Source organism: Tursiops truncatus, chromosome 1, assembly GCF_011762595.2.
Source record: "Tursiops truncatus isolate mTurTru1 chromosome 1, mTurTru1.mat.Y, whole genome shotgun sequence".
In the NCBI taxonomy this organism is placed as follows: Eukaryota; Metazoa; Chordata; class Mammalia; order Artiodactyla; family Delphinidae; genus Tursiops; species Tursiops truncatus.
In genome coordinates, this window is record NC_047034.1 from 86,371,896 (window position 1) to 86,423,332 (window position 51,437).

Sequence of the window (51,437 nt, forward strand, 5' to 3'; positions counted from 1 at the left end):
CAGGCAAACTGAGATGGGTAGAAACTCTGCTCATATTCCAGCTGATGAGATGGGAGGGAAAGAAATTAACTTCTGCTTGTTGTTTGATTGGTTTTGTCAAAATAGCATAATCTCCGGAACCAGTCCTCCCTGAGCTCCTAAACGAGCTGATTAGTGTGGAAGCTTCCTTGCTTGGTGAGCTGCACGCTTCCTCAGCTTCTTCAGAGCAGGGGCCATGCTGTCCTGGAGATGGTAGGAGCGAAACCTCCCACCCTGCTGTAAGCTGCCTTTTCTTTCCACTTTCTTGGTACCTTCTCTGAGGATACATTCAGGTGTAGTGTGGCAATAAAGATGAAAATGAACTAATATTGTTTTAAGTTAGCTAATTTTGCAATTGTGCCGATGGTCTTTGTTTCTAGCTTCACAGGTGTGGAAGTGGAGTGTGTGGACCATCCTACAGGTGGCCCTCGTGCTCTGTCTTCAAACAAGTATGGTTTGCTTGGGTTGTTTAGCCCTGGAGTTGGGAGATGAGTTAACCTGGTAAAGGAAGAGTTCCTGAAGGAGGTGATGCAGTAAATTGTGTTCTGAGTCCAACCACTTTTCTAGGTTCTTCTGCAAGACACTTTGGAGGCATATTTGTGGGAAAGAACAAAATGAGAGATCAAATCTCCCTTGATCTCTCTTGACCCTAGAGCCTCTCATTTCTTCTCCCCTTCTGCCTCAAGAGGAGTCCAGAACACCAGAACTTCTCACGGAAATGCTCAGAGAGGTCCCAGACACTACCCATCCTTGTCTCCCAGCCCCAACCTCTGGAGACCTCTGGGAAGCAAGAAGGTAAGGCTTCTGTTTTACACACAGGGGAGTATCACGTAGATTCACAAATCAAAGTAGACAACTTGGTAGTCTGAGGCAAAACTTCCATTTAATCATCCTTCTGTCCTACAGTCCCCAATGGATCCCACAAGAAGATGGCTTAAATCCAGTTACAGCAAGAGCAGCTGGTGTCAAAGACCAGGCCTGTCTGACAAGCCTCCTCGTAGGTACATCCATCTACACAGTTGTAGAAGGTGCACTTGCTGGTGGGGCTGGGATAGAGACCGTTGGACTTTCCGACACAGAATCCACTCTCGCCAGTGCTGCCACTCCCGGGAGCCACAGTGTTGGTGGGGGAGCCCATGGTAGAGGTGGGTACTCTGCAACCTGAGAGAGTAAGAAAAGGACCCCATAGGTTCTGGGGTGGACTACTTTCCCAGCATAAGTGTTGTGTCTGTAGTGTCACTGGGGGTTCCTCATCTTATCTGAACCAGTGGTTAAATGCTCTGGGCCTGAATCAGTGATACCCAAGTTCACAGCCCAGCTCTGCTATGAGCTATGTGACCAAAAACAAGTCATTAACTTCTCTGAGCCTCAATTTCCTCCCTTAAATGATGGAATACTAGTACTATCTCTTAGAATTATTACATAAAGTATTTTCCCATGTGTATGCTGTATAAAATGTAAGTGCTACAGAATAATTAACTTTGTTTTTATTTTATTTTTAAGAGGAAAGTAATGTTTATTTATCACCTAAATGCTTGTCCAAATACTATGTTCCATAACCCCCCAAAATCCTACAAAGTGGAAGAATTTTAAAGATTATTTTATTCATGTCAGCTAAGGTGAGAACTGAGATTCAAAACTAGTTCTACCTTGAGTTCAGAGCCTGTGTTATGCCTACTACACTGTTGTCTTTCTTTTTTAAACCACTTTATTAGGTATGATTGACATACAAAGTGTTTACATACAACTTGATGGGTTTGGAGATAAGTACACATTGCGATTATCACAATCAATGTCGTAAACATACCCATCACCTCCAGAAGTCTCCTCCTGTCCTCTTTATTTATTATTATTTTTTGTGGTAAGAACACAAGATCTACCCTTCCAGCAAACTTTTAAGTATACAATATAGTATTCTTAACTACAGGCACTATGTTGTACAGTAGATCTCTAGGATTCATCCATATTGTAAAACTGAAACTTGCACCCTTTGACTAATACCTCCCTGTTTCTCCCTCCCTAGTTTTTATGTTTAAGTAGACTACACCTGTCTCCAAGAGCACCTGTGAGGATAACTTGAAATAACCAGCAGAATTGACATGGTCCAGCATTCAGCACTGGCTGTCCACATGTGACATGGTCCAGCAGTCAGCACTGGCTGTCCACATGTCTTCCTGGCCTCTTCTGCTTTCTGCACTTGCCCAGGCCTTTGGGTCTGGGGCAAAGCTGTGTGCTGAGACTAATCGTAATTCTGCTCCTCACTTCAGGGAATGGGCCAGCTGGACCCCGTCAGGGTTCTCCTTCTCTCTTCCCTCTCCTCACCACCTAACTTTGCCATCCCTCCCTTACCTTGTCTTCTCTGCTCCACAAAGTTCCTAAAGGCTGGAGCTGGGCAGACAGGAACAGGAACAAGGCATTTGTGGTCCTCTCTCTACCCAGGCTCCGGAATGTTCTCCAGGAGCTCCTTGAACAGCTCTACAAGGAAAGTCCTCGGGAACAGGGATGGGCCTTTCTCTCTCACTCAGGGGCTGTCCCTTAGCAGCCACCTGAGTCTCTCTTTCTGGGTCCCAAATGCCAGTTCCCAGTGGACATGCTAGGACAGGTGGAAGATCTGAAGGAGGCTTTCTTTGAAGCCAGACTGGGAGGAGCTCTGGATAGTCTTTTCTTCTTCCTTAATGTCTAGTTTGTTACCTCGTGGCTGGTAGGTGGTGCTTCACTACTTACTGGGAGTGGAGACGCTGAGTGCAGACTTGAGGGCATGCATGAAAGGGTATTTGTCTTGTCCACAGAAAGTGCCCGTGAAGTCATCCAAGCCAATGTTCCAGACCATGGACCCCCAACTAGTTCTTCAGCAGCCACTCATCCTGTGGGAGAGAATCGGGGGCACTGTGGGATGTCCTTGCACACGCACAGGGAGTGACTCCAGCAGGATGACGGGGAAGGCCATGATCCAGTCATGGAGAGGAGGGAATGGGAGAGTGGCTTTCCCACAGAGACTCTGAGGGAGTCATGGACATATTTGTAGACAAGGAGAGATCTTAGGACTACCAAGTCAGGGAGAATGAGTCTCTCCCCTGCTCTCTGTTATCACCAACCACCTTCTGAGAAGGCTTGTCTGAGTTGGAGCTTGGGTGGTTGTGATGTCAAAAGAGATACAGGGCCCTTCACCTGGCAAGTGTCTGGGCAGAGAGACAGGGCTCCTGATGGGGAGGTATAGGGTGAAGTGCTTTGGGGCTGGTAAATAGTAACCACCCAGATATGAGCATGTAAAGGCCAGTGGGCAGAAGCCTAATGGCTCCAAGGATCTCTTGCCTCCCGATGTGGGTTCCTCCTGTATGAAGTTACTGTATGCAGGAGAGGAGAAAAGGAGAGGAAGAAACTGATCTACACCATGGCCCTCGGGGTGGAAGAGTGCCTAATTCAGGAAGCACGAATCAGAGCGCTGGATCAGGAGCAGAGCAGAGCAGGGAAAGGGGCCAAAAGGGAGTCTCCAGGAGTGGGCGTGGGGGCCGAGGACGGGAAGGCACAGGAGCTGAGGGAAGGGAGGAACCAGCTGCAACTGCCCGGGAGCAGAGGGGCTGTTCCAACCGCCGAGCTCTACAGCTGGGCTACCAGCTCCCTTGAGACCTCAGGGCCACCCTGGGTCTTGCCTTACCTCTCTTAGGTGTTTTCTTGTAATTCAAATGTACTTGGAGGGCAGGTTCCCTACCTCTCCCAACTGTGTAGAAGGAAGGGTGTGGAGGGCCTTACCTTGAGGGTGAAGCTCTTGGGATTGGCATATCCAATCCACTGATTCCCCTTGTAGGCATAGGGCACCTTCTGGGGAGCGTTCCACACCTCGGTGGCTCCTTTCAAGAAGGAGCAGACCTGGGGCAGGAGGACAAATCACGGCTCAGATGCACCTGCCTGTGTTTGGCTCACATCTCCCTCCTCCCTCCCTTTATTTTCTGGAATACACTCCTCTCCCCACCTCTCTTTGCTGGAAATAAGAGCTCATGGTTCCAGTTTCACCCCAGCTCCCCTGCTTTCCCTCTTGTGGGTGGCACAGTGGAAAGGGCACAGGCTGGAAAGACAAGACCTAAATTCCAGTCCTGGGTCTGCCAATACCCATCTGTGAGACAAGGGACAGGGCAGCTTCTTTGTGCCTTGTGGCCCAGTTTCCCCTTGAAACGAGTTTTCCTGTTTCTCTTATTTGAAAGAATTTTTGCCACAAAAGAGCCAAGAGCCAACAAGTGGGTGAGAACACATAATGTTTAGGGTCTGAGATTCTGGTGCTGGACAACTTTAGTTTGAATCTTAGCTCTGCCACTTACAAGTTCTGTGACCCTGAGCAAGTTTCTTAATCCCTCTGTGCCTCTGTGTCTTCTTGTGTAAGAGGATAAAATCAGCACCTCACTGTTGTGAGGGGTAAATAGGATGATATATAAAAATCACTGAGAACAGAGCCTGGCTATACATTTGGACCCGGTAAATGTTAACCACTACTAGCATGAAAGATGCACATTTACTCTAAAAGGTTAAAATTTGAGATGTTTTCTCAATGGTTCATTCTACCCTTCCCTCCCTACCACATACACTCAGAGCTAGCAACAATGGGGTACCCTGTATTAGAAATCAGAGTATAAATTCCTTCTCTTTGGAAGTATCTATGTTCTTTAGAACAGAAAGTGAATCTCTCTGCTCCTCCAGCCCTCTGGGACATTACCTCAAAGTAGGCAAGACTCCCAGCCTCCTGAGTGTAGGACCTGGCAGTCCCAGGGCCAAAGGTGAGAGCATCCAGACCATGGCTGGCAGGATTAGTGAGAGTGAAGGTACTGGCATAAGCCCCAAAGCCCACCATCAGCTCCTCAGCAGGGGCACCTTGATTCTTCCAGTAGTTCATTGCATAATCCTAGAGGCAAGGTAAGGAACATATTACTGTACTAAAAAGCAGCTGAGGATATGCCCAGAGGCCTGTGGAATAGCCAACATTTTCTACCCAATTTCCTGGCCACTTCAGACATAGCCTGCAGTCCAGACCCTTCCACAGCCCAACCTCACAGAAAGGAAAGTGGTACCCTTCCTTCTGGAACTGGGTGTTAGAGGCAGCGTCAGTCAAGAGGTATAGTACTTAGGTAGCAGGGCCCAGTGTCAACTGGGAATGAAATGTTCCACTATCCTCCTTCCCCTCATACTGGACTTGGCATTTGGGATGGGACTGGGGTTCAGCTGTGCATCCTCTTGTTTTCCCAACTTGTGGAATATAGCAGCTCAGAATTGTTTGAGCATGGGGTATGCTCCTGGGAGACTTTCCCATGCCAATTTTTATATCTCTGGTTGCATTCTACACTGAAATCACATCTAGCCAACTTACACACCTACTTATCATTAAGATTTATTATTACAGCTGCCTATGCCATACAAGTTAAGAAGATAAATCTTATGGGATGGGGAGAAAGTAGAAGGGAGGTGAGGAAGATTAGGGGCAAGATAGATCATGAAACGTGCTCCTAGCATCAATGACAATGATAGTTAAATTATTTTTTCAATGTTTGGGATTATCCCAAGCCACTATTCTGCTTCCTTTGGTGTGAAAGATGAATGGGTACAATTAATCATAGGAGAAAGGAAGCAGGCAACATGAACTGGGTTAAAAAAGATCACCATCTTTATCTTGTCCATCAAGCTTCCTCAGCCTCCCTTTTGGTCCTTGGCCAGGGATCCCATGACATGCTTTGAAAATATCCATCAGAATTAACTGTCCCAAATCCTTACTCACCACACTGAAGTATTTGTAGTCTCCCTTGTCATTGGGTCCTGCAAACAGGGGGCTGTCCTCTCCTGTGAAGCCATCCCAGGAGCCCCTGAGGTCATAGGTCATCACGTTGATGAGGTCCATGTACCTTGGGCTGTTGAGGGTAGGATACAAGAGAAGAAAAATGATCCAGAGGAAATCATAGTCTCCAACCCACTGCCCCTAAAGCTCCTAGTCCCTACTGGATGTGTTGTTTGTAATTACATCATGAGGGAATATGCTTTATTGTTCTTTATTTCATTCTCTCTCACCTTTATTTGAAAAATTGATATATAGAAGGCTTACAACCCATAATCAATATCTGGCTGCACTCAGACCTTCAGGTCTTGTAGAAGTTTGAAACTCAACTAACCTTTTCCAAATAGCCTTTTATCATTGAGAATTTTGGCTGGCTTCCCACGCCTCTCTCTCAGGCTTTGGGGTCATCTTATTCTTTTGGGACAGAGCCTTCTCTCTCCAAGGTACCTGAGCATTGGCTAATCTATGGGGCAGGTCTCAGAGTTACTTAGCTCCTGGGCTTGGGGTTTACTTACTTTGACATCTCGGGGATCTGGTAGGCAGTTTCAATGGTACCTTTGCCAGCTGACACAGCAGCAGAAATCAACAACCTAGGCTTGTTGCTCTGGGTGGCTTCGTGCTCAAAAGCCTCATACATTTCCTGTGAAACAGAGGACACTGGACTCAGGCTGCAAGGACCAATGAACATTTGACAAGGTCATGATTCTTACAAAGAAAGCTGAACAGTGTTCAGCTTAGAGTCCTTTGCTTCAAAAACTGTTGTTGGGGGGCTTCCCTGGTGGCGCAGTGGTTGAGAATCTGCCTGCCAATGCAGGGGACACAGGTTTGAGCCCTGGTCTGGGAGGATACCACATGCCACGGAGCAACTGGGCCTGTGAGCCACAACTACTGAGCCTGCGCGTCTGGAGCCTGTGCTCCGCAACAAGAGAGGCCGCGACAGTGAGAGGCCTGTGCACCGCAATGAAGAGTGGCCCCCACTTGCCACAACTAGAGAAAGCCCTCACACAGAAATGAAGACCCAACACAGCCAAAAATAAAAAAACAAAACAAACAAAAAGAACTGTTGTTGGTCTCTGGGAACAACAATGAGTTGTCTCCCCAAAACTTGTACTGAGGGAAATTTGGTGACCCTCTAAGAGTCACAAATAATGTCCAGAGCAGAAAAATAATAAAAGAAAGCTAATATATGGACCAAAAAAAAAATGGCTCTTAGCTCTACAGACTATATATGATTAAATCTAACAATTGGAAAAATCAATCATGGAAGAAGAGGAAATAAGAGTACTGATGCAATCATTGGTGCTCAATCAAGCTGCCCAGGGGAGAGGACACTCTGGCCCAACAACTTTATGTCTGGCCCTGGTGGCAGGAGTACCTCTTTGCTGGAAGCATCTGGTTCTACTTACCAGAGTGAGGGGCCATTGAACATCTCAGTCTGTAACTAGCTCACCTTGCCCTACATTGCTGCCCCCCAAGGAAGGACCTGTCTGAGGACTATTTGACTTCCCATAGCTGTGCTTAGAACATGAATGTTTCAGACTCCTTGGCAGATTTCTTACTGTAAATAAGTTAACTTTCATGCTCCCTTACAGTAGTCTCTATAACTTGGCCCTACAAGTTTTCCCTGAAAGAAAAATCTGATCTTACACTATAGAAATCAGGCTTTGAGCCAGAAGAACTGAGATTCACACCCTCAGGTGTACTTAGCCTCGCTCAGAACCCCTCATCATATAGTGGTCTTCACCCCAGTCCATTGTGGACCAGATTCTATGTTCTTTGGACACAGGGAATGTGAGTCATCTTCAACAGGACAGTGAAGAGCTGCTTGGTGTCAGCTGGGTTGCCACAGTTGCCAGGATACTCCCAATCAATGTCCAGCCCATGGAAGTTGTACTTCCTCAGAAACCATATGGCTGACTGGATGAAGGTCTGGTGGTTCTCAGCAGTGGCCACCATGTTGGAGAATCTGGAGTCAGCAAGTCATTATGATCTTAGTGGCAGTGATGGGCTTCAACGTGGACTCTCTCAAGGGCAGGATTCTATTATGCGGCATTTGGGGCTGGGGTAGGGGTGGGGTGGGGGGACACGGGAGGAAACAATAGTGGCCTAAGCTCCTGGGTCCTCTGTCTTGTCACTTAGCCTCCTATTTGTCCAGATGCATATTCAGTTATTCAGACATTCATTTGACATTTGGTAGTGCTGGGATATAGTGGTGAATACAATAGAGTTTCTGCCCTGGAGGAGCTCCTATAAAGGAAGGTATAGATAAGTAGATAGGCAGGTGGTAAGAGCTGTGATAAAGGAAGGACAGACTTCAAAGACAGCTCTGACCAGAAGGTTATAGGATATCTAAATTTATACCTGAAGCCAGAGGCCACCCACTTCAGAGAATTCAGAGCCCTTGGAGTTTGGAAGAGACTGAGTAATCTGGGAGCGATTCCTCTGTGAATGCAAAGTCTTACCCTTGGGTTCCAAAGTTCCAGCCCCAACAGATAGCAGGGTTTTCAGTCCCCTGTTGCTGGAGATAGAAAGATCCCAATGTAAATAAAATTCCACAGGCAAGGAGATGTCATCTGCTGGTCAGTCTCTCCACCCTCGTATCCCACACCTGAGCAGCGCCAGGCCTACCCCATTACCAGTCTCTGATCTCGCACTGGGAGCAGAGCTCTCTGTAGGAGCAAAGTACTGTCTTATTCTGGGTACCTCCAGGACACAGTATAAATGCTCATTGAACAGGTTCCTGTTCCTGGCCTTGCCAGTGGGCTGGTGGATCCTGATTCAACAGGAAGCTTCAGGGGAAGACAAGGCAGGGCATCCTAGGGAGGATGGAAGAACCTAAAAGTAGTCCCTTAGCACAGATGGTAGAGGGGCTGGAGCTGCCAGGATACACTAGGCCAGAAAGCTGAAAGTCTGAGACTCTTAAAGGAAAGAACAAGGAATAGAGGCAGTAGAAGTGTCTACCATTTACTGAGTGCCTACCAAATGCCGGGTACTTTATATACATTGCTTCTGTCACCCTTACAATCCCAATAGGCAGGAAGTATTAATCTCACTTTGCCCTTTAAGTGATATTCAGAGAGCTTAAGCAATCTGTTCCAGATCACCCAGCTACTAAGGTTGGCAGAGCCAGGATTTAAACCTAACTCCTCTATTCCATGGTGTCTCCCAGCAGGCACCCAGGTCCTGTGAGCTTGATCTTAAAAACTACCCACTGGATTCCCAACTGGACCAAAGTGTCAATTAACCTATCTGATAAACTGATCAGGCATTCCTGAGTTCTGCCACTTACTAGTTCTGTGGGCAAGGGAAAGCTTTTAACCTCTCTACAGTGCAGTTTCCTCAAGCTTAAAATATCTTTTAAACTTTAACATGCCTACTTCCTAGTGTTTGTTGTGGGGGTTACATAAATAATAAATGAAAAGCACCTAGCATAATGTCTGGCCCACCCAATTCATTGGTAGTCACTCAGTACATGTGCTAAGTGTTTAACTGGCACGAGAACCATCTCAGGTTAAATTGGCAGCTAGCCCATAGGTTGGTGTGGGTCTGTACTGCAACATGGCAACCTCCAGGGGACTGTATTCACAATGAATCCCTTGTGGATGGCTGCTCATGGGACACATAGCATTCAATGCGAAGGATCTGCTGAGAAAATAATCCAGACGAATGACAGCAACCTGCCTCTCCTAGGGAGAATGATGCCAATAGCTCTGCCAATGAGGCATGAGAGTGACTGCAAACAGGACTCAAAGACTAGGCATTCTGGTGTTGGTGTCTCTAAGGACTTCTGAAAGACCCATGTGAAAACCTCCAACACAGCCCAGAGCCCAAGCCCAGAACTCACTAGTGCTTGAGGCCATTGATGCTGGCATAGAGGGTCTCATCATTCCACTCAATGGTTGTCATCTGGTTGTTGGTCATGCCAGTGAAAGCAAAGATGATGTGTGTGCAGAGACAAGGGTCCACATTCTCGGGCATGTAGTGGGCAATCCCAGGACGGTACTGGCTCCAATTGGTGAAGTAACAGACAATTTTGGTTGCTGTGCCTGGAACGGCAGGGAAATAAGAGGTGGCCCCTGCCCTGACTAATATCCCTTGTCCCCAGGGCACCCTGGTACTCCCCATCTTCACATGGGGCACTTACCCAGCTGCAGCAAGAGGGCCAGCCCTAAAGAAGAAAAGAGATCTTGGTCAGAGGGTAGCAGGGTCTTTCTTTCCCTGGCTGACCTGAGACAGCACTCGGCAGTAAATGGAGAAGGGGAGCTGGGGCCTGGTACCCCCTCTGCTCTATAAATCTTTTCCCAACATGGACCCCTGCATGATGATTTCAGGGAAAGTAGCTAATGTAGGCACTCGGTGAGCTACCTGGAAACTCAGATGATAGTGAGCAGTTCAGGAACCAGGAACACATGTTATTCGTTCAACAAACTCATATTAAGTACTGAGTTCCGAAGACAAAAAGAAAAACTAGACAAACTCCCTGCCCTCAGAGAACTCTGAGCCTGGTGGGGAAGTCAAACCTGTAAGCACAACCAAACCTCAGCTCAATGCAATGAGACAAGTGTTAAAATTGAGATATGCACAGGATATTATAGAAAACAAGTCAGGGAAGACTTCCCAAGAGAGGTGACATTGGGACTGGGCTCTCTGTTCTCCCTCTAGGCTCCTTTGGGATTTGTGCTTTCTTATCCCTATCACAGCATGTTTCACCCTGAAAGCATTAATTGTTTATTGGTCTGCCCACTAGAATATGAACTCCCTGAGGGCAGGGACTGTGCTTACACCGCTGAATCCCCACTACCCAGCCCAGTGCCTGGCACATAGTCAACTCTCTGTCCATATGTATTGAATAAACAGACCCTAAAGATAAACCAAAGTGGTGGAGAAGGGCAGAGGAGGCACCAGAGGTGGAGAAGGGGAGGGCAGGCAGAGGGCCCCCTCCGGTAGCCATACCCTTCACACTAAGGACTAGAACTCACTTTTCCAGAACCAGTTTCACTCTACTTCTCAACCGAAATTATGCTCCTAAATTTTATTTCCATCCAAGCTACCCAGTTGTACCCAGGATGTGCTGTGCTATCTGACTCAGTGACCATTCTCATTGGGCTCCTACCCACAGTTGCGGCGTCATCTCTAGGGATGAGTTAGCACTGGCGGAACTGCATTAGCTCTTTAAGGTCTTGTCTGCCTCTCTCCCTGGAACCCTCACACCTACCCCCAAAGTACACAATCAGAAAAACCTCTGCCTCATCCAGTTTTCTGCTAACTGTTCCTGTTAGTTGATTAATCCTTGGTCAAGTGTATGCACTGAGTTCCCGCTCTGTGGCTGGCAGTGAGGAGGCATCACAGAGCATCAGAACTAGAATGGCTAGCCCAGGAGTTGAGGAAGATGGTGGAAGAGTAAGACACGGAGATCACCTTCCTCCCCACAGGTACATCAGAACTAGAATGGCTAGCCCAAGTCTTCCATCACCCTACATGGGGAAATGGCCTTGTCCTGATTCACCAGAGTTATCCGTTTTCTTTCCCATCTGAAGCCCTTGGGTGATTAGCAGGTCCTTCCTTCCTCTTCCTCTCCCTCTCTTCCTTCCTTCCTTCCCCACTATGTTATGAACCCAAGGAATCTGCAAGAGAGAAAGGGGACAAGGAAGCCTTGGAGCATAGAGAGTGAGGGTGGAGGTAGAATAAATAGAGGAGAAAAAGCAGATACTCTGAAAGCTCACCTGGGCCACCTGGGACAGACTCACCGGCAAGAATCAGCCATTTCCCCTTTTTGGTGGGAAGTGCTCATTGCGAGTTCCAGGGCTGAATGGGCACTCGACAGCTTTTTATAGGGAACGCTGGAGGCCTTGCCACCCCGCACCTGGCTCCCTTCAGCAAGCAAGGCTCCCTTCCTCTGACCCAGGAATAAAGGGGTAGCAGGGGACACATGGTTCCCACTTATCCTCTGAACCTTATCTGTGTTTTCCTTCTTAGGTAATCAACCCCAAGACACAATGGAGACTCGGTAAGAACAGCCTTAAAAGGTTATTGACTGAAGGTACGTTTAGGAAAATGGTATATCTGGCACAGGTATAAGGCTGGCCTAGGGTTCAAAGTCATTACAGGTCCCAGTAGGCCCTACATGTCCAAAGAGACCATCTGGACTCTAGGGGATGAGTATGGACAAGGGAAGTGAGGCTGCCATTTGACCAGGATTTATCGCTGGCCAGACAAAGGTAGGCAGCCCTGCCCAGCCTCCAACTCCTTGATTCCATCGTAACAATAGATGTCAGGTAATGGCTACCAGTTTGTGAGGTTTCACCAAGTTTGCAGTGAGAAAGCATCACTTTTCAAACTTGCTTCCGTTTAACTGAAGGTGGCTCGGTTTTCAGAGGATGGAGGAAATTCACGGGGTGCAGACATTTATAGTTAGGCTTTGCTTCAGACGGGAGAAGCAGCAAGTCCTGGGACAAGGCCCCAGGCAGCCATAAAAATCAGAGCAAAGACAGCAGCAAAAATGTCCGTGGATCGAGGCACTGAGAATCACAATGTTTTAGGACCTGCCTCCCTCCCTCCACTCCACTCCCAGGCTAACTGCCCAGACAGAAGGGGATGCACCTACAGGAAGCCCACTATGAGGCCACATCACAGATGTCCAGACCGCGTCTCAGGGTCACTCAGCCCCAGAAGGCAATGAGAGGAGCAAAGGTGTGGTTTTTCCTCTGGCATTGACACCAGCCCCAGGACACACACTGAGTCCGACCAAAATCCCAGTTGGGACGGGTGGCACTGCTGGCCGCACTCCAGGCAACACCTACCTGCTGCTTAGAGACCTACTAGGTGAGTGTTCAATGTCTTCTGAAAGATGCTGATCAGACCTTTGGGAACTTCTAATCCAGACCCATTTAAGGGCAATCTGGGTTCACAGAGAATACAGGAATGGCTCCTACAGATTTCAATATAAGTATGATGGGCTCCTGGCAATCCCATGGCTGTTATCCTTCCCAGGCCTTTGACTCAGTTGGCCTCTAGTCATTGACTGCCAAGCCCTTGAGGCATGAACTAACTGGAATTGGCCCGGTCTTGAAAATAGTAATAACAGCTCACATTCATTCAGCCTGTGCAATGTGTGAGATGATTAAGTCATTTAATCCTCAAATCAACCCTTTGAGGCAGATTATGGTCATCCCTTTTACAGACTGGGGAAACTGAGATTTAAGGGAAATTAATTAACTGTCTAAGGTCACACTGAGAATAAGTAGAGCTGAGACCCAAGCAGAGACAGCCTGCCTCTGGGACCCGGGTTCTCTTGCTCCACCATCCCTCACCCACACCACCCTATACAACGGCACATACGGCTCCTCTATGGCAGAGGACTCCTACCTAGCCTTAAAAAGTCTCCTGAAAGAAGTTGTCTGGGGTCGGGGGGTGGGGGGGGGCGGGGGGGGGGTGGGTAGGAGGTTGATCAGAGTTCCTCTCCAATCTCAGCTAAACAAAAGACCCTAATCTCCTTAATCTACTCCTGGATATTTGCAAAGCAAAGGGTTCTCTCCTCACAGCAGTTGTGAGAAAGGAATCCATAGAGTTCAGGGCTTGGAGCCCAAGACATAGACCTTTGATGGACTTTTGGGCTCCATGTGAGGCCAAGGTAACTGTGTTGGACAGCTGTCCATGATAATCAAAGTAACAACAGACACAAATAATGTTTTTGATGTGTCACGTACTAGCCTAAATTCTTTGCAAATATTACCTTACTTACCCCTCATATCTCCGGCAGCAGGCACGCTTATTATCCCCATTTTACAGAGAAGAGTGGAGCACAGAGAAGGTAAGTAACTTGGCCAAAGTCACACAGTAAGTTAGTGACAAAGCCAGGATGTGAATCCACGCAGTCTGACTCCTGACTGTGCTCTTAATCATTTCACTCTTCTGCTTCTCAAGAACGCAACAACCTGAGGAAGCAAAGGACTGAGCCAGAGTTAGAAAACCAGAGAGGTACCCCAAACAACGTATACCTTATAGTAAGAAGATCTGAGCTCTGGGGCAGCATTTAGGGGGCCTTGGGCACAAAGTTCCCCCTAGTCTCCAGCAGCGTTTGCCACCCCTGTTTTTTCGTATGTACATCTGATGTTTTCTCAACCATAAAGGAATAAATCCCCTAGTACTCCCACTCTCACTCACCTTCGGATCACGTAGCCACCTCTAAGCCCCTTCACCTGCAGAAATTCTGGTGCTGAGGCAGGAGATAGATGGGTTCCAGGCTAGGCATTTACAACTAACCTCCTGTTTACATTTCTTGAGGAAGGAGGCATGTGGGCTCTAGACTAGACACTTACAACCAGCCTCCTGTTTGCCCTTCGAGATGGAAATAACAACAGGAACGGGGTAAATAGCTGGACTTTGCCTCCTGTGGACACTTTAAGATAACAATTATGGCAGGGACAGAGAGGGCTGAACCCTGCTTGAGTAAAAGATCAAGAGGTCACATATTTCCCATCCTTGGGTCAAGGGAGATACTGTATATGCACAGAAAGTCTCCTTGTTGGTCAAACCGGAGGGGGCACCATCCCAGAATAGGTGCTGCCAACGCCCCCCATAGACCTCTGGGCTTGAATCCATCTTGGAAAAAGTAGTGCACACCTGTTGGGGAGGGTCCTAGGACAGGTCAGGTGTGGAAAAAGAAACCAGGTCGTTGGCCACAGGTAAACAAAGACCCGGAAGAACTGCCCGATATAAATGACTTAACCGCCTCTTTACTGCACTCATTAGGGAGGACGCCCACACCCTTTCTCTCCTGGTGTGTATCTTTGCCCTGCTTCTTTCTTAACTAAACAAACTGTTTCTCTGTGGGCTCTCCCATTCGTTGTACTGTGTCTCTAATAATAAACTTTGTACCTGGTTTTACAGTTTTTGCCTCCTTGAGAAATACATTTTTCAGTGGGAGCAAGGGCCAGGGGAATTTTGCTTCTAGCCTCTAGCCTCTGGTGGTCTAGGGGCTAGGATTCCCTGTTTTCATCCAGGTTACCCAGGTTCAATTCCTGGTCAGGGAACTAAGATCTCGTTCACTGCTGTCTCTCTGAGATCAGTGCTGCCACCACTTAGATATATGATCTTACATTCCCTGAGCCCCAGTCAGCTCATCTGCAAATTGGGCTTAAATGCCTCCTTCATAAGCCATGATGATTAAATATGCAAATGAAAGTGTTGTTCAAAGTTTAAGATAAGGGACTTCCCTGGCGGTCCAGTAGTTAATACTCTGCGCTTCCACTGCAGGGGACACTGGTTCAATCCCTGGTTGGGGAAATAAGATCCCTTATGCCGCGCAGCCAAAAAAAGAAAAAAAAAGAAAGTTTAAGATAAAAATCATTTTTCAATAAGGAAAGGATTCGAAGAGTAGTGGGAGAATGAGGGGAAACACAATTTATCCTGAAATTAGGGTGTCTGAACTCAGAAACAGCCTTAGACTTCAAGCAGCCTTACTCCCTGCTTCGGACACCATGCTTTAGAGGAAGAATTGCAAACTTTTCCATAAAGGGCCAGATAGTAATACTTTAGGCTTTGTAGGCCATACCGAATCTGTTGCAAGTTCTTGACCCTGCCACTGTAGAGAGAAAGCAGCCATAGACAATATGTAAACAAAAATGGGCACAGCTGTGTTCCCATAAAATCTGATTTACAAAAACAAGCAGTGCGTTAGATTTGACCCATCGGCCGCAGTTTGCTACCCCCTGCTTTTGATGGCTCCATTCTTGTCCTCTCCCAGCCGCACCCCTCCCCGTGAGGTGAGAAGACTGCAGGGCTAAGGGCACATCCACCTGAAGCCCACATCCCTGCTCTTTTAAACCCTAATCCAGATACCCAGGACTCCTGCTCAAATAGCCCAAACAGCCTGTGCCCACTTTCAGGGCCTGCACAGCCCTTTTTCCTGGTCCCATGATCCTGAGTGTGAACACAATGCTAGTGTGAACACACCTGCTAGAGGATGTGTGTGTGTGTGTGTGTGTGTGTGTGTGTGTGTTGGGGTGGGGTGGGGTGTAGACGAACCTTGGATGCAAAGTGTGTATGTGAGGTCCTTGCTCTGTGGGACAGGGATGGAGATGGGAAGAGAAGGGTGTTGCACATGGGCTGGGAACCAAGAGCACAAGCTGCTGCATGCTGGTGCAGAATTCCGAGGAGTCGGAGAATTCTGAATTCAAACCTGGTCTTTTAGGTCATTGTGAAATCATACTTGTTAAGAATATAAACCATATTTTAATACTTGGCTCATTTAAATATTTAGACATATGATATGCAGGCCTCCATTTGTACCCCAGCCCTGGGTGCCACAAATGGTGAGACAGGACAACCTTATACCAGAAGGTCAAAGATTGCACAAATGAGGCCACACTGACTGGAGCAAATGCTTCTTTTATTGTGCTTCAGGACAACAAGTGAGCAGCTGCAGGAGAACAAAGCCAGGCCCAGTCTGAAGTCTGAGAGAAAGTCAAGGGGTGGCTTGGAGGAGAGACATCTGGAGAGCCTCTTCTAACCTCTGAGAATCTCACTCAGGAATTCCTGCAGAGGAGGGGCAGGCAGCTCCTTGCCTGCTCAGCTACGAGTTAAACCTGGGTACAAAAGAAAGACTATTTCAAAGCCCAAGTCAGTAACCTGAGGCCTGAGTCAAGTTACTAAGCCATAGATGTTCAGAGTTGGAAAGCTGCTGCCCAGTCATATCGTCTAGGAGATTTCAAACTGTTCTGGGCCTTTCTCCAGGACGACATGGCCAGTCCTCTCCAGTTGTCTGTCTGCAGTGATTCCCAGTCTCCTGCTCCTCCATTGCAATGGATGTCAGCACAGCTGGTTGGTCAGCAACGGCTCTCACCTGCACAAGAGGATATGCGTACGATTCACCTGGGGAACCAGGCACCCCGGGATGGAGCAGAGCCAAACCACCTGCCGTTAAGGCAATAGTGGGCTTGGTCATCCATGATGACCATGAGACCTCCTGAATGTCTAAAGTAAGATCAACTGTGGATGTGGAGAGGGAGGGAGCTTTGCTAACGACTGAGATTGGATTTCTTAGCAGTGAGTGGGGGACATAAAATCAGATTTATTCTGATTTAGAAAATTAAAACAGGCTGATGATTTTGTGGTGGAGTCAACATTTATGCCCACTCTACATGAAAAGAAAGTGCTTAGCTCAGACTGTTCTCAATAAATAGTAACCAAATTATTACTGTTATATTTTTTAAATCTATGGGAAGCCCACCAAAAGGACAGAACCAGCCTAATCAATAAGGAAACAAGGCAGAAGGTCCAAAGGACATAAGAATGGATCAATCCAAATATGTGAAGATGATCTCCCCCAGTCTCCTGTGTCCCACTCTGCCCACTCTCCGCCCACTCCCAGCCTGTCCTGGACTCTGTTATCTTCCTAGGGAGCCAAGGCTTCTCTTGACAGCTTGAAAGAGGGGGTAGGAGCCCTGGCTGCAGGATTTGCTGGTAAAGTCATCCATGTCAATGGACCAGATCATGGCCCCTCCCAGGTTTAGATTCTTTAGGAACTGAACCTGAGGGTGACACAGAAGGGCATACAGAGGTTAGAAGAGACTGTTAAGGGCCCAAGACCCAAGTCAGGTTCAGATGAGGGTTTGAGCTTAGAGTGCAGAAGTAGAATTATAGCCTATGGAGTCATGGATTCCCTGAAGGGAAAGGTCACTTAGGGAGGCTTATAAAATGAAGAGAAGGCCACCCACTATTAACCACTTCTCATGGAATAACCACACCCTAGGTTCAGTGTTCTTGAAGGCTCTGAAACACTAGAGGCTCCGGTGTGAGGAGTGGGAACTAGGAAGCCACTAGCAAGATTTGAATTACAATTGGGTTGTCAATTACATTGATGCCTTTGTCCTGCTCTAAGCCTGGAAGGCAAAGGTCTTAGCAAGATCTAAGAACTGGTAGGCTCAGAAATTTGGAGTCTCCTAGAGAGGTAATCCATAAGAAGGATGGAAGGGTTTGTCCTGAGATGATCAACTGGGTGGGTAACTACTCTATATAGGCACCAATGTCTCCTTTGTTCCCTCTCCCTTCTCCTCCTACCTCCTCTCCACTCCTCGCTTCTCCCCTTATTCTTAATTCTTCCTTGCGTCCTTTCCATCTCTCCCACATGTACCATAGGTGCTCACAGGTGTGGCTTAGAGTCACTACTAGGTTTGAGCCACAGAGGTCACTGGATCCCATCCAAGAATGGAGCCCCAGAGGCTTCTTTCCTTCCACACAGACTACTAAGGCATTTGACCTCACACCCCATTCCCCACCCGCATGAGTGTTCTGCTGTCCCAGAGCCTCTTGCCTACCTACCTTGGTCTCCACGCTCTCCACATCCTCATAGCTCACCCACTGGTTTCCCTTGACTGCATAGGGAACCTGATGATCCTGGAGCCTCGTGATCTTGACTCCTTTCAGGAAGTGGCAGATCTGGCAGGGGAAGGAGGAACAAGAGGGTCAGTAATGGGTTCTTCTTGAAATTTAGAAATAGAAGGGGCAGGTAAGACACTAGGGTCTTGGGGACAACAGAATCTTCACTCCAGGGATCAATGAGAGAAATGACCAGATACAGCATACAGAATGGATGGCCCAAGGTGAACCTTTGGGAATTGTTTGTGCTGTCCTCATCAGGAGGAGGCACAAACAGCTAGAGGGCAGACAGTACTTGAGTTCCACATCAGACCTCAGCACTGACCAGTAAATCTTCCCATGTCTTCATTTGAAAAATGGAAACTATTATAATTATGTCTCCTATACACCTATCTTACAATATTGTTGTTAGGATCAAATGAACTAACACTCGTTAGGAAAAAAACAACTTTGAAAACAGTACAGTGCTTTATAAATATGTAACATTACAATGACAATCACCATCATTCCCCCACCTTGTAGATTATCCCTGCTTCAATCCCGCTGCTCTCCCTCTCCCCTTTCCCCTTCCCAATGTGCCTGTGTTGGGATCCCCACTTTTATCATCAGCTATTTTCTCTTTCTGTTAGCATAAGTAAGAGCTACTAAAAGAGATAAATCTTCAGTGGAAAAAAATGTATTTTAAGGTCATGTAGAAAACTCATTTTGGATCTTGCTTACATTTTTTAGATTATTTACACTCACGTTTGCCTCAAAGAGGGTAGAAAATGGAAAGTTGAATATTTAAGCAAATACCAGTTTGTCAAAATTATAATGATCTAGCGTGGTAAACTGAACAATCAAATTAAATTTTCCATGAAATAGGGAACTGTGTATCCAGTGGTCCGTACTAAAATCCTACCAGCAGATTCTGAGCACTGACTTCTCTTATCCCTTATATTAAATGATTCAGTGAGGATTACCATGGTGACCCATGCCCCTTTCCCCCTGCCAACTGAACAAGGTGCCTCAATCATTCTCCTGTGTGAGAAGAGAGGAAAAATTGAACATTACACTCACTGAGTACTTCAGTGGATGCCAAGTCCCTCAGTAGGGGTTTATAGCTTGCTCACGCCAGTGACAAGAGGCTAGACTAGGACTCCAAGGGGAAACCAAGATATAAGATATTATTCTTTCCTTACCTGATCCAACTCCTTCCCATCCTTCAAGGGCCAGCATGTATCTCTCTTCCCCTGTTACCCATCTTTGAACTCATGACCCTCCACACGGGCCACTTAATCACATCTCATTTTGCAATACCTACATAATTTTATTAACTATTATAGTTATCTTTGGGGTTTTTTAAAGTTTTTTCTTTTTTTTTTTGGCCACACTATGCAGCTTGCAGGATCTTAGTTCCCCAACCAAGGATTGAACCTGGGCCCTCAGCAGTGACAGCACGGAGTCCTAACCACTGGACCGCCAGGGAATTCCCCATAGTTATCCTGTTTTTAAACTCTTATTTAACTTGTTATATTATGAATGCACTCTACATTCTTTCTACCTTGACAGTAAGCCCTTTGAGACAAGGATGAAGAATTACTTATTTCTAGCTCTCACAGTACCCAGTCTTTGTGATATGGCAGGGTCCCAAGAGTTTCTGTTGGGTGAATTATTGTTTGATTCTTAGTGTTTCCTATACATTAAAAAAAAACTTTTGTTTTTTTTTTTTTTCCAGATTGAGGGGCAGAAAGAAATGATGGTCTAATCAGCCAAACACCTTTGACTGTTATCTCTGTGATGTTAAGTCTGTCTGACTTCTGGACAGAATCTGACACATTTGACCACTCCTCTCTTCTTGAAACACCCTCTTCTCTAAGGTCTTTGGCACAGAACAGTATGGGTTCTGCCTAGCTTCTGTTGATCTTGTCAGTTTCCTTAGTGGGCTCCTCTTCTGCCTATCTCTTAGGTGCAGGAGGTCCTTGAGTTTTGTCACTACAAATACCGTCTTTATGCTGATGATTTTAGAATCTACATCTCTAGCACAGAATGACCTCCTGTGATCCAAACCCATACACCTAACCACTCACTTTTTATCTATATGTCCCACAGGCATTTGGATGTCCCACTTGCTCCTCAAACTCAGAATGACCAAAACTGATCTCACGATTGAGACCAATGCCCACTCTGCTCCTTCCTATCCCAACTCAGTAAAAATGGCATTACCATCCACATAGTTGCCCAAGTCAGAAACCTAGGACCGTCTCCCCTTTCAGTCTCCCATACCTGCTCCACACATCCCCACTCCTCACTAGTTCCACCTCCTCTCCAGATGTCAGCTAACATCACTTCCTCCAGGAAGCATTCACCGACCCCCTCCCAAGTCAGAGGGAGGTGCTTCTCTTACATGCTCCAATAGTACTCCATACTTCCCTTCCCAGCATTCAGGATGTGATACTTTATTATTGTCAGATTGAAGCTGGAACTCCTACCCAGAGACAAGGGGCAGCTGAAGGCACAGGGTAGTTCCAGGTACCTCATAATAAGCCAGGAAGCCTGAAAACCTGGTGATGGGGCCAGCAGCTCCAGGACCAGGGGCAGGGGCCCCCAAGTGTTTTCTGCAGAGGCCAGTGTAGAGGAACGTCCATACATTGGGATGCCCATGACCACCTTCTCCACAGGCGTCCCTTTGTTTATCCAGTATCCCACAGCATATTTCTAGAAAGAGAAGTAGACTGAGGCACAGTGTGTATGGGAAAGAAAGGTGTCAGACCTTTCTGAGCCTCCAGCCCAAATTCACAGAAGTGACTCCTTGATTCCCTTTCTACATCAGTGGCTATGGAGGGTCCCACCAGAACCAGAGTGCTTATTCTAATGCACTTAATGCTCTTCAGCACTGAGACCAATTCAGCTTTTTCTAATCGTGAAAGAAAACTGAACAATGGGTCACGAAAGAAATCAGGCAAGTGACCTAGAAAACATGAAATCAAAGTTGTCGCCATCTTTCTTTCCCCTTTGAGTCAATTGCCTATGGAGTTTGTCTACACTATGGCTAGTTGTGTTACTGATGAAAGCGGGCGTGGGGGGAGGTGGCCGTCAGACCCTAGTCTGTGGGGCCTCACAATGACATCAGACCCAAGAGGCTAGGTAAGAGGTCAGAGGCTAGTTGGGGCCTTGCTGCCCTCCAGAACAGAATAAGGGGTTAGAGAAGATGAGGATATGTCTCCTTACCCTTAAAGATAATCAATGGGGAGGAAAGAATGAAGGGAACTTGACGTGACACAATCATACGGAGTTCTAGAAAACCCCAGACTAGAAATCAGAATACCCAGCTTTGGACTGACCCATTTTTAAATTTTAAACATGAAGGCCTGGAAATATGCAACCTAGACAACATTTTCTCTCACCCAACTTTAAGAATACACATCTCTATATATGTACCACAACAATAAAATTGTTTGGTTAATGACATTTTTCCCTTGCATTTTTCATTTGCCACCACTTTTCAGGACCTTCACATCAGCATGACCTTGAACAGCCAATTAATTTGCCAGGCTTCCATTTCATCATCTGTGGAGTGAGAGTAATGCTTCCTGACCAGCCAACCTCAGAGGATTATGTTGAAGATCAAATTAATGGGGAATGTGGACAGACACAGCAGAATACCAAGTCCTGTACATCCATGTGGTCACTAGGAAATGCATCAAAGATGGAGAATTAAGAGAAGACTGGGGTGGCTGACACCTTGGGCCAGAGACAAAGCTTAGGGCGCTTCAAATATGAGGTCCTCTGACATTTTCCTGGTGACATTTTACTGTGCCTGGTCAAAGCATTTTCCCTGTTCTCACCAGCTTCCAGGGTTACCTGAGTCCCTCTGGCAACACATCCCCTCCTCAGTTCAAGACAGAAATAACTCTGGCCAAGCTGCACTGTCCTCAGCTTGCCCCACAGCCAGTGTCCCACCACCCTTCCTCCTTATAACTCTCCACATTGTAGTAAGAGCTTGTCCCTCTGTCCAGCTGCTACTTTCTCAGAGGGCTATTATGGCCAGTGATGAGGGGCTTTTCCCAAGACCCATGGAAGTCAAAGGAAAGGAGGTTGATGAAATCCAGGTCTCTAGATTGCAAAAAAGCAAAGGAAAAGATTCTGTGATGAGCAGAAGTGGGAGCAACTACTGTTGACCCTTGAAACATTGTGGGTTTGAATTGCACAGTCCACTTATACAAGGGTACTTTTCAACAGTAAATACTTCAGTACTACATGGTCTGTGGTTGGCTGAATCCACAGATGTGGAGGAAACATGGATACAAGGGGCTAACTATAAATTACATGTGGGTTAACCCTCGCTTTGTTCAAGGGTCAACTGTATACATATTTGTTTAGGGCTTTGGATGCTGTTAGAAGGATTGAAATTAGCCATAGAGGAAAAGTTCCTGCCCAGATGATGTGGTTAGGATAGTGACCTTCATGCTCTCCCTCTTCCCTTCATCCCTCAGACATACTGGCATGCATCACTTGCATGGGCCAGGCTGGAGGCAGAGAGATGGAGGGGGTGCTCCAATGCACTTACTTTACCAATTCCTTGATCTGATAGCTGTTGTCAATCATATGCCTCCCTGCGGAAACTCCTGCAGTCAAGAGAAGCCTTTCTTTGGTGGACTTTACAAAGTCCTACTGAAAGGCTTCTGCTAACTCCTATGAAAACAAACAAAAAAAAACCCATAAGAGGTCAATTTTCCCTCCCAGAGGAAAGTGCTAAAGTTCTTGCTTGATAGGACATTTCTAGATGGAAACAGCATTAGATGGAAAGATCAAATCTTTTCTCCCCATTCCCATATGGGGATGCCTCCTGCCTTGTGGTCAGGAAATCTACACATTAGGTAGGAGGACAACCAGTCACATTGTACCCAGGAAAAACTGAGTTTCCTCCGAATGGATTCTCTAATCTATCTGATAGAACATCTGTGAGACTCTTTCAGTGCTCAGGAGATTCTATGGTCCCACAATCTTTTATGTGGGTGTTGCTTTGTTTCAGTGTTGTTTATTCTATAAGGAGGCTCTGTTCTCTGATGTTGTCCTTGCCCTAAACTAGGACCAAGGGCTTTTCCTTCATCAGTGGGGGCTTCTGGAAGAAAGGGACTGTCTTCAAGCCAGAGCCAATCTCTTCCTTTTTTTCTTCTGGTGTGGCCATGGGTTCCACTTGTTAAGGTACTAAGGGTACCACAGAATTTGCCTTACATGAATCAGCACAGTGAAACAAGTGTTGTCTTTCAGATCTGGGTAAATCCAGCTATGTCCAGCCCATCAAAGTTATGGTTCCTCAGAAACAGGATTACAGAGTTGATAAATTCCAAGCGTAATGTAGAAGAATCAACCATGCGGTGGAACCTGGGTAGAAGCAATACAAGTGTTTTTGGAAAGAGGAAGTAATTACCATTGTACAACATATTTTTCACAGAAATCCTGAATTAGTCTTCCGTTCCCCAATATTTTCTCACCACTTATCTATCCCAACCCCTGCCTCTTTTGGAACAAAAGAGGAGAGGAAGGATTGTTGGGCCAGAAAATTGATTGGATTGGGCAGAAGACAATTGGGTTCTCTGCAGACCTTTCTGCAGGGTAATGGAGCTGCCTTTAACAAAGACGCTCCTTGACCAAACTTTAGCCAGACTCTTCTGAACCCTCTTCTCAACTAGACTTTGACCTTGGACTTCTGTGCCTATCTTTGCAGAGTGCAGTTTTAGCAAGAATCCTAAGTCATGGACTTGAGGACACGGGGAGGGGGAAGGGTAAGATGGGACAAAGTGAGAGAGTGGCATGGACATATATACACTACCAAATGTAAAATAGCTAGCTAGTGGGAAGCAGCCGCATAGCACAGGGAGATCAGCTCCATGCTTTGTGACCACCTGGTGGTGGGGGATAGGGATGGTGGGAGGGAGACACAAGAGGGAGGGGATATGGGGATATGTGTATACGTACAACTGATTCACTTTGTTATACAGCAGAAACTAACACAACAATATAAAGCAATTATACTCCAATAAAGATGTTTAAAAAGAGAATCCTAAGTCAGTTTAATGACACTGCCCCACCCTTGATATCAGATCTTCTTCAATATCTGATCAAATTCCTCCTCCCCTACCATCCCCCAGGTGATATCTGTTCACCCTGGCCTGCCTTCAGCAAGAGTTCTGTTGAGTTAGTTTAGCAAGAATCTCCCTACCTCTAATGTTCCCTCTTTTTCCATCCACCAACCCGCACCTGCAACCTGTTCCTTGGCTATACCTCCCCACTTGCCCCTGCTGTATCCAGAATTGAGCCCAGTACTATACTGAGGTCTCCTTTCCCCTCTTATAATATTTCCTGAATAAAAGCTATTTTTACCTCTTTAATTACTGTCCAGCTCTGGTTTTCTTTAACATCTTACACCCTTGAGAAAGCAGTTTGCAGTGTGGTGGGCTTAGGATTGGGAAATCTGGGTTCAAGTCCCAGGTCACAGTCATTTCTAGTGACCTTTTGTTCACTAACCAGCTCTCTGGCTTCAGTCTGGCCATCTCTACATTGGGATTGAAGATACTGATCCTGCCTCATCTATCTCAAAGTGATCACATTTTGGCAAGCTTCATGAAAGCAGAGCTGGACTTCACATTCCCCAAACAATAAACCCAGGCACGAATTAGCAACCCAGATCTCCCCAGTCCCAGGGCTTCTGGTGAAAAGCCAGGAGGACCCTGAAAGCAGCAGCCCCTCAAGAGCTTTTATCTGAACTAGAATTCTTAAGCCAGGAGGTTGATTCTTAGCTGCCCACACAGAGGGCACCAACAGTATTTAAAATGCAAAGCTATAGACAAGATACTGGTATTTTCCAGAGGACATATCCTTTGACTTGTATCACTTCCCACCTCTCACAACACTTCCCATCCCCAGACAGATTTAGAGTCTTGAATTCATTTGTTTCAATCAATATTAAATTAAGTTGCTTGTAAATTTTGGAGATTAATCCTTTGTCAGTTGCTTCATTTACAAATATTTTCTCCCATTCTGAGGGTTGTCTTTTGGTCTTGTTTATGGTTTCCTTTGCTGTGCAAAAGCTTGTAAGTTTCATTAGATGCCATTTGTTTATTTTTGTTTTTATTTCCATTTCTCAAGCAGCTCAATAACAAAAAAACAAACAAACAACCCAATCCAAAAATGGGCAGAAGACCTAAATAGACATTTCTCCAAAGAAGATATACAGATTGCCAACAAACACATGAAAGAATGCTCAACATCATTAATAATTAGAGAAATGCAAATCAAAACTACAATGAGATATCATCTCACACAGGTCAGAATGGCCATCATCAAAAAATCTAGAAACAATAAATGCTGGAGAGGGTGTGGAGAAAAGGGAACACTCTTGCACTGCTGGTGGGAATGTAAATTGATACAGCCAGTATGGAGAACAGTATGGAGGTTCCTTAAAAAACTACAAATAGAACTACCATATGACCCAGCAATCCCACTATTGGGCATATACCCTGAGAAAACCATCATTCAAAAAGAGTCATGGGGCTTCTCTGGTGGCGCAGTGGTTGAGAGTCCGCCTACTGATGCAGGGGACACGGGTTCGTGCCCGGGTCCGGAAAGATCCTACATGCCGCGGAGCAGCTAGGCCCGTGAGCCATGGCCGCTGAGCCTGTGCGTCCGGAACCTGTGGTCTGCAACGGAAGAGGCCACAACAGTGAGAGGCCCGCATACCGCAAAAAAAATAAAATAAAATAAGTCATGTACCAAAATGTTCATTGCAGCTCTATTTACAATAGCCAGGAGATGGAAGCAACCTAAGTGTCCATCATCGGATGAATGAATAAAGAAGATGTGGCACATATATACAATGGAATATTACTCAGCCATAAAAAGAAATGAAATTGAGTTATTTGTAGTGAGGTGGATGGACCTAGAGTCTGTCATACAGAGTGAAGTAAGTCAGAAAGAGAAAAACAAATACCGTATGCTAACACATATATATGGAATTTAAGAAAAAAATAATGTCATGAAGAACCTAGGGGTAAGACAGGAATAAAGACACAGACCTACTAGAGTATGGACTTGAGGTTATGGGGAGGGGGAAGGGTCAGTTGTGACAAAGTGAGAGAGAGGCATGGACATATATACACTACCAAACGTAAAATAGATAGCTAGTGGGAAGCAGCCGCATATCACAGGGAGATCAGCTCGTGCTTTGTGACCGCCTGGAGGGGTGGGATAGGGAGGGTGGGAGGGAGGGAGACGCAAGAGGGAAGAGATATGGGAACATATGTATATGTATAACTGATTCACTTTGTTATAAAGCAGAAACTAGCTCACCATTGTAAAACAATTATACTCCAATAAAGATGTTAAAAAAAAAAAAGAAAAAAAATTAAATTGAGGATTTGGTTCCTGCATGTATCTCAGCAGCACAGTGGAGGAGATAGCAAAACTTGGACTATTATCCGAAAAACATGGTAGAAGTAGGTTTGTAACTTTATTCTTATATTTCAGAAGTGCTCACAGTGATTAGAAGAAAAGCAAGGATACCTCTTTTAGGGAGCAGTTGCATCTGATGTTCTGGGCAGAAACCTCCAATTTTAGGAAAGACAAATATTCTTTAGAAATTTAGAAGCAAGTCTGTGCATTACATATTTTTAAGTATTGCTGCATAGCACCTGGCACAAAGCCTGGCATTTACCTAATAATAATGACAACGTTAATATACAACAATAATTATTGCAACCATTAGGTCCTTTTTGCACATCAGCACTACCTAAACAGTTTGCTTGCATTGCCTGTCTTCACAACTTCATCCTTAGGTTGAATCTGTTATTTGCCTCATTGTGTAGTTTTTTTTTTTAATTGAAGCATAGAGACATTAAAAAAATTGCCTAAAGGAAAGAAAAAAGAAAAAAAGAAATTGCCTGAAGTTAAACAACTTGCATGCCGCTTGCATATAGCTAAAGAGAAAGCCAAACCAAATTTGTTTATCTCCAAAGTCCTACTTTTAACCGCTAAACTAATATACAATAAGTACTCAATAAATTATTGAATAAATGAATGCATGCATGTAAGAATGAATGAATGAAGATATTTTTAATTGAATCAAAGATAAGCAGGTATTAGGAATGAGAGAGAATTTGGGAATCAGATGGATAATTGCCATGAAAACCCATTAATAATTAAAAGGAGTTCATGGTGAGGTTAATGCAGAACCAGATAAGTTAGGTAGGTTGATCTTTTTTCTTTATGTGTGTAGAAATTGCTTTACTAATTATTCTACAAGTTTTGAGCTGGTAGAGACTTTAGAAATTAATTAGGTCAGCCCTCTTATTTCATAGATGAAAATATTCAGTATAAAAAAAGGAGAAGAAAAAGTTGACACTTACTGGTCGATAACTAAGTCAGGCACGTGACATACGTTACCTCATTCGAAGTCTTTGCACGCACCTTATGAAGTAGATGTTGTGATGTACATCTTACAGATGGGTAAACTGAGCTCAGAGAGGTGAGTTAACTTTCCCTAGGTCACTCATCTACATAGGTCTTCTAATGCTACTTCTTTCCTCTGCTTACTCCAGCTGTAAAGAATACTGACCTGCTACACGAGAAAGATGTCTTACCGGACTTCTCGTGAAAGCGGAAAGCCTCTGCTGACTGAGATTAAGATCTCTGGACTTTTTAAAATGTTGGCACTTTAAAAAAAAATTAAAGCAGAAGAAATTCAAAATTAGATTAACTGCATTTAAAAATTGCAAAAAAAGGTGACTTTCTTCCTTACGTATTTGTATTTATTTAGCTTGATGCAAATGGAGTATCATTTTCCTGTGAATAGGAATTATAATTTATAATATATGTCTCATATTAATAACTATTTTGTTTTTAAGCAAAACAGACCTGATTGCCCCTATGCTGTTTTGCACTTCCAGGCCATCCAGCTGTACAACCATGACCCAGGAAATCGAGGTCCCCTGATGGCTGCTAAGGACTTGGTTTTATGTGGAGGTCACCTACATGACCCGCCCCCATGGTACAAAGTCAAACCTTCAAAACCCTTAAACAAATTGCATCTCCCCATAGTCCATTAGGTGAAAAACCTTCATGTAAATAATTGAAAGTTTACCAAATACTGCTTCCAGTTCAATTTCTCCCACGACTTAAGTATCTGAGCTTGTGTTAAGCTCCTGCAGAGTTCCTTCCAAGACACAAGTAAACATAGTGCTATGCCTCAACTTGTGACAAAATTCAGATCAGTTTTGCCATCTAAGCCAAGGGAGGACCTTTCTAAAGCCTAATTCAATGTCTCTTTTCAAGAGGAGGAAAAGCAGTGATGATTAGAGATTACACGGCAGAATAAACAAAAAATAGAGATATTGTGGTCTTACCCTTTGGAACCAAACAGATACCTTCCAACGGACAAGAGAATTTTCAGTTTGGGATTCCTGGAGTAGAATAATAAGCTGATTATTTCTTTACTGGCTGCCAGGGAAAACTTTGCCTAAAGGGTTAGGACTAGATTATGGGTAAGTGGGCTCTAGCTGTTTAGCAACTAAGTTCAGTGAAGGGATGAGGCATGGGGGAGAAAACCAGGAAGCATCAGGATTATACCCAAGGAAAAACACTTGAATAAACACACAAATGAATGAATGGAGCTAGAAGGCCTTAGGCCCAGTTTAGAACTATCTTCTCTCCCCCAAAACCCACCCTGGATGCTCCCCACTCCTATCCTACTGACTTGGTTTTGAGTCTGCTGATGGTCTGGGAAAGCATCACATCATTCTTGTCCTTGATGATGACCTTGTTGTTACCGATGCTGACGAATGAGTAGATGAGGTGAGAACATAGGAAGGGGTCAGTGCTCTCAAGGGTGAACTTTCCTGGTTCCTGCCTGTCCCGTGACCAGTTGGTAAAGTAGCAAACCAGTTTGTAGGCAGATCCTGGAGTAGAGGGAAGAGAGCCAATGGGGAACCTAGTGCGGTGGCCTCAGAGCCCAGAATGCCACAAGTTTCTCCCCCCAAAACCATGGCCTCCTTTGCTTATTCAGCCAGAGCCTCTGAGGGTCATTCAACCTGGGCCCTCAGTGCTGGCTCTTGAGCATCCAGACCCCAGTTAAGAGATACAATGAGAGACAGAGATATCATCCTTATGGAACTCATCCCCAGAGCACTGAGATTCAATGTGGATGGATGGATGAATGACACAGAAATATCAGTGGATAAAAAAAGAGATGATACACACAACATTGAAGTGGGTGAGAGAGAGAGAGACAGAGAGACAGAGAGAGAGGCTCAAAAGATAGAAGCAGAGCCATGCATGCACAAAGAGACACACAGGACAAAACCTCAGAGTCATCAATATGTTAGTGTCAGAACCTGGCAGAGTCATCAAGAGAAACAAAATGAAGCAGAGATATAAACCAAACAGCAGAAGGGACACAGCCCAGGGGACCCAGGCAGTGGTAACTCATTGACTACTTGACTTCCTGAAGCAACAAGACCACTAAAACTGTAAGAGGTGGGTGAGAAGGAAATCTGCTAAGCCGCAGCTGGTTCTCTGTCTCAGACTGTGGCAGTGAGTGTGCGGGTGTGCCTACATGCAGAATATAGCTACACTTCCTCTGGACACTGCAGGCATAGCTACTGAGGTCTTTTTATAGGGCCTTGAGGTCCCCAGCTCCTGGGTGCCTTGTGGAGTCTGCAGCCCTACAGAGAAACATTTTCCAGACTGGGAATTCATTTGCTCATTCATTTATCCAATAGAAATTAATTGAACCACCTGCTCTGTGCCAAGTGTTGTCCTGGATATTGGGAAAGCTAAAATGAGGTTGATGCTGTCCCTGTACTCAGGGAGCCTTGTCTGGAATTGAATATAGTTAAGGTGACCAAATAGTTTATCATCCAATGGGACAGTTTGGAGGGTGAAAAGGAGCATTATTAATAATTCCCCTGGGGCACCAGCTTGAACCAGAACTCTCCTGGGTGAATTGAAATGAATAGTCACCGTGTGTACACACAACTAACTCTTAAAACAAGGCAAGGTGAATTGAGGAGTGTGAGCTGCCTCTGGAAGTGCGCTAAGCCTTCATGACTGAGGTCATGTCCAGCCTCTTCTCCATAGGACACCTCCCCTGGGAGGACTGATGAGATCATTCTATCCTTAATTCACCCTCCTAAAGGGAAGGAAAGGGCAGGACCCTGATGCTGGAAACCTCACCCAAAAGGCAAGACTCCTTGAACTATGACCCCCACCCTGGGGACATTGTCTAGACTTGCCCCCACTAGGACATTTGGGGGGTCTGAAAATGGAGAAAAGGGCAGTTAAAAATGAGATAAAACTTTGGATGACAGCTGTTGGAGCTTGTGCCTTCTCCACAGACTTTGGGGCTGGGAAACTGGATTCAAGGGTTCTGTTCTCCTGATTCACATGACTCTTAGGGAACTGGCCCTCCACACACCTGCTAAGTGGGTAGGAGAATTCTGGTTGCCACATCTGCTGTTAAGTCAGCCTCCAGGCCCTTCTTCAAACTGCCAGCTTCCTGTGGGCTGCTCTAAAGTTTTAGTGAGGCTCCCTAAAGTTTTAAAGTGAGGCTTTAAAACTTTAAAGTGAGGCTCCCTAAAGTTTTAACATGTGCAGAAAGCAGAGCCCATGAAACATGGGACTCCCGAGACAGTGCTCGTATATCACAATCTGGATAAGAGGCGGCTCTGTGAAAATGCAGACTGAAAACACTCCTGATGGTCTGAAGAGCTCTGGCCACGGCTGCTCCCTTGCCCATCTAGGAAAGATCAGATGGTCCCCTAGGGCAGTTGCCTTGACTCGATAGGTTTTGATAAGGAGGTGAACAGAGAGACTGGTGTCCCAGGAGGAGAAGACGACCGCTTCTTCCATAGGTCTATGTTACCTATGTTACCCCTTCTCTCCTCATTATCTTCCTGCTGAATTATCAGCCCAGAGCTCACCTACCCAGCGAGGCAGAATTCTGGTCCATGGTGATTTCTCCCATATCCCTGGTCAGCTTCCCTGGGATGCCTCTGGGCCTTTTATGCCCTAGAGGTTTCAACAGCCTCTCTTATGGGAAGGAAGCAGGAAGAAGTCCAGGAGATTCCGGGGACTTCCCTTGGCAAATCTGCCTTGTGAAACTTCCTGGCAATGAGACCCAGATTTGTGCAATGCCAAGTGTCAAAAAAAAAGCTGCAGTGGAGACAACCACTGAGAGGTCCTTTTCCTCCAGTCTCACCCTGAAGGGATCTGGTCCCTGAGAAGGGAAGGAGATGGTACTTTGGGTTGCCTCTTCATACTGCTTTCTGGCTCCCAAATCCCCTTTCTCCACCATCCAGGATCTGTCTCCTTCTTCTTTCCCTCACCTCCCTCCATATTCACATCACTTGTGGCCTGCATATTCTTGATCATCTAATCAGACAGTGCTACCATCCCAGGTGGTCCTACCCTACAGCTCTTCTTTACCTGATAACATCCAATGACGCCTTCTCTATGGAACCTTTTTTGCTTCTCCCTGAGCCCAGGGTAGCTGGCTCCTCTGCTCACAGAACACTGTATTTCTTCTCATGTCTCCACACTGTACTGTAGTGCACTGGTGTACATGTCTATCTCCCCAACTTGACTGTGTAGTTCTTAAGTACAAGAACTGAGTGAAACAAGGAAAACAAAAACCTCAGCAAATATTTATTGAAGATCCTCCATTAATTAGAATTGAATTGTACCCCAGATTCTAAGGTGCAGACAGACTCTCAAGGCCCTACACGATCTGCTCCCTGACTACCTCTCCAGTCTCCTGGCTTTCTCTGTGGGTGTGTCTCTGTCTCTCACTTTTCCTGACTCTGTTCTCTTGCTCTGTGTTAGTCCCAGGATACTTCTCTCCGGCCTTGAGCCTGCTGTTTCTCATATATCAGATGTGGGCCACACGCAGAAAAGAAAACTGGCCTGGATCCATCTTAAATTCTGCCCAAGGAAGAGCAATACGACCCCAACAGAGAAAGTCTGCTGTTTGGAGGGACATACTTGAAAAGCAGGGACAGATGGGAACCAGTGGCTGGAGGAAAATGCACAAATTCTCTCAGGAGGGAAAAACGTCAGCTTGAAACATCTGCCAGGCCCTGGAGGCATGACGCCCTCTTAAGCCCACACCAGTTAAGTGACAACTATCCTATTCCTCTTGCCACTCTTCTCCCTCCCCTGGCTTTGACTAAAGCTGGTTCAGAAATCAAAATAGCAAGATGGAAAATCAGGGGGCAGAAGAGTAAAGCAAGAAAAGAGAAAAGGAAGGTGGTTTCAAGCAGCATCCCATAGCAGGCTGAGCTGGGGAAGAGGATCCGACTTAACATTCAGTCAAGTTTGGAGTCTTGGTGATCACCTGGGACTGGTTAGTAAACTGAATTGTGTTTGTAACTTATATTGACTGTAGAACTTTTATTACCTGCAAGTCAGAAGAAAAATCCAGGAAGAGGGTAGAACCATCTCCACTGAGCAGCACACTTAAAGGGACCAGAGCCAAAAGTAAAGTTGCTTTGATGATTCTAACCGGTACGTCCTGCTACTTCACTGTACCAGCCATACTTGTTCACCTTTTAAGAAATCTAGTTTTATGTCTAAATAGGAGCATAAAATATTCATTTTCTTTACATTTTTCCCACTTAATATACCTAGATATCCTTCCAAATCAGTCTCTGTCTAACTCAGTCTTTTTACTGGCTTCATTGCATTCCATTGTATGGCTATACCTTCATTTACTTAATCACTTCCTATTGATAAATATTTAGCTTATCTCTAGATACTTTTGTTATTTAAAACAAAGCTAAAATGAACATCCATGAAAATATCTATTCTTTATATGTGTAGGAGTCTATCTCTAGGAGAAATCCCTAGCAGTAGAATTGATAGGTCAAAGGGTATTTGAATTTTTAAATTTTGAGAGTTATTGTAAAACTGCCTTCCGAAGACTTTGCACATCTTTCAACTTTGTTATCTCTGCCAATTTCATAGGTGACAGATGTTACCTCATTGTTTTAATTTGCACTCTTTTAAATGAGTGTTATTGTTTACATTTATGAATCATTTGCATTTCATTGTCAGAGCACTACCTACATTTTTTTTGTCTACTTTTCTATTGGATTTTCCTTTTCATTTGAAAGAACTCTATACCATAAATAAATTAGCCCTGACTTTATATATAAAGTGTGTTAGAGCTTTGTCAAATATGTTGCAAATATATTTTCTTAGATTTTTTTGGTTTTAATTTTGTTTGTGGTGCTTTTGCCCACAATGTTTTTAATTTATATGTAGTTAAAATCAATCTTTTTTTTTTTTTATGAGTGCTGGCTTTGGTATCTTGCTTAAGCAAATGGGCCTTTTAAACCCAAGATTATATTTTTTAAAAATTACTTATGTTTTCTTCTAACACTTTGTCATTTATTTTTTACATTTTGATCTTTGACCTATACGGAGTTAATTTTTTCTTTAATGCCTGTGGATGGAGTTTTTTCCCAAATAGTTAGCTACATGTTTTAATATTATTTATTAAAAATTCATCTTTTCTTAACTGCTTTGAAATGCCACTTTCAGGTAGCAAATTTACTAGGTAAGTTTCTTTATTCTCTGCCCCTATATTCTGTTCATTGATGAATCTGTGCAGTTTAACATTGTAGCACATCTCATATACACTTTGGTTTCTGCTTTGTCAAATATATAACATTATATTATGCCACATGCATTTCTTGAGAACGTTTTCTTTTGCATGGGTCCACATCTAAAGGGACCCTCTCAGATGAGTTAGATGTGAAATATAGCCCCAAGATAGTAAAATAAAACAAAATGTGAATTAGAGTCATTTTTTATGGTTACCAAATCATAGAATATTAAAGCTAACATTCATCATGCCATGTTATAGAGGGGAAAGGTGTACACCAAAAGCAATAGTTTTAATTTTGGAGGAGTTAATATTGAGTTGACCTTTAAGATACTAATTGACCAATAGGTTGAATGAGTTCTTGAAGCCATCCCTGGATGAAGAGAGGGGGTCAGGATGGAGAAGGATATGACCTGGATCCTGATAACGGGACAGGATGGAGAAGGATGCTTGGCTTTCCCTTTGGCGCAATCAAAGAATCCAGAGGCCTTGTAATTTCCATGTTTTCCTTAATGATCACGCAGCACTTTTGTGATCAGGAAGAAAACGCAATAATTGTCACTTTTTAAAGTGCTTGGATGTGCCCTGGAACAAGATAACACTTTTAAAAATGTATCTGTGAATTAGAGAAGAACTTGGGCTTGGTCATGTTTTTCTGTTGTATTTTATTTCATTTTTACATATAAAAAGCTGTGCATAATTAATATATACAACTTGATGAGTTTGGAGATAAGTATACACCCATGAAATCATCACCACAATCAATGCCTTAAACCTATCCATCATCTCCAAAAGTTTCCTCCAGCCCTATTATTATTATTATATTGTGATAAGAATACTTAACATAAGATTTATTCTCATAACAAATTAAGTCTACGATATTCTTAACTATATATACTGTACAATAAGTATCTAGGATATACTCATCTGTGTAATGAAAACTTTGTACACTTGACTAATACCTTCTTTTTCCCCCCCTCCCCTCAGTCTCTGGCAACTACCATTCCAGTCTCTGTTTCTATGAGTTTGACTATTTTAGATTCATTTTATAAGTGGTATCATGCAGAATTTGTTCTTCTGTGTCTGACTTACTTAACTTAGCGTAATGTCCTCCAGGTTCATCCATGTTGTCACAAATGGTGAGGTTTCCCTTTTGTTAAGGCTGAATAATATTTCATTGTATGTATAGACCACATTTCTTTACCTATGTATCTGTTGATGAATGTCACTTCCTTGTCTCGGCTATTGTGAATAATATTCCAATGAATATGTAAGTTCAGGATCTTCAGATCTTGACTTCATTTCCTTTGGATATGTATCTAGAAGTGGAATTGTTGGATCATGTGGCAGTTCTATTTTTAATTTTTTGAGGAAACTCCGTACTGTTTTCCATAGTGGCTGCATCAATTTGTATTCCCACCAACACTGTACAAGCACATCTTCATCAACATTTGTTATCTTCTGGGTTCTGTAATAAAAGCCATCTTAAGTGTGAGGTGAGGCATCGCCCTTGGTGCTGTGTAGGCTTGGGAGAGAGGTGGCACAGGTGAAATAAAGCTGTCCCCCCTACCCTCTTCAATGTGTCTTTTTTTCATTTCTGTGTTCTACCCGGGTTCTGTAATCTCTCACCTGGATTCTGGAGCCCTTATGCAGGTATTTTCATCCACGAATGATTGTCACATCCATGTTTCTGTGGGGGGATGAGGGCTGAAACCTTCTATTCCACCATTTTGCTGACTCAGTCATATTTATTAACATTTACCATGGAACTTGATCTGTCAGGAGTTCATTCCTACCTACTCTGATTCTCCATGGCTCCAGAAGCCTACAGAACCTGAGTCAATATGAAAATCACTCAGCTCAGCCCACTGAGAAGGGGTCAAGAAAATGGTGTGGAAAGCTTTAGCTTTCTTCTGGTTTCTTCAGTGAGGTTTACAAAACACAGCAGAGAAAAATATTATTATTGTGTGTAATATTAACATTATGCATACAAAAGAGTTCATTCTCCTTGCAAATTAAAACGAGGCTTTGGAAAGCATTTTTGTTTATTTGTTCATCTATTTGTTTAGGAGAAAGCAGTATGGAGATCTGAGGATTTATATAGAAAACGAGTGTGCTTGTTTTTTGGGTGAATACAGAGCTTCATAATTTTGAAACTAGGGTAGATCAATGGTTCCCAAGTAGTTGTCATTGGACGAGTGCTGAACTAGCTACAGTCAGAGATAGGTAGCCTGGGAAAAGATAAATTTGAGTTTATTCTAAGATAATCACATTTGCTTAGTTAGAACTTGGTAAAGTAGGGGACTTGCTATAAAAATCAGAATTAGGTCTCAATAGTTTCAGTAGAAAAAGATCTATTAGGACCTTTTCAGTTGCTTATAATTAGTCCAATAAACTAGATTTGACTTATAGAAAATTTCTTATAGAAATTTTCTAGTACTTATAGAAGATTTTCTGACACAGGGCAACCGAGGTGTGAAAAATAACTAACCATGTCATCACTGGTTGTTGGTGCCTCCACGTTTCCCAGGCTAAAATCTATGCTCAACATAATGTCTGAATTTTAGCAATTAATTTTATTAGGGTCCTTGAGTTGTAGCCAGTCAGAAATGAAAGTGATTCCAAGGATTATCCTGTCCAGCAACTTTTACACTGAGCTTCGTGGAGTCTGGAGTTCCCTGGGTTCCAACCAAAGGCAGCCTTGTGGGAACAAATGGTTCCAGGCACCCATACCAGCTTCAATTAGAGTAGTTTCATTTCTATGTTTGTATACATGGAGCTTCTCTAAACTTACATTTGAAGAAAGTGTTCTGGAATTTTCAAAACAACAACAAAAATTTTGAAAACTACTTATCAATTTTAATTTCCTCATTTTAGAGAAGAGAAAATCATGGCCCAGAAATGTTTAATTACAGGTCCAAGATCCTACACCTAGTTAAAGACAGAACCTGAAATCAAACCCCCAACCTCTTTTTTTTTTTTTTGCGGTACGCGGGCCTCTCACTATTGTGGCCTCTCCCGTTGCGGAGCACAGGCTCCGGACGCGCAGGCTCAGCGGCCATGGCTCACGGGCCCAGCCGCTCGGCGGCATGTGGGATCTTCCCAGTCTGGGGCACGAACCGTGTCCCCTGCATCGGCAGGCGGACTCTTAACCACTGCGCCACCAGGGAAGCCCCCCCCCCCAACCTCTTAATTTCAATTTGGTATCTTTTTTTTTTGCTGTACGCGGGCCTCTCACTGTTGTGGCCTCTCCCATTGCGGAGCACAGGCTCCGGACGCGCAGGCTCAGCAGCCATGGCTCATGGACCTAGCTGCTCCGCAGCATGTGGGATCTTCCCAGCGGGGCACGAACCCGTGTCCCCTGCATCGGCAGGTGGACTCTCAACCACTGCGCCACCAGGGAAGCCCCTAATTTGGTATCTTTGATATTTCCACAAGATCACATCACTTAATCTAGTTTATTTGACTAATAATTTATTCAGTTTGAACTGAGGTCTTCCCATCCTATGGTGAGTATTTCCTGCCTTGCTAGAAAAGGTAACCCTAGCATTCTGTGAGTATACCTGTGAATTGCACACTGGCTTGCATGTCTTTGCACATGTTCATCTCAGTATTTTAATCAGATGGCCAGGCTCATGGACAGTATCCTAAAGAAAGTAATTCAGGATTCATCTCTTCTTTCCTACTATTATGCTTTATTATGTTGGTAGAAGAGATGTATCTTTTTTCTCCCTTTATTTTAATTCTGGAAAATAATAAATTTGCCCCCAAGACTAAAAGAGCAAACATATTTTGGTTTTCATTATCAAGGTCATGACATTTGTGTGCAAACCTTCTGCTTAAACAAGTCTCCTTCCAGGTCCAAGTTGTGGATTCTGTCCCAAGCAGGGTCTTCTGCTCCATTGTCTATTTTGACTCAAAGCCTAAATTAGAGACATTCCTTACTAGATTCATACTCTCACAAGAGACATCAGTATGTTCTAAACTCAAAGCTCCACTGTGGAAGAGAAGGAGAATATGAGTGGAAGGGTTGAGGCCTGAGCAGCGAGTAAGTTTTGCAGTCACTCACCATCCAACAAGTTCAGCAAACTTTATGCAAAGTCGACACTTTGCAATGAACTTCTAGAGGCCTATGGGGATGCATGTGATCTGCCTCAAGGAACTTGTACTTATGAAGACAGATTTGTAAATACAGTTGACCCTTGAACAACACAGGTTTGAACTGTATGGGTCCACTTATATGCGGATTTTTTTCAATAAATACATACTACAGTGCTACGCAATCTGTGGTTGAATCTTCGGATGTAAAACGATGGATACAGAGGGCCAATTGTAAGGTTTTATGTAGATTTTTTACTGTGCAGAGGGCTGGCATCCCTGACCCCCAAGTTATTTAAGGGTCAACTATACAGCTAAGTATAATATTATGGGAAATGAAGTACAGTAGTCCCTTCTCATCCATGGTTTTGTTTTCCCTGGTTTCATTTTCCATGGTTTCAGTTACCTGTGGTCAACCAGTGTCTGAAAATATTAAATGGAAAATTCCAGAAATAAACAACTCATAAGTTTAAAATTGAGAGCTGTTCTGAGTATCATGATAAAATCTTAGGCCGTCCCTCTCCAGCCCACCTGGTGTGTGAATCATTACTTTGTTCAGCATATCTGTGTTGTATCCGCTTCCACCCATTTAGTCACTTAGTACCCTTCTTGGATATCAGATCAACTGTCCTGGTATTTCAGGGCTTGTGTTCAAGTAACCCTTATTTTACTTAATAAGAGTCCCAAAGTGCAAGAGTAATGATGCTGGTGATTAGGATATTATCTTACTGTGCCTAACTTATAAACTAAACTTTACAATAGGTATATCTGTATAGGAAAAAAACAAACAAACATAGTATATATAGGGTTCAGTGCTATCCACTGTTTCTGTCATTCTGGTGGTCTTGGAACTTATACCCCGTGGGTAAGGGGGGAATGCTGTACATCCTAAACAGAACATCAGCTTTTAAACTGTATAAAAGAAAACCAATTCAAAATAGATTAATGGAATGTTTATGTCATCTATTTTATAAATATTAATATGATATGGTTCCAGCTTTCCAATAACTTATGTCTTTAGTGGTGGAGACAAATGCATAAATGAATTGTTCCTTTGTACCCAAAACTGAAAATTTGAAAAAAAAAAATTATAATTGTAGCAAATGTACCCTGCACCAAAACCCTAAAGAATATGAAAGTATATAAGAAAGTATATAAAGCAGAAAATGAAAGTACTTAGTCATTCTCTAAAGAAAACACTGTAACAATTTAGTATATATCATTCTTTTTTAAATTAATTTTTATTAGAGAATAGTTCATTTACAATGTTGTGTTAGTTTCTGTTGTGCAGCAAAGTGAATCAGTTATACATATACAAGTATCTACTCTTTTTTTAGATTCTTTTCCCATATAGGTTATTACAGAGTATTGAGTAGAGTTCCCTGTGCTATACAATAGGTTCTTATTAGTTATCTGTTTTATATATAGTAGTGTGTATATGTCAATCCCAATCTCCCAATTTATCCCTCCCTCTCCTTTCCCCCTTGGTAACCATAAGTTTGTTTCCTACATCTATGACTCTATTTCTGTTTCGTAAATAAGTTCATTTGTTCCATTTTTTTTAGACTCCACATATAAGCAATATCATATGATATTTATCTTCGTCTAACTTGCTTCACTCAGTTTGACAATGCCTAGGTCCATACATGTAGCTGCAAATGCATTATTTCATTCTTTTTACGGCGGAGTAATATTCCATTGTATATATGTACCACATCTTCTTTATCCATTCATTCCTCAATGGGCATTTAGGTTGCTTCCATGTCCTGGTTATTGTAAATAGTGCTGCAATGAACATTGAGGTGCATGTATCTCTTCAAATTATTGTTTTCACCAGGTATATGCCTAGGAGTGGGATTGCTGGGTCATATGGTAGTTTTATTTTTAGTTTTGTAAGAAATCTCCATACTGTTCTCCATAGTGGCTATAGGGTATATCATTCTTAACTCTCCTCTTTCTCTCTCTCCACACACACACACACACACACACACACACACACACATGCACATATGTGCACTCAACAATTTGTGATAAAACATCCTTATGTGTCACCAATGAAGATATATCAATTTATATGCCTTTTTCAACAGCTACAATTACCCACTGATGGATGTTTTAGTTTCCATATTTCACAATTACAGTAAATACTGCAATGACATGAGTTTGTACCCCAAAAAATACATTTACTACTTCTATATTAGTCTTCAAAATGTTCCTCAGTTTATACTCCCTCCAACAATATGTGGAGTGGGCCCATCACCCCCATTCTAACAAACAATAGTTATTATCAGTCTTTTATATCCTTTATATTAAACAATGATGCCTTATTTTTAATTTATATTAAAATTAAACATTGAGCAATTATGTTATTTGTTTATTGGCCGATACTATTGCCTGCCCATTCCTACTGGATTATCCTTCTTTTTGGTATTGCTTTTTAGGAGTTTCCTCTCTATTATGTATACATTAATCTTTTCTCTCTCATATTTATTTTATATTTTTCCCATTTTCTTCACTTTATATTTTGTTTATATTTTCTTTGTGCAGTTAAAAATATTTTTTTGAAGTCTGATCTGTCGATCTTTATTTATAGCTTCTGAATCTAACCCAGGAAAGGGGACGTAGGTGAGACCTGTGTCAGACGCAGGATGAAGGAATAGGGAATAAAATACACATAGAACAGCAGTGCAAATGGAATGGAGAACTGTGGCTAGAGAATGGCTGCAGTGCGCTGGGAGGAACCGGGCTGGCTTCCTTCAGAAAACAAGCTTTCAGACAGGATTAGAAAGAGGACATTGACTTTGCTAGGGTGCAGAGAAGAGTCAGAAACATGCACTGCAGCCAAATCTCAAGCAAGTCTCCAGGTAGGAACAAGAGTAACTGAGAGACTTTATGAGCATCGTAGAAACTGAGAATCACCAGATGGGGGGAGTGTGAGGATGTCCATTTTGGTTATAAGGCCAGATTTCAATGCCAACTCTGGGTCAGCTTGATTAACAGGGACCTAGGAAGGGAAGATCTAGTTCTGTTTCAAACCCCAGGGAAGACCTGAATCCCTAAAGGTGGAAAAAACTATACTTATTAACCTAAGGTTGGTCAGAAATATGCTTTTCAGGGATTTGCTTAAGGAGGAAATTCAGAACTCAGTTCTGCCACAGGAGGAAATAAAAATGAAGGATGTATCAAACTACCAATAGCATTTTTCACAGAAATAGAACAAAAAATTCCACAATTTGCATGGAAACACAAAATACCCTAAATAGCCAAAGCAATCTTGAGAAAGAAAAATGGAGCTGGAGGAATCAGGCTCCCAGACTTCAGACTATACTACAAAGCTACAGTAATCAAGACAGTATGGTACTGGCACAAAAACAGAAATATAGATTCATGGAACAGGATAGAAATCCCAGAGATAAACCCATGCACATATGGTCACCTTATTTTTGATAAAGAAGGCAAGAATATACAATGGAGAAAAGACAACCTCTTCAATAAGTGGTGCTGGGAAAACTGGACAGCTACATGTAAAAGAATGAAGTTAGAACACTTGCTAACACCATACACAAAAATAAACTCAAAATGGATTAAAGACCTAAATGTAAGGCCAGACACTATAAAACTCTTAGAGGAAAACATAGGCAGAACACTCTATGACATAAATCACAGCAACATCCTTTCTTACCCACCTCCTAGAGAAATGGAAATAAAACCAAAAATAAACAAATGGGACCTAATGAAACCTAAAAGCTTTTGCACAGCAAAGGAAACTATAAACAAGATGAAAAAACAACCCTCAGAATGAGAGAAAGTATTTGCAAATGAAGTAACTGACAAAAGATTAATCTCCAAAATTTACAAGTAGCTCATGCAGCTCAATACCCAAAAAACAAACAACCCAATCCAAAAATGGGCAGAAGACCTAAATAGACATTTCTCCAAAGAAGATATACAGATTGCCCACAAACACATGAAAGGATGCTCAACATCACTAATCATTAGAGAAATACAAATCAAAACTACAATGAAGTATCACCTCACACTGATCAGAATGGCCATCATCAAAAAACCTACAATCAATAAATGCTAGAGAGGGTGTGGAGAAAAGGGAACCCTCTTGTACTGTTGGTGGGAATGTAAATGGATGCAGCCACTATGGAGAACAGTATGGAGGTTCCTTAAAAAACTAAAAGTAGAACTACCATACGACCCAGCAATCTCACTACTGGGCATATACCCTGAGAAAACCATAATTCAAGAATAGTCATGTACCACAATATTCACTGCAGCACTATTTACGATAGCCAGGACATGGAATCAACCTAAGTGTCCATCGACAGATGAATGGATAAAGAAGATGTGGCACATATATAAAACAGAATTTTACTCAGCCGTAAAAAGAAACAAAATTGAGTTATTTGTAGTGAGGTGGATGGACCTAGAGTCTGTCCTACAGAGTGAAGTAAGTCAGAAAGAGAAAAACAAATACCGTATGCTAACACATATATATGGAATCCAAAAATAAAAAAAAAAGGTTATGAAGAACCCAGGGGCAGGACAGGAATAAAGATGCAGACGTAGAGAATGGACTTGGGGACACGGGGAGTGGGAAGGGTAAGCTGAGACAAAGTGAGAGAGTGGCATGGACGTATATACACTACCAAATGTAAAATAGATAGCTAGTGGGAGCAGCCACATAGCACAGGATGATCAGCTCGGCGCTTTGTGACCACCTAGAGGGGTGGGATAGGGAGGGTGGCAGGGAGACGCAAGAGGGAGGAGATATGGGGATATATGTATATGTATAGCTGATTCACTTTGTTATACAGCAGAAACTAACACAACATTGTAAAGCAATTATACTCCAATAAAGATGTTAAAAAAAAAAAGAATTGGAAAATAAGTGGAATGGGCAATACATATGTTTTTATTGAAAAAAAAAACAACAAATGTGGCTTTTTATTAGCCAGTGAAGAAAGTGAGGCACTGTCACTGGTCCAGGTAGAGTTCTGGAGAGTGCCTTGGCAGCAGGAGGCAAGGGGCAGTAGCGCCCTCTGGTGGTGGTTGGTGAGTGGCTCAATACCTGGGCTTGTGGCCTGAGAAGGTGCTGTGTCCCCCAACCCCTCAGTCTCTTGCTGGGATAGAGGATGTCTCCCAAAAGCTGGGAGGGTGAATGGGGATAGGAATAGGGATATAGGAATGAGTCCGTGACCCAGCTACCTGTGGAAATAGGTATGGACTGAAAAAATGGACGAAGCAGAGGCAGAATGCCAGGGAAGTTAGAAGGGAAAAATGCAGAAAAAGGATAAAGAAATGCTGTGTTCTAAATATGGCAAAATGGGTTTTTCTTGTTTGTCCCAACTTGCACACATTCCTGAGGCTTGGCACCTCCCACCTTGCTTTCTGGGACCTAGTTCAGGCCTACACTTGGTATAACAGAAGGGGCTTTTGTTAATGTGCCTCAAGTCAGAGGAAGAGACAGGCTCTTTCATCACTTCAGCCTGGAGACACATGGGATGTGTGCTGAGAGAGGCCCAACTACGGGGCAGGACGCTGGGAGGGAGGCTAAATGAGGCCAAGTGTCCATGAGGGGGAGGGGAGAGAGCAGGTTCAGACAGAGGTATTTGCTCCTTGGTGAGAGGAACTGGCCTGTGACACACCCAGAGGATCTAAATAGAAAGACTCAACTCCCGAAAAGAACTACCCACCTCTCTGAGAACGCCTTTTGCTGTTAAACTTGAACTAAAAATGTCTTGCCCATTCTTCTGGACTTTGTGTGTGAGACGGGACTATGGTAAAGTAGTTTAATCATGGACTCTAGCCCTTCTCCCTTCCACTAAGTGGAGTGTAAGGTCAAGACTATTTGTTACAGAAAGAGACTCCCAGACATAGAGAACAGACCTGTGGTTGCCAAGGGTGAGGGGGAGTTAGGGATGGAGTGGGAGTTTGGGGTTAGCAGATACAAACTAGTATATATAGAATGGATAAACAACAAGGTCCTACTGTATAGCACAGGGAACTATATTCAATAGCCTGTGATAAACCATAATGGAAAAGGATATAAAAATGAATGTATATGTATGTATAACTGAATCACTTTGCTGTACAGCAGAAAGTAACACAACATTGTAAATCAACTCTGCTTCGATAATAAATAAATAAAGACTGTTTCTTGCTTCCCCGCTCTCACCCCACATATTTCTAGGACTTGTGCTTCAAACAGAATAGGACCTCAGGGCTTCCCTGGTGGCTCAGTGGTTGACAGTCTGCCTGTCAATGCAGGGGACACAGGTTCAAGCCCTGGTCTGGGAGGATACCACATGCCGCGGAGCAACTGGGCACGTGAGCCACAACTACTGAGCCTGCGTGTCTGAAGACTGTGCTCCGCAACAAGAGAGGCCGTGACAGTGAGAGGCCCGCGCACTGCGATGAAGAGTGGCCCCCGCTCGCCGCAACTAGAGAAAGCCCTTGCACAGAAATGAAGACCCAACACAGCCAAAAATAAATAAATAAATAAAGTCAGTCATTATGAAATAAACAAGTGTAAGAATAAACGAACAGGTCATTCATCTGTGTCCTTCCAGCCGGCCCCTGTCCACAGTAGGTTCACCACTGGTAGTGCATCATTGATAAACGGATGAGTGAATGAGTGACCTCTTGGGACCCCAAGTGGGTGTTTGCTAAGCTGGAGGGAAGCTGAAAGCTGTTGCATAAAGACTTGCCTAGGTTGAACCACTTGTGGGAATTGGGCTCAAATACAGGATGTGGGCTGCGTGCTTCTCGCCTTCCTAGTTTTGAGGGTGGGGGTGGAGCTCTGAAAGTGCCTCTGATTTGTCAGTGGGCCCCGTATGGGGAGCTGCCAGATCTGAAGAATTGAAAGTTGGGGGAGGAACGAGGAAAAGAAGGAGGACATAAGCACCAGTCAGACATGAAAGGAAGCTGTTGTGAGGGTCTCATGCCCTAGAAGTTGGGGCCAGATTCCTGGAGGGGGCCTGAGATAATCATACATCACCTGCCCATGGACCTGCCCCAACGTTTTGCAGACACAGGCCAGGGAAGAGGAAAGTCCTTTACCGAATAGGGACAATAAGATGACCTCCCGTGTGGGATTGCCTGTGGGGATTAAATGTGACCACACATGGGAAGCATTGAGTATACTGCCTGGATCCGAATGTACACTCAGTAAATATCTATTGTTATTTCCCGATATATTCTGGGTGTTCATGTCAATTTTCTGTCCCACTGGTAAAGAAGGGAGGTGGAGAGTTGTGAGGGGCCAGAACCTGTGCATCAGGGTGACCTTCCTGGGGGGTCATCACCCACTGCCTGACCTTGAAGCTGCAGGGAACCTGGACTCTATGTAGCTGCCAAAGCCCAGTGGTGGCTTCCTACGTCACAGTGTAGGTAGTCTGGGTACAGATGTGGAGTCAGAGCTTGGGCAGAAGTCGTTTATCAGGAATCATCGCCTGTGAAAGGAAGGGAGATGGGGCAGGACTGGGCAGCGGGAGAAGCTGAGTCATGACGCAGCCTTGACAAAGCTTCGGCCAACCTGGCCAGGAGCTCTAGAACAAGTGGTGTCCATCTGAGTCGTCCTGCTTCAGACGAAAACACCTGGACCTTTATCCTCCCACCCAATTTTGTCCCCAGATGTGGGCCACCCTGGTAAGGGCATGATCTTGGGAAAGGGGGACATCTGTATCTGAGGCAGACCCTGAAAAACCAGCAGCAGGAGGTGTCTGCCAACGCCAGTCCCTTGAATGAATGCTCCTGGAGAATAGAGGCCTTTTATTTGTGACCCTCAGCCCCTTGGGGCCTGATGCACAGAGGCAGACGTTTATTACTCTGCTTAGTTTTTGATGGATCCCATTTGCTTAGGTGTTGCTATTTGGGGCACAATTTCCTCGACATGGGCTCATCTTGTTGCATGTTGGCGTGAAGGGACTTTGGGGAAAATCTGAAGCAGATGTCCAAGTGGAGAGAATCATAAAGCTCAACCCACTGGCTCGTGATGGCAGGGGTCTCAATCCTTCTAGATGGTCTGTTACATGTGGGCCTGAGAAAACTTTCCCAGCTAGTCTGAAAGAGGGGTTGGGGAGGTGTTGGAGAGGAGCTGGTTGAAGGAGTCAGTATTCCAAATGTTAGAAGACAGGGACTGAGGGGGAGAAAGTGCTCAGAGGAGCTAAGCTGAGGGAAAAATGATATGGCTTGTGCATAAAGAACAGCCTGAGAATGTAAAACGCCTGGACACTCCTCCTGGTACCAACCGACAGCTTTGTCTTAGGCAAATTATCTCCCCGCTCTGAGTTTCATTTCCTCTACCACGTGCCAATGTACTTGCACTCAACTTCGTATCCTAGTAACTAGCACAGAGGCTGAAATGCACTACACGTTTAGTAAGGGTTTGTGACCACTTCCAGTTATGACTGAGTAACCCTCGTGCCATAAACTAGAGAACTAGTTTAAATATGTGAAACCATTATTTGCAGGCAGTAGGCAATGTGCAGTGCAGGACTGTGAACCCAGACAGAAGGAAAGCAAATGAGGTGAACTCTACTGCTCCCCCAGATTTCTGCCTTGGGACCATTTCCAGATCGTAGCACAAGGAAGGGGGGCCTATGAAGAGCATGGTGGTCTCACTGAGCTGAGAGGACAAAGACTGGAGTTGGAAGAGGCTGGGATGTATGGAAATTGTGCAATAGCATCCCAGAGACAAGGGAGCAATACAGAAAAAGAGCTTCAGAAATCTGTGTGTTTCCCCTGAATCTTTGCTGAATGCCAAGCTGTACGTACAAAGGGTGAAACTCCAGAAGAATGGGTGAAGACCCATCACCAAGGAAAAACATGCCACTAGAGAGCTGACAGCTAAACAGCCACTCGAGACCATCCCTAGCAAAGCCTGAACACAAGCTGCAAAACACTCAAGCCAAACTGCCAGTAAATTGACTGCCTGCCAACAAAGTCTACAGATTCAATGACGTAAGAGTTACAGTGCTCAGCATCCAATAAAAAATGACTACCTATGCCAAAATACAGGAAGGATGACTAATAACCAGGATGAAAATGTGTAAATAAAAACAAACCTAGAGGGGCTTCCCTGGTGGCGCAGTGGTTGAGAGTCCGCCTGCCGATGCAGGGGACGCGGGTTCGTGCCCCGGTCCGGGAAGATCCCACATGCCGCGGAGTGGCTGGGCCCGTGAGCCATGGCAACTGAGCCTGCGCGTCCCGAGCCTGTGCTCCGCAGCAGGAGAGGCCACAGCAGTGAGAGGCCTGCGTACTGCAAAAAAAAAAAAAAAAAAAAAAAACAAACCTAGAAAATGGAGATTGACACGCAAAGGCCTTAAAGCAGCTATAATAAGTCTATTCAAGGACTTAAAGGGAAACATAAATATAATGACAACTAAAGAATTTTACTCACCATCCGGCTCCACGATGATTGAGTCATTAGCCACTGTAGTCACGGACCTTCAACACACCCTGAAAGGAGTTTAGGGCAGAGATCAGGAACAAGGCACACTGTGCTCTGGGAAAATGGGCAGAACAGGCCTTCAGAGAGTCAGACACTTTCAGGAGGAAATTTTATGAACCTGGATTCTTGCATCTTTCCATACTTAGACAAGCACTAATCATAGCTGTTCCTCTTGACTAGTAGCAACCTTCTGCCAAGATGTGTGCTTGATTGCATGTACCCCTCCTGCAAAATCACATACATGCTGGCCTCCCCCCTACCTCTTTCAAGCAGCTCCTCAGAGCCATCTGAGACACTGTCTCCAGGGTTATAGTCTTCAGTAAGTCCCCAAATAAGACTGAAACTCACATCTCTCATATTGTGTGTTTTTATTTCAGTCGATGTAATGAAGAGAGAGATAGAAACTGTAAAAAAAAAAAAGGAACCTCAAGAGCTGAAAAATACAATATTTTTTGTATACAATTTATCAATACAAAATGATAAATTCACTGGATGGACATAAAAGTAGATTAGATCCTGAAGAAGAAAATAACAGTGAACTTGAAGGTGGCGTAACAGAAACTATCTAAAACCAGGAGTGAAATCATGCAGGTGCCCTGTAGGTCATTCTAAGGAGTTTAGCTTCTAAGCTGAGTAACATGGACACCATTGGAGGGTTTTGATGAGAGGAATGATACCGTCTGACTTACATTTTATGGAATCACTTTGGCTGCTGTGTTGAGAATAGACTGAAGAGGCAAAAGAGCAGACACAGGTGTTCTGTCAAGAAAATACTACATTATTCTGAGAGAGGATGGTGGCTTAAACCAGGTAGCAGCAGGGGCAATGGGAAGTGGTTGAAATCTGGGATATATTTTGATAGTAGGGCAGATGGGATTTTGTTCCATGCACTGAATTTGGAATCAAGATTGATGTCAAGATGCATATACATTAATGGCTCTCAAGAGCCATTAAATGTTTCTTGAGAGCAAGAAGTATATATCAGTTAGGACTGCATTTAGATACATATGACAGAAAACCTAAGGACATAAACAAATGGAGGCTTGTTTCACATAAGTGATTAGACCAGGGATGGTCACCTACTCAAGGTTACCATTAGTATCCCAGGGTCTTGCTATCTTTCTCTTAAACCATACATAAAAGATTGCATCTTTGTCCTTTTTCCTGTGCCTCATGGTCCCAAGATGGCTGCTGTACTTCCAGGCACGATGTCAGTATTCCAGGAAAGAAGCAATGACAAAGGGACAAAAGGGACCCTGCCAGTTGAGTTTGTCCCTTTTTACCCAAGAAAGCAAAAACCTTCTTGGAAACCCCATCCAGCAAACTTCCCCTCATATCTCATTGGTTCATGTAGCCAACCTTAGGAGAATGAGATTACTATGTGTGGTCCAGGCAAATTGCAATTCATTCCTTATGGCCAGAGTAAGGGATCTTCTCTCCCTAAAGTCAAAAGATTTCTACTGGTAGCTAAACACATTGAGGTTCTATTGGCAGAGTAGAAGGGGCATGATGCAGGAAGAATGTTAAGTTGGTGATGGACAATTTCTATCATAGATTGCTTTTTGCAATTTTGTTACAAAACCACCCCTTCACCCCAGCCCCCGCCAGTGTTTGGCAGATGTATATAATAAATATGTATTGCTATGATGTTGGCAAGATGGCAGACTGATTTTGGAAGACTTCATTAACAAGCTGATTGAAAGAAAGACACAGGAGGAAGATGGAGGGGAGAAGGGTGGGCATGTTTGGTTTCAGATTGTTTGAAAAATGGCCTGTGAGGAGTATTCCACCCCTGGGGACTTGGATTAATATGTCTTTCCTGCCAGAAGTTTGAAGCAATGGAGAAATCAGTCATTTTATTTTATTTATTTATTTATTTATTTATTTATTTTTGGCTGCATTGGGTCTTTGTTGTGGTGCGTGGGCTTCTCTTGTTGTGGAGCACAGGCTCTAGGCACGCGGGCTTCAGTAATTGTGGCACATAGGCTCAGTAGTTGTGGCTCACGGGCTCTAGAGCGCAGACTCAGAAGTTGTGGCGCCCAAGCTTAGCTGCTCCGCGGCATGTGTATTTTCCTGGACCAGGGCTCGAACCCGTGTACCTGCATTGGCAGGTGGATTCTTAACCACTGCGCCACCAGGGAAGCCTGAAATCAGTCATTTTAGATTTCTAAATGTAGAAATATCTAAGGATCTTCAAGGAATTACAAAGTCATACATTATCTGCAGGGAAAAGTCTGTAGAGATGGCATGCCAGTTTGGCTCTCTCATTCATTTTAGGTTATCTTGAGGAACAAGGGATGTAGGGAAGTATAGAGTGAAGAACCACCAGAGTAGCCATGAGGGAAAAAAAAAAAATCAATGTTATATTAAAGCTGGAGACAGAATTCCTTTTGGAGAAGAACTTTATTGTTGTTGTTAGCATAACACTTACATAGTCACTCAATTCTGAAAAATTAGGTCTCAGGATCTGGTTCAGAGAGCACAAAATGAAACAAAGTAAACAAAATTGCTTTGCACAATAAAGTAAGAAGAATTTTGAGTTCTGACTGGCTGCACAAGAGGAGAGATAAAGGGATCCTGAGAACTGGGAAGGAAAGGGGAAAAATTAAAATGGATGGGAGGGGCTTCCCTGGTGGCGCAGTGGTTGAGAGTCGGCCTGCCAATGCAGGGGACACGGGTTCATGCCCCAGTGCGGGAGGACCCCACATGCCGCGGAGCGGCTGGGCCTGTGAGCCATGGCCGCTGAGCCTGCACGTAGCCAATGGACTTTATACCCTCTCCCCACACAGCTTTCAAATGGCAGAGCCAGGATTGAAACGCAGAATTCAAAAGCCTGGTGCTCCTTCTACCTGCAGTTTCCCCCAGTCAGCACGAAGGAGTTCAAGTTTGAGCTGGGAGGCGGTTGGTTGGTCATTCACAAACCCACACTTCCATCTCCATCTATGGAAAGACTTTGAGGTGAAGGCCCACCTTATTCGTGACTTGAAATTTCAGGTGCTCTGGCAGGAAGCCCATAATGACCTTGGGGAACAGACAGTTTCCTCTGGTTAGTGCAGTGGGTGAGGGTTCCACCTCCTTCCCCAGAGCAAGCTGGTAAACAACCATAGCCCCTCCTCCTGCCCCCAGGTCTCTTGCCACCAGGACTCTGTTGCTAGGGCAACCGATACTTTCCATTTCCTGATAAGCAGGGGACTGGTATCTGGGCCCCTATAAAATAAGTACCAATTTGCATTTAGTTTCCTTTGTATATTACAAAAAGGAAAAAAAAGAAAGAAAAAGCACAGCCCCATTCACTATGGGACCCGGATGCTCCTGGGTTCTCACGTACTCACAACCTGACTGCTGCTCAGACCTCACACCCTTCGTGTGGTCCATGAAGGTGCTGAGTACTGTTCCCTTCTGCTTCCTCTCAGCTTCAAGAACACTAGTGAGCTCTGTTATACATACCACTGAAGTATATGGCAAAAATATTAGCTCGGGTATTCCAATTACTCGAAGCATTTTCATAACTACAATCTCCCTTGGTCCTCACAAGAAGCCAGCAATTTGCATTGGTTGTGGAAACTCCTCTGAGTGCTGAGGGGGTACCTCCTTGGAACCAGGTTCAAGTTTGTGTGGTTCAATCCACAGCACCCAGAAGTGTGCCTGGGACACAGGAGACACTCAGGAAATGACAGCTGCATGAAGAAATGTTGGAGTGAGATGTAAAGTGAGGAGAGAAGTGGAGAAATGATGAAGTAGGCTGTGGTTTATTTCAGCTCTTAGAGAAGTCTGATATAGGCATCCACCCAAGGGGAGGTGGGCCCTTATCCTTGAGTTGATGTGTCATCCCAAGAGTGCAAGCTCCCTGAGGGCACTGAGTTTGAGTGGTTGTATTCAGCAGAGTCCAGTTTGGGAACAGGTGTCAATTTGGTATGTATAGCTAAATAGACATGTGGGCAACTATGTGAGTATATGCATGTGTACATACATACACCTATATGCATCCATCTAGTTAAATATGACCGAGACATAAGACAAAATAATAT

At 44.2% G+C, this 51,437-nt stretch overlaps 2 protein-coding genes across 2 annotated transcripts; both read right to left on the reverse strand.

The window, feature by feature from the left end:
* Positions 1-879: 879 nt before the first annotated feature.
* Positions 880-8,489, reverse strand: LOC101323291 (acidic mammalian chitinase-like). The gene is given in 7 exon segments (XM_019919633.2): positions 880-1,179; positions 2,743-2,861; positions 2,863-2,882; positions 3,769-3,885; positions 4,724-4,909; positions 5,777-5,906; positions 6,346-8,489. Coding segments are annotated over 7 exon segments (972 nt in total). The 5' UTR covers positions 6,519-8,489; the 3' UTR covers positions 880-952.
* An 8,192-nt stretch (positions 8,490-16,681) lies between these two features.
* Positions 16,682-31,193, reverse strand: CHI3L2 (chitinase 3 like 2). The gene is given in 11 exon segments (XM_019919128.2): positions 16,682-17,361; positions 18,152-18,268; positions 20,724-20,797; positions 20,800-20,922; positions 22,170-22,303; positions 22,758-22,882; positions 23,426-23,481; positions 23,484-23,575; positions 28,591-28,647; positions 28,941-29,187; positions 31,169-31,193. Coding segments are annotated over 11 exon segments (1,194 nt in total). The 3' UTR covers positions 16,682-17,217.
* Positions 31,194-51,437: the final 20,244 nt, after the last annotated feature.